Source organism: Astatotilapia calliptera, chromosome 2 (assembly GCF_964374335.1).
Source record: "Astatotilapia calliptera chromosome 2, fAstCal68.1, whole genome shotgun sequence".
Classification (NCBI taxonomy): domain Eukaryota; kingdom Metazoa; phylum Chordata; class Actinopteri; order Cichliformes; family Cichlidae; genus Astatotilapia; species Astatotilapia calliptera.
The window spans coordinates 19,503,914-19,576,002 of NC_137423.1; the positions used below are offsets into that span (position 1 = coordinate 19,503,914).

Sequence of the window (72,089 nt, forward strand, 5' to 3'; positions counted from 1 at the left end):
AGAAATGGAAAAAGGCATTGATATCGCTTAAGCTTCTCATAGTACAGCTTGTAGGTGCTTCATCCCACAACCAGTCACATTTTTTTTAGCAAAAGTTGACGTCTTTTCCAACTGTAGCAGTGGGCAGTGGGTTATGTCCTGTATCCTTCTTATTGCCATGGTGATTGGCCCACATGCTCTCCTGCTCCTCACATTAGTTTCCTGCCCACTGGCCTATTCAACATTTGTGTGGAGTAAAAGGATCTTCAAAGAACTTGGTTCCTTCCATTTGCAAGCATTTATATTTCAGTATAGTTTATTTAGTAGTATGACTCCTTATCTGAACAATTGTCCTGCTGTTATATGGTCCTTATACTGTCTCTGTAATGGTGCCTTTATTTAGTTTTAGCACTGAGGCTACATTTTTATGTGGTCATCATCATCATTTCTCGCTCTCTCTCTCTCTCTGCACATTTAAGAAAGAGAAATAAAGGAGATAATCAGCAGCTGCCCCTCAGACTGGTGTACTGCATCCTTCCACCTGTGACATGGAATATCTGAAAACAACTTTATAAATACTGGCTTAATAAAAGGCTGTGTGGTTACTCCCAATCCTTCCCTCTCACTCTTACTGCCATCCTTCTGTCACAAATCACCCCTGACACTCATTTCCACCCACTCCACCCTGCTTGCACTCTCTTATCTCTTTCAGACTCCAACTTCTGGATAACATGTACTCTAGTCCACTTGTGTGCACCTTCCTCCACTCTTATCCATCACCCTGTCTAAGTATTTGTTCAACACAGCTATTTCTGTCCACTGCCATCTGTCCTTCTACGTTTCTCACCTTAACACCATACCAACCCAACACCTCCTCTGTTCCCTTCACCTACATGTCCACTGAATTCTGGTCCAATCACCATTCTCTTCCCCAGAGAGACACCCTCTACCACATTATCCAAATTACTCAAGAGTTCTTCTTTGTCTTTGAACTGACATCCAGCTCATGAGGTGTACGAACTAACAACATCCACAATCCCTCCTTCAGTTTCTTCAAACTCGTGATGTCTCCACTCTCATCTCCTTCACCTACCTTTCCTTCTCTCCCACTGTGTCCTAACATGCCTTCTTCCTTTCTTCTTCCCTCATCTTTAGCTAGCAGTGGCACGATTTCCACTGGCACCCTATGGGCAAACAGCAGCAGAGGCAGCCGTTGTGAACCCAAGCCACGAATTATTCAGTATGGAAATTTCATTCTTTATGATGCACATGTCTGATTTGGCAACAATGTTTCTGCTGGATGCCATCTGTTTATGTAACCCTCTCCCTTTGTCTAGGCTTGAGATCGGCACTGTTAAGTAGGGCTAAACATGGAATTCAAAATGTTTGTGGTCCTGAATATTCTAGTTACAGAGATTAAGATAACTCGTACTGGTTACATGGACTAGTATTTATATAGCACTTAGTCAAGACACATTTATACTACAAGTCACATTGATATAGAGATTCATTCTATGTCTTTTTTCCCACACACAGAGTAACAACCGGATTCAGTACAAACCACTGTCCTTCCAATTACCGTATTTCCCGGACTACAAAGCGCACCTGAATATTAGCCGCACAAGCTAAAATCAGGGGAAAATCCTGTTTTGTACATACATTAGCCGCACCTGACTAAAAGCCGCAGGTGTTTCAATGTTGACTTATCATATGTAAGAGAATATGCACAAAGGGAATTGTCAGGGAAGAGATGGCTGTTTGGAGACACACCTCTTTTATTAATATTTTGAAAAACAAGTTATGGGTACATATTTGCATAACTTTTTAGGTATATGTACAAATAGCGGTAATTACAAGTACAAAACATGTACTGTGCTTCATAAATGAGTAACAAATGTAGTACATAACAATAACCTACAGCACACCAGAAAAATAGATTCGGACTACCTTTTAGGCTCAGGTGCAGTGACACGGCTTTAACAAGAAGAAAAGTCAGTCATTCATTACAATCCTTCTCTTCTTCCTGCACACTAAAACCACCAAAGTCCTCTTCTCCAGTGTCGGATACGAACAGGCTCAGGATTGCTTCGTCATCCACTCACAGCTTCTTTCCTTCGTTGTCACTTTCAAAACCAAACAAATCCTCGTTGTCAGTGTCAGAGTCGAACACCCTCTGAAGGGCCGTGGCGGTGTCCTCCTGGCGGTGGACTTCAGGAAGCACACAGCCACACTGCCCCCCCGTCATCCTGACTGACACCCTCATCACCTCTGTGGACTCATTCCGCTTCCTGGGTACCACCATCACCCAGGACCTGAAGTGGGAGCCCACCATCACCTCCGTCATTAAGAAAGCCCAGCAGAGGATGTACTTCCTGAGGCAGCTGAAGAAATTCAACCTGCCAACACGGACGATGATGCAATTCTACACTGCAATCATCGAGTCCATCCTCACCTCCTCCATCACCGTGTTACCGCTGGAGCCACTATCAGGGACAAACAGAGACTGCAGCGTGTTGTGCGCTCTGCTGAGAAGGTGATTGGCTGCAGACTCCCATCTCTGCAGGACCTGTACACCACCAGGACACTGGGGCGTGCAGCTCGGATCTCAGCTGACCCTTCTCACCTTGGATACAGTCTGTTTGACCTGCTCCCCTCAGGCAGGAGGCTCCGGTCCATTCGCACCAGAACCTCTCGCCATAAGAACAGTTTCTTCCCCTCTGCTGTTGGACACATGAACAATAACCGTACGACTGTTCCCACCACTAACACATGACCCTACGCTGTGTTGACTGCATCATTCCATGTTTGGCACTGATCACCACCTGCACTCATGTATATATCTATCTACTTAGCACTTTTAATTCTTATTCTTATTTTTATTTATTTATTTATTTATTTTTCATGTCTGTTTAAGCGTAATTTATGACAGTATGTTTGCACTAAGCACTGCAGCAATTTCCTAATGTTGTAAACCTGCTCAACATTTGGCAATAAAACCCTTTCTGATTCTGATTCTGATTCCATCATGCAGCAGTCCAGCCCTTCGAAATCCGTTGGTGATCATGGATGTTTTCACACTTTTCCACGCTGTCAGATTCCACCGGTGGAGTTGAGCATAACTTGCTTTTCGCAAGTTTATCGCCGCTCATCATCCACACCTCCTGCTGAATGCGTAGCGCTACTTTGAAGTTTGTTTTTCGCGCTACTTGTACGGCACTATGTTGCCTGGCGGATGGACATGTGACCAACATACCACTCTTGAACCCCAATACTGTGTGTCTGATCACATGCCCTTCCGCCAGGCAACGTAGTGCCGTACAACAGCGGAACAAATAAAACAAATCATCTTACGATATGACAAAAATCATGGACAATCCATAGAAAAGCCGCACCTGACTAAAAGCCGCAGGGCTTGTGCAAAAAGTAGCGGCTTATAGCCCGACAATTACAGTACTGGATAATCTGCTCTACCACCTGAGCCACAACTGCCCAGTGTATCCTAAGATGACACTATGTAAAATAATATATACAAACCAAAGAATGCAATCATGGACGAATGGCTTGGCATCTGATACATATGATTTTTCATGAGGTCAGGCTAGTGCGACACATGGAGCGATGAAAGCTCTTATTCCAGAACTCTGAAACCACTTTGAGTAACTGTGTGAGCCTTTTTCTGAGTCACACCCATTAGGTTTGGGTTTGTGTTCATTTTAGGATATACGAAGGAGGAAGGAAAAACTCAGGGAGGGGCCGCCATCAGCCAAGACCAGTTGGGGATGAGGGGAGGACAAAGACACGACGTGGAAGAGAGCCAGAGATTAATAATAACCAATGATTAAATGCAGAGTGGTGTATAGACACGTCAATAGCTTGTTCTCTACTCTGTGCCTTTTCTCTTATTTTTGTATATATCCTTCTTAATTGTCTGTGAAGGTTCTCAGTCATCCAGGTCATCGTAGTCAAAGGAGCTTGCAAAGAAAAGCGTCTGGACTTCTTTAAGTTGCTTGAAGACGTTTCACCTCTCATCCGAGAAGCTTCTTCAGTTCTAAGGTCAAATGGTGGAGAGTCCCAGATATAAACCTAGTGGGAGTTTCCCCCCACAGAGGGACAAAAGGACCCCCTGATGATCCTCTAATCGCCTGAGCCAAGGTGTGAAACTGGGTGTGGGTCCCAATCAGCCAGAGTTTCGGGTGAGTTCATTGTGAAACCTGGCCCCACCTTATCATGCGAATTACTGAGATCAGATGGCCCAGGATGTGAGTGGGCGTTAAGGCGTCTGGGAAGGGATCTCAAAACTGGATTATAGATGGCAGAGAGTTGGTGTCGTAAACCCCGCCTCTGTTCAGAATCAGAATACTTTATTGATCCCTGGGGGAAATTATTTTTTGTTACAGTGCTCCATTATAAACCAACATCAAGACAAGACAGACAATACACTAACTAAGAATAGTACAATATATACATATATATACATATATATACATATATACATACATAAGTCACTCATAAATAAATAGCTGAAAAAGAAACATGTGTAGTTATAGCAGCAAACAGTATGTTAAGTGGATGCGTTGCACAGGGAGATGGCCACAGGCAGGAAAGATTTCCTGTGTCGTTCAGTGGTGCTTTTTGGTAATCTCAGTCTCTCACTGAACGTGCTCCTGTGACTGACCAGTGAGAGACTGAGATTCAAAGATGGTCGCTCACAGTGGACATAGATGGCTTCTTTCACTCCTCTTTCAAACCATCTGTCCTCTCTGTCCAAAATGTGAACATTGGCATCCTCGAAAGAGTGTCCTTTATCCTTAAGATGCAGATGGACAGCTGAGTCTTGTCCTGTGGAGGTGGCTCTTCTGTGTTGTGCCATGCGCTTGTGAAGTGGCTGTTTGGTCTCTCCAATGTAGAGGTCTGGGCATTCCCCGCTGCACTGTACAGCATACACCACATTGTTAAGTCTGTGTTTTGGCGTTTTGTCTTTCGGGTGAACCAGTTTTTGTCTGAGCGTGTTGCTGGGTCTGAAATACACTGGGATGTCGTGCTTGGAGAAAACCCTCCTGAGTTTTTCTGATACACCGGCTACATAGGGGATGACAATGTTGTTGCGTCTGTCCTTCTTATCCTCCCTCGCTGGTGTCTGATCTTCTTTTCTGTGCCTCTTTGCTGACTTTAAGAACGCCCATTTAGGATAGCCGCACGTTTTGAGTGCTTCCTTTACATGTGTGTGTTCCTTCTTTTTTCCTTCAGGCTTAGAGGGAACATGTTCTGCCCGGTGGTGTAGGGTCCTAATTACTCCAAGTTTGTGTTCCAGAGGGTGATGGGAGTCGAACAGGAGGTACTGGTCCGTGTGTTTGGGCTTCCGGTAAACTTCGATGTTGAGTTTGCCTTTCTCTTCAATGTGCACAGCGCAGTCCAGGAAAGGCAAACAGTTGTCCTTTGTGTCTTCCCTGGTGAACTTGATGTTTTTGTCCACAGAGTTAATGTGCGCAGTGAAGGATTCCACTTCTTGTGTCTTGATTTTGACCCAGGTGTCGTCTACATATCTGTACCAGTGGCTGGGTACTCTTCCTTTGAAAGAGCCAAGAGCCTTCCTTTCCACTTCCTCCATGTAAAGGTTGGCTACAATAGGTGACACGGGGGAGCCCATGGCACAGCCATGTTTTTGTCTGTAAAAGCCTTCATTGTACTTGAAATATGTAGTGGTGAGGCAGAGGTCTAACAGTGTGCAAATCTGATCGGGTGGTGTTGGAGGAAAAGGAGGACCCAAAATGCGGCAGTGACTGATGATTCGAGTGATGTTTATTTACAAGTGGTGGAGTGGCAAAAACAGGCAGTGAGGCATGACAAAACAACTGAAGAAACCTAAACTGGGAGAACTAAATGACAAACCTAAGAGCATAGAAAAGGGGTGCGGGGCAGCGAGCCGCAGAGACAGGAACAAAACACCATAGAACACAGACGAGCCGACAACGAACACAGACGACACCCACTATATATACACACACAAGGTAATTGGGTAATCGCACACAGGAGGGAAGAACAGCTGATCCGAATACACATGATGACTGGAGGACACAAGCTGAACACAATGACAACAGACAGAGACCTTCAGAATAAAACAGGAAATCTAGAACACGAACCGGACACAAGGGGGGAGGACACAGAATACCAAAATCAGAATAACTAGAACAGAGGAAAATAATCATAAAACACAAAACGCTGGGTCAACGACCCAGCACCTTGACAATTCTATTCTATTCTATTCTATATACTGTAACTGTAATTATCTATCCTTGGTGTTCATTAGAATTGGGATAAATGAAAGCACTTAGAGGATGTTGCCTGCTTTTATGCATCAGTGTAACCTGGCCGTGGCTCTGCCAGGATGCTGTGACCATGCAAGAGTATTGTAGGTTGATCTGCTTTGATCAGGTAGCTAAACTGCAGATCTTGATATGCAGCTGAATGGAATCTCAGCTGAAAAAGATTGACCCCACTTAACTCTGTTGAATCAGGCTGAGTACCAGCAGTCAATCCAGAGGGTTTTAGCCAGCTCCCCTCTTAATCAGCAGGACCCGTCAGCCTTTCCAGCCTTTAGTTTTAAACTTTTGACCTGATGCTTTTTTTGCTGACAACCCAGGGAAAAAAAGCTTTTGTCTTTCCCAGTCAGTCTTTTTTCATAACTCTTAACTTTTCATCTTTTGCTGAGCGCTGTAGAGTTTGAAGGATATTTTAAAACATCAGCATCCTGCTGGTAGCTTCTACATATTTAATATTCATCTATGCAGGAAGCATCAGTTTTATTCATTGACTGTGACAAATTTAAGTAAACACAAGCCATGTTAAGTAATTTTAAGTTTTCATATTGAACTTAAAGTGTAGGTGAGAAATATGTGAAAATAAATTCCAATAACTTTGGTTTAAAAAGGTGCGAAACTTTCTACTCGCCCTAGGCCTGGGATTCTGAGGGGCTGTACCTTTGCTGTTCTAAGGACTTAATTGTGATGGACATATAGTTTAGATGAACTGTGAGTCTACTGAAGCCTTTCCCCCAGTGTAGGGGTTCCAGCTCATATTACCCCTGGCAACAGTGGAACTTAACCTTCTCCATCTTTTCTCGCTGCCCCTTTAGCAGCTTCTTCTCAGTCTTCTCAGGTGGGTTGCCTCTATTACAAATGTGATCTTCAGCTCCGTGTCAGTTACAACTATGTTACTTTTTATGAGAAATCACCTGCTAAGATGTCAGTAAATTAAAGTGGGTGAGATCTGTCCAGGATGTGACCTACATCTTGTCCTGTGAGAGGACAGACTTCAGCCCCCTTGGAGTTCCAAGTTGGCTAATCGGTTGAGCGGACAAGTCTTTGACACTAACATGTGAGTTAATCAAGCATTTTTTGATTTTATTGATCTAAAGTGATATTCCAGAGATAATCAGAGATGTGTTGGCCTCTAACTGAATTCTTTTATAGGTTAATATGACAAAGATACAAAATATTTGACCCTTGTAAGATGAAAAAAAAGTTTGTGAAACCTGATTTTGTCTTCTGTCAGGTGTATTTAAAGAAGTTTTCATCAAAACACCAGCTGTCGAGCTCGTTTTTTTTTTTTTTTGGTTTTTTTTTTGAGACAGCTAAAAGATAATTAAGTAATATTGGACCCACTGCCCACAGATGGAGATCTTTGGATCGAGATCACTGACAAAAGTGCACCATCACCTGGCCAAAAGCTTTTCACATCACTCGTCTTAGAGCTCTGAGTGAGGGATGCAATGATGAAAGTCTCTCGAGACTGTATCATTGAGGAGGTAGCTTATAATCCTCTCATTTGTCATCATTTTAGATTTCCATAATATCAGACATATTATTACTTAACAGCTCAGAAGCCAGAGTTGCAATATATAATCTACTGCTCACCACTTTGAAAATTAAGAACAGCGAAGATAATGATGTGTTTGCCCTTTACGAGAAAAGTTAGGCCATCTTCCAAAATGAGCCCTCATAAAGCTTGGATGGTCACTGGGCACTATTGTCTATAAAGAGATGAGGAGAGGAAATTAAGGTATTCTACTATATTATTGTAAATGTATTACCATGTTTGATATTTACATCAGTGGACATATTCATTTTTATTGTCATAAAGTTAGAAATAAATGTATCACATTGGCTAAAGTTCATTTTAATTTAGTAAAGTAATAGAAACAAATGTTTTATGAATGTGATTTGGCTCTCAGGCTCATGCACGTCACGAAAACCAGAAAACCACACAACACTTTTTAATTGTCTCACATACTTTATACGCTGATCTTGCTTTGAGACACTTTGGGGACTGTTTTCTTTATCCACAGCGACCGATTACCTTTGTATGGAAATGGAATCAGATCTCTTTTGGAAGAGTTTCTGTGAAGTTCATCACATCAGTGTTGAAGAAAAGGTAAAAAAGTCTTCAGGACATTTCACCACTTTCTGAAAAATTCAAGCAAACATCATTGAGACAGTAGTAAGTAAACATATTTTTACATCTATCCTAAGTCTACAAGCACTCTGGTGTTTCTGTGATGATATGGTCACGAATGAGAGTGACACATTCACTTCCCCCTCAAGTGAAAACTGACATTCACATGTGTTCTGGTAATAGTTGATATTTCAGAGTCTTGAAACCTGAAAAATTGAAATAATCAGTCGAATCTAAAGGAAAGGCTGCGCTGCCAAAGAGAGCTACAGAAATCTTTTTCATTCCCGGTGCACAAACCAGCACTTGCTTCTCACTAATACGTACAAGGTGTCCTTCTAGAGTGCTGCTGTTTTGTGCTGGGTAATGGCCACACTGACATAGGTCTCTAATTCTCACATGGATGTAATATGGACGCTTGTGAAAGAGTCCTTGGTGTCACATTTAAATGCACTGGTGAATTTTGACCTTACGCTCGTCTCCTCTTCCTTCGACAAAGACTTTATGGCTGTTTAAAAGGGGGTTGTTATGTCTCAGCTTTCAGTACTTAGGTTATAGCAGTCTGCCAAATCATCACTGCTCAGTATACTCCAGCAAATCTGGAGCTGTGCAGATCACTTTGTGATGGGTTTGCATTCAGCTTTAACATACTGCTGCATATTGTTCAGCTGATAAAAAACCATTAGTACTTTGCTTAGCAATTGGCCATCACAAAAACAATGAGCCCGACAGGTTCAGATCAGCTGTAATTATGGCTTTGATAGCTGCAAGGCTAGACATAGTTAAGTAGGCATACTGTACCTCCCTCAGAGGAGTAAAGTTGAAGACGTGCAGAATACACTACTGTTATCCACTTCCCACAACACATCATGCAGCAGTTACTGTGTCCTCTTTCTTTTTCTGTGTGTTTGTCATTCATAATAAATTTTCTTCTCTGACGTCCATAGTCAAAAAGGAAACTGATGAAGACCAAGCTGCATGGAAAAGCAGGTACAGCTACTACAGATACATAAACGTGGCTAAAGTAGGGTGACCATATTTTGATTTCCAAAAAAGAGGAGCGTCTGTGAGCACAGAACAACCACTCACAAAGCAGCAAATTGAGGATGATGTCACACATAAGTAAGTAAGTAAAATTTATTTATATAGCACATTTTCACAGATAAAAATCAAGTTAAAATTAATTAAAAGCCCGATACCTTAGAACCATTAGAGTGTGTTAACAGCTCTGACACACTCATCATTCATGCCATTCCCGTCATTCTGTGTACCTGTAAAGTAGGAAGAGGATTATCATAAACTACACAGACTTTCTGACAGTCAGTCCCCAGATGCTACAAACATATTTGAGTCTCATTTTCAACACAAGGACTCCCCAGAGCTGTTTAGATATACAGGGAGTGCAGAATTATTAGGCAAGTTGTATTTTTGAGGAATAATTTTATTATTGAACAACAACCATGTTCTCAGTGGACCCAAAAAACTCATTAATATCAAAGCTGAATGTTTTTGGAAGTAGTTTTTAGTTTGATATCTGTGTGTGCAGGTGACTATTACTGTGCATAATTATTAGGCAACTTAACAAAAAACAAATATATACCCATTTCAATTAGTTATTTTTACCAGTGACACCAATATAACATCTCCACATTCACAAATATACATTTCTGACATTCAAAAACAAAACAAAAAAAAATCAGCGACCAATATAGCCACCTTTCTTTGCAAGGACACTCAAAAGCCTGCCATCCATGGATTCTGTCAGTGTTTTGATCTGTTCACCATCAACATTGCGTGCAGCAGCAACCACAGCCTCCCAGACACTGTTCAGAGAGGTGTACTGTTTTCCCTCCTTGTAAATCTCACATTTGATGATGGACCACAGGTTCTCAATGGGGTTCAGATCAGGTGAACAAGGAGGCCATGTCATTAGTTTTTCTTCTTTTATACCCTTTCTTGCCAGCCACGCTGTGGAGTACTTGGACGCGTGTGATGGAGCATCGTCCTGCATGAAAATCATGTTTTTCTTGAAGGATGCAGACTTCTTCCTGTACCACTGCTTGAAGAAGGTGTCTTCCAGAAACTGGCAGTAGGACTGGGAGTTGAGCTTGACTCCATCCTCAACCCGAAAAGGCCCCACAAGCTCATCTTTGATGATACCAGCCCAAACCAGTACTCCACCTCCACCTTGCTGGCGTCTGAGTCGGACTGGAGCTCTCTGCCCTTTACCAGTCCAGCCACGGGCCCATCCATCTGGCCCATCAAGACTCACTCTCATTTCATCAGTCCATAAAACCTTAGAAAAACCAGTCTTGAGATATTTCTTGGCCCAGTCTTGACGTTTCAGCTTGTGTGTCTTGTTCAGTGGTGGTCGTCTTTCAGCCTTTCTTACCTTGGCCATGTCTCTGAGTATTGCACACCTTGTGCTTTTGGGCACTCCAGTGATGTTGCAGCTCTGAAATATGGCCAAACTGGTGGCAAGTGGCATCTTGGCAGCTGCACGCTTGACTTTTCTCAGTTCATGGGCAGTTATTTTGCGCCTTGGTTTTTCCACATGCTTCTTGCGACTCTGTTGACTATTTTGAATGAAACGCTTGATTGTTCGATGATCACGCTTCATAAGCTTTGCAATTTTGAGACTGCTGCATCCCTCTGCAAGATATCTCACTATTTTTGACTTTTCTGAGCCTGTCAAGTCCTTCTTTTGACCCATTTTGCCAAAGGAAAGGACGTTGCCTAATAATTATGCACACCTGATATAGGGTGTTGATGTTATTAGACCACACCCCTTCTCATTACAGAGATGCACATCACCTAATATGCTTAATTGGTAGTAGGCTTTCCAGCCTATACAGCTTGGAGTAAGACAACATGCATGAAGAGGATGATGTGGACAAAATACTCATTTGCCTAATAATTCTGCACTCCCTGTACTGGCTGTGCTTTTTGTTTTGCTTTATTTTTTATTATGTGAGCATATTGATTTAAGCCTTCTCTCTCTACACCAGCTCCAAGATGTTGGAGACATCTGGGTGGGGGTTCAATGTCTGTGGAAACAGAATAAATTCTTATAGATTTTTGGTACGCCTGCTGCTGTAGACAGCTTACTACAGCTGTTTGGGTTTTCTTGGGAGAAGGTTGTTTGTCTTTTTTATTCGTCAGAGGCCTACCTGACAGCGCTGCATGACAGCTAAGTATGTAAAGGCCACCTAGTTTCCAATAGTGCAAGGGTAAAGAGCTTGCCACAGTGTTACCAAGACAACAGCATCCTATTGAACATCAGCTAGAGCGAGGAAAATGCTATCATGCTATCTTGTTTCTTCAAAGGCACAAGTCAACATATGACACTCTGCTTAGTGTATCAAATAAACACACGCATATATTCATACTAGAATTGCACTAACATAAGCTGGAGATAAATGCATTTAAAATGCTGGAGATAGAAAACCAGGAGTTTCAGTTCACATAATAATGCAGAATTTAAAGCATATTGTGGAGAAGACAGGAAATGGTTATAGAGAGAAAAACTACAGCTGTAAAGTTTTAATGTGGGAATCTAAGTACTGACTCACTTTTTGAGAGTTGCCCAAGTGGCCCTATTAGGAACTGCACTAATGTAAAACTTTACCACTTTTCCCAACTGTTGGAACTTCTGCAGTTTATTTATTTCCAGTTTAATTTTTTGCCCTGGAGGTTCCAGCTTGGTTGAACAACTTAAGAGGTGCCTGCCACTGATGTCAGGGGGAAAAAAAGGGACCAAGAATTACTTTTATCCCAGTCTTTAGACGTCTGAAGGACTTCCAGATTGCAGTCCTAAACTATATGCACCATCAAAGGTGTCCCTTTGAGGAGTGCCAGTTCGCTGTATGGATTCAACACTCAGTAGATGATGACGCAGCTTGCTAAATGCAACTCAAATCTGATGGAGCTGGATCTATACGAGGTGATAAAGGCCCTAGGCAAAGAAAAATATTAAGGACACAAAGCACCTTAGCAATGGCCTCTCTCTTCAGCTGTGGTGTGGGAAATGAAGCCTGAAGACCAGACAAAGAGTCTCACTAGAAGCTCATTTCCTCAGGCCATCAGAATTCCTAATGAGGACGATGCCCCAGGCCTGCATGGTGGGCCTGTAAGCGCAGACAGGGAAAATGCTCTATACCTAGTGTAGTCTCAGCACTTCCTTGAATAATGAATGCACAGTCACTGTTGCCATAATGCCACGAGCTTGCCACAAGCACTGCATCTGTATATCATCTACCTCAAGATAAATATTTAAACCCACATGTTGTTGGTTTTTTTTCTATTGATTATCAGTTAACTGCTTCAGTTTCTACCTTTGCATTTTTTTACACAGATTATTCATATTTTGTATGCTTGCTCCACAGTCAGTGATGAAAGAAAGTTAGCACTTCACAGCAGTTTTATGGTACGCTGTTGACATATTTTCCAGTAAAAGCAAGTGTGAATATGACAACGGTGGAGTCCTGGTTTTAAAAAAGGATCAAAATGACTTGCAGTATGGTGCCGATTTGATTGTGTCAAGTGAATGAGGTGCAGACGTTGTTTTATTGGATTAGGCTGTGAGCTGATAATTAAAATAATTAGACTTGATTTTGTAAATATTATATATCACGCGCTCAGCAAGGGAAATCGTTGCAGCAGTGCAATCATAAATTGTGTGCCGTGTCACCAGCTTGAGATAAAACTAATGATTCCTGCAAACAAATTTAATTGTTCCAGAAGCAGAGAAAAAGAAAAACACTTTACTTTGAGTTGAGAAGTGCATAAGTGAGAGCAGACTGTGGACATATTTGCAGCCTGCTCTGTTTGTATACTCTCGCTGCAAAGGGGAAAATGAGGCCATGAAACTACCACTATATCATCTCTGTGCATTTATCACTGTGTTACAAGCAAAGAAATATGCACACTTTACTACATGGAGGCTACACACATAAAGGTGAAAACCTGCAGAATCATTAGCTGAATGTTTCTCAGAACAAAGAAATGATGCAGTGTGAAGTGGGCTGCATACTGTTTGTTTAGAGGAGTCACTGTTTCACTTTCTTTTGAAATCTCAATGTGTATGAGTCACATGACGCAATAAGTTAGAGTGAAGACACCTGCCTAATATTGTGCAGTTTCCCTTTGTGCAGCCAAAATGACTTTGACATTTTGAGGCATGAACACCAGGTCTCTCGTGGTGTTCTGTGTTGATAATGCTCTGATCCCTTTGGTCCTGTGGGCTGGATTGTTGGAGCCTGAGTGGATTCGTCTTGTTCCTGCAACGTGTGACCGCTTGATTGGATTGGAATCTGGGGTGTTTGGAGGCCTGGTTGACTCTGTGTCAGGTTCGTTGAGCTGTTCTTGAGAAGTTTTCACAGCCTAGAGTGCTCTCTGAATCATATGATAATACACCAGACATCAGTCACGAGTGCAGAAAATGAAGATGCTTGTTATTTTCCATGAGCATTACTTTTCTGAATTGAAAGGTAACACCACCCTTTCTCAAAGTATGTTTGATTATCATGTGGTTAAATGTAACCGAGCATTTCCCAGCATTCCAGCATTAGTATAGTGAAAAGATAGTATAGCTCTCTCGTAATCGTGGTCACTCCAGTGCTTGGAATTTGGAAATGCTCCTGCTTCATAAGCATCAACAATTCTTTTCTCAAGCCTAAACTGATGCCTTTAATTTTTGGTGTGATGCTTTCTCACACCAAAAACTGTGGCGGATCTACTCTGGTGACATCATCTCCTTACGGTGAAGATTCAGGGTGTTTATTGTGACGGACAAACGAAGAGAACAGGAGATGGCTGACTGACTGAACAGCTGACTGACGGAACTGAACACACGCAATGACATGACATTAATGCAAGATGCTGGACTGAAGAAACCGAGGAACTTAAATCTTGAGATGTTGAGAGGTCTTGAGACTGGTTCTCTGTGGTGTCTTGTCTAGTGTGGACCTGGTAGGGGGAGAATTCGGAATAGGGGGTTGGGGGGGATTGGAGGGTATAATGGTTGTTACAGCTGTTCTGAAATCAAGATCAACTTTGCTGTTGCTAACTTTGTGTGTCATGGTTGAAATCAATAAAACAAAGTCGGAGAATGAATTCTAAATATGAGTGCATTCATAACGTTACCCCCCTACACACCTTCAAAAAGTGGTTCAGCCCATACTCTTCCCTGAAATTGCTTTCTAAAGAAAAACAGTATGATCAGGAACATTGCGTTAAAAATCCTTACTTATTCAAAAAAGCACTTGGGAAAATTTGGACATAAATCTTATGCTATGACATTTTTTCCACTAAGTACATTGTAAACCAAACTGTTTGACATGATGTCTGATGCAAGCAAACTGTACATTTGAATGTACCCACTGAATCACAGGTACAATTATGCTTCCTAACCTATTTGTTTCCATGGTTCACCGTTGCAGTCATAATACCAGGAGGACACATTATCAACAAAACCTCTTCTGCATATAACCAGACTTTCCATTTTCTACAATTCTAATGGAAAGTTTCACATTTTGTTCATTTTTTCCGACAAATTCTGTCTGCTCTTCAGTTTTCCATAAGATTCCTGTACATCACTGAAATAGTCCTACCAACCTGGAATAAACAGCATCAAAGGTCTAATGGTCATGAACCATAAAGCTCATGAACATAAAAACAATCCTGTCCTTTAATTTTCTATTTAATTATCTCAGTTATTGCCTCATTACCTCCTCTGAGGAGGTTTGGTTTTTGGTAGTGTTTGCGTGCACGTCACTCTGTCTATAAACCTGATCCTGAGTGATTTCTGACTAAACTCTGCAGGCGTGTCGAGCGGTGTCATGTTACAAATCCATTAAACTTTGGCTCACATCCACCAAAGTCTTCAAGGTCAACTTAATTTGATTTATTGGTCAAAAAGTGACTTAATATAACTAATATAATCATTCTTACAATGTGGTGTGTATTGCTGACATATAGAAAGCACTGTATGAAGATTAAAAACATCACCTCACATTTGACCTCTGACCTCACTTTCACCTGCTTTTCCTTTCTTTCACGTTGACCCCAAAATGTATCTCTATCTTTGAAGAAAGTATTGCCAAGAGAAAGAGAAGCTGCCCAGTTATCTCAAAGTATTCTGTAGTGTAACATTATACAATAATATTATTTAATATAATAAACTTGAGTTATGTCCATGATCAACTCCCACATATGTTTTATGTATGTTGTATATCTTTCTCTAAGTCTTATAGCACTACAAACTATATTCAAAGTAAATACTGCCCAGAGAGTGAGCTGCCTCCGAGGACTGTGTCTTGTTTGTTTAAGAACGTTGGGGTTTCATTCCCATCATTTCTGTGGTGGCTTCAGACTGCAGTGGTCTGACACGTGAAAGCTCCCTGGTTTGATCTCAGCAGGAGATGCAAATTCCTTGGAGGTTGAGTCAGGAAGGGCATCTGATGTAAAAATCTACCTGAGCAGTGAGCGAATGTGTGAATAAAGGAATAGCTGAAAGTAGCTTTTTTAATTATTATTACCAAACTTAATTTTTGTCTTCTTTTTTCTGTTTTCCAGCATCTCCTTTGTCCGGGATAATCTCAGTATTGTTTACCTGTGTTGTGTTGGATTGACAGTACACACATGTTCGATGGTCACAGATGAACTCCATGTTGGATATGATGAAACCCTGGAGTAAGCAGGATGCACTTCCTTCCCTGTCACAGTCATACCTGAGACACTGAGAACCAAGGTGACAGTGACAGATCTAATCTGGAGCCGGCCGCTAAAGTGCTTTTATCTCAACTCTCCGGAGCCCTGTGACGAAACCGGCCTCAGCGTTCCTTCGTGTTGCAGTCTCCTCTCCATTCTGTTTGTTCTCACCCACTTTTTCTTCCACCTGTTTCACTCCATCCTGCAGCTCCCTTCCATTGACTATTTTCTTTCCTTTTCACCCTTCTTATAACTTTGAGGTTCATTTATAGTCCAGCCTTTGTGTTTTCTCTTCAGTTCAGTTTGTCTTTCTCAGCATCTCTTCCTCTGTCATTTCCAGAATCTATTCTCTCATGTTTACTTCCTCTTCCTCCATGTGTTTATCTGTGTTTCTTTTCCCACCCCCTACTTCATATTTACCACCATCCCTACATTGTAACATTTTAACATTTCTTTCATTGCTCTGTCCCTTTAGTCCCTTCTGTTTCTCCATGATGCCTTTTACCTCATTCTCCCCTTCACTGCTTTGTCCTCCCTCTTCACCCCCCCCCCCCCCTTTTCCCTTAATCTCACCCCTCCAACAAGTTGGGCTCCAACAGACCTGATCAAACAGTCTCCCAAACCTCAGACCAGTCTACACAGTCGCTCTAGCGCAATCAGACCTGTTCACACCTCCTCCGTTACAGTTTCATGTGTGAGTAAGCATTTTATCACATAGGATGGAATAGCACGTTTGTGTATTAATAAAGTATGCTTGTGTTTGCCAGAGAGAATGAAAAGATGCTTCCTGCGAGTGAACACAAGGAAAAAGTAAAGCAAATTTGAGTTTAAGTAGAAAGTTCATAATCTCGGGTGTGTAAAAAGTGTTCACTTTTACTCGTGGTACTATATGACTGGATATTCCTACAGTAATAGGGTCATACCCACCTGACCTCCCACCATTTAAACCTCCTGTGCTGAATTAATATTTACCCACAACTGCGTTTGTTCTCGATTGATGTGGTGCAATTATCACAGCAGAAAAAAGTCATTGTCACTACTCTGACACATCAAATCAGTTTGTACTTTCGTTGAGCATAGCACTAGATCGCTCACTGTCCTGAATACTGTCAAGCTTTGTATTCGTGTTTTCAATCAAAATACTTCAAACTTTTGTCAAATGTGAATGAAAGAGCAAGGCCGGTAACACCGTCAGTGAAACTGCCCTTAAACCGAAAGCAGAGATAACCACATGTTCTCAGAAGAGGTTCAGATGAAACTAACAGAATTGCAGGACATATTGTTGTGCATGTCATGGCTGTGTTAATTACACACAAGCATATACTACAAATATGCACTCATCAAACTACATTGTTAGGCACACCTTGCCAGTAAAAGGTTGGACCCATTTGCCTTGAGAGCTGTGTTCATTCATTCATTGGAAACATCCCTCACTCCCACAGACTTTCTTCCATGTCGACACGATAGCGTCACACAGTTGCTACAGATTTGTTAGTGGCTCTTCCAAATTTCCCATCCAGCCACATCCCAGGGATGCTCTACTGGATGGATATTTGGTGGCAGTGGAGGACATTGGACTACAGTATTTTTTCAGTTTAATTGAATTCAATTTTATTTTTATCGTGTCAAATCAATGAGAATCACCTCAAGGTGTTATTTTGTAAGAGGACCCTACTATAATACTCAGGGAAAACCAACAATCCAACAACCCTCATGAGCAATCAGTTGTTGACAGTTTTTTACAGTTGTTGTTGATCCCTTTGGAGAAAAACTATAACAATGACCAGTGATGTCACACACGTGACTGTAACTTGTTGTTATTGGTTACAGCGGATAATTTTATGATGTTTTAAGAATGTGCTGGATTGGATTTTGGGTTTACTGAATTTACTACTTTGACCTGAACTGAGCATTATTGGCTTTAAACGTGAGCTTTGTTCACTTCACCCTGTATTAGATCTTCACCTGAGTCTTCAGTTTGCTGGTTTGTATTTTAAACTTGATTTGAGAATCGATAGTCAAGACTTTAGTCAATTAATAAAGGTCCTAGGCTGTTGGCTTAATGGGATTAGAGATAAAGAATTCTCAAAAACTCATGCATTAAATATAATACACTTGCAATTACAGGGTTAAGGAAAAAGGAGTAGATTTGATCTGTTTTGACTAAAAAAAAAAATCTAAATTATTTTAAATGCCTCATATGCTGTAAACTGGGATCTTACTTATAGATTGAGTTTTAAAATCTACATCATTCTCACACAAGTAGGAAAGCATATGCTGTTATATATTTCTACAACATTACGTAGGTTAGAATAGGTGATTCTCCAACTCACTGGCTGATCTGATCAAATTTGTCTCGGAATGACATTGTCTAGGAATCTATCTCTGTTAGAAAGCATCACACCAATCCAGCTAAGGAAACTGGCCATGAAACTTTTGGTTCTGTTCAATATATTTTTCAGCTTGTGTCAGCTCATCTATAATGCTTTTGAGACCCAAGGTTGCCATCCACTGTAATATATTACAGCATTACTTTGAACCTTGCATTATAGGGAAAAATAGCTGACTCAACTCTAGACTGACCATTTCATTTCATCTATAAATTAGAAGAAAAATGTTCTTGGCAGAATATTATTAAGTACAAGTATCAGTAGGAGTGTTTGAAAGTATAACGTGAACAAATAACGTTGCTTTTGTCATTTATTCATAGAGTAATTCAATATGCAGTCAAGTTGGTGGCATTTGCATCATGCAGCTGTGAGTATTTGCTGCGTTGTTCTTAACTAACTCCATTCCTCTGTTACTGCTCAAGTGGTCTTGATGAGCTAGTGTTTGTATTCACAAGATAATCTTTGAGTATATTGTTGTGAAAAATGAAAGTTTGGCCTTGCTTTTAGTTGAAAAGCTCAGATTCAATGCAAAAACACTCAATCTGTTCCAGTTCAACCAATCCTTTTTTTTCTGATACTGACCTCCATCCTCGTAGTGCAGAAAGTGAGAGAAAAGTGGAGGACATGAAGAGTTCAGAGAGTGTTATATTGAGAAGGATTTTGCTTGGATCTTGGCCTTAATAATAAAACCTTTTACCAACACAGTACGGTATGTGCTGGGTGAAAGAACAACATTTTGCAGTGGTTTGGAAAAGAGATTTTTCAATTATGTTTTAGGGTAAGCTCCAAGATATAAAATAGGATATTAAACAGAGTTAACACAAGCAAGCCCTGTGAAATACTAGATAAATGTCCAATATTTCATCCCACCTCTCGCTTTATGACAGCTGGGATAGAATGGATGGATGGATGAATGAATAATGACTAGTACACTAAATCAAATGAGATTTTTTTTACTCCTAAGTTCTTTTATGTCCCTCCTCTTGCTCCCAACCAGTCACAGCAAGTGGTTGCTCCACCCTCAGCTTGGTTCTGCTGGAGGTTTCTACCTCGTTGGGTGTTGTCTGGTTAGTGCAGCTTTCTCTCATATTGTCTGTATTTCTACTTCATTTTTGGTTCTTTACTCTTGGTCTTCAGCAAAGTATTGACATTTGTGAGGTCAGTCAACAAGAAGTCCTGGCTCACAGTCCCTGCTCTAACTCATCCCAGAGATGTTCTCTTGGGTTAAGTTGAGAACAGTCAAGTTCTTCCACACCAAACTCGACCTTGCTTTTTACACTTGTATGAAATCATGTTGGATTCTTTACACCACTGGATCTGACACTTTGCAATCACTTGGAGATATAAGTCTTGGATGCAGCTTGTTTGCAATGGAAACTCATTTTAATAAGCTCTCTGTGCACTGTGTTTGAGCTAATCTGATAATGGAGTTTGAGGTCAATTGAGTCAATTGCTATAGACCTCCAATGTCTGCTGACCCAGCTCTGTGATTTTACGTGGCCTACCACTTTGTGGTTGAGTTGCTGTTTTTCCCAGTTGCTTCCAATTTGTTTTAATAACACTTACAGTTAAAGAATATTTAGTAGAGAAAAAATTCCATCACTGGACTAGTTGCACAAGTGGCAACCTATGATGGTACCATGTTGGAATTCACTGAGCTCCTTAGAGCGACCCAATCTTTCACAGATGTTTGTAGAAGAGTCTGCATGTCTAGGTGCTTTTGTACACGTGCAGCCATGGACGTGACTGGAACACCTGAGCTCAACAATTTATAATTGGGAGGGTGAATACTTCTGGCAATATACTGTAGCATTATTTACCCCTTATGTTACCAAATATTTACCCCTTATGTTACGGGCAGCACGGTGGCACGGTGGTTAGCACTGTTGCCGCACAGCAAGAAGGTCCTGAGTTCAATTCCACCATCAGACCGGGGTCTTTCTGTGTGGAGTTTGCATGTTCTCCCCGTGCTTGCGTGGGTTCTCTCCGGGTACTCCGGCTTCCTCCCACCGTCCAAAGACATGCAGCTTGTGGGGATAGGTTAATTGGATAATCCAAATTGTCACTAGGTGTGAATGTGCGAATGAATGTGAGTGCGAATGGTTGTCTGTCCCTGTGTGTTGGCCCTGCGACAGACTGGCGACCTGTCCAGGGTGTACCCCGCCTCTCGCCCTATGACAGCTGGGATAGGCTCCAGCGCCCCCCGCGACCCTGAAAAGGACAAGCGGAAGCAAATGGATGGATGGATGGATGGTTACCAAATCATTGTCTGGAGCACATATCCCTGAGGCGTACCATAACTCTGCCTTTTTGTGTAAATTCTTCTACTTGCATTGTTGCCTTGGAAACTGTTTGTCTATGTGTTTTTTACGTCAATTTTTAGATACCACCAGGATCAATCATTGCTTTATTATTGGTTTGCTGCTAGCACAGCTGCTAATTACTGCTTGCATTGTATCTGAAATAGCTACAAAGCGTAAATTTACTGCTGATTTCTTATTATAGTATTATATTATTAGAGATTTACATTTTTGCATCTCCCTTAACATTTACACTATTTACAACTCGAATAACGATAACGCATTGCAATATTTCTCCAGTTGTGCATAAAGAGCAATTTTTGTGTTTGTTTTTCTTATTTTTAAATCATTATGCCAAATACAAAGTAATATAAACATATGTGTGTAAAGCATATTGTGTATCCACCAATGGGCACTTCAGCTTCTTAAGATGATATTACAGCATACTAATGTTCCACTTCACATTTTTATCCTTGGAGTCTAAGTAGGACCATATGATTCACAGTTCAAAATAATCCCTATTTATCTTAGACTGGGCTTTGAAGCAGGTCCATAATTCATCCAAAATCTGGAACGAGAATTTGAGCTGGCTTCACCCACACATTAAGCAAACTTTCATCTGACTGGCTGATTGGTATAAAGGCTGAGATGACCATATTAGGATATCCCGCTGATATCAAACAGAACCACAAGAGTAATGGAGCCCTTTGGGTCTTAGGTGTAACTTTTCCATAAATCAACAACATTATTTGGAATCTATTTTTAAACAAACAGATCCAGTTTATCTCCCATCAAAATTGGTCCTTTTCTAAGGCTACGTTCACACTGCAGGTCTTAATGCTCAATTCCGATTTTTTGATCAAATCCGATTTTTTTGTCTCCTCGTTCACACTACAAATAAAATGCGACAGCAAACGCGCTCTAGTGTGAACGCTCAAAGCGGCCCGCATGCGCAAAAGAAGATGTCACACACAACGCGCTCTGTTTAGACCAAGAACAAACAGTATTGTTTGACTGATGGCCGTTAATATAAAGACTTCGGACTTTACGTTTCCCAATTTTTGCTTTAAGTTATTTTGTTATTTACATAATAATGTAAATAACCTAATAATGATCCTTATTGCTGTTTAACCCTTTACAGCCGATCGGAGCGGGCACGCTCTGTTTTGCGTAACTATTTTTAAATCCCGGTAGCTCTGCAACCACTTAAGCTAGCACAATAATTTTTTTTGCATATGAAACTGGAGGAGTTGTACTTACATCTTATGCCATCAGCTTGTCCTAGGTCACAGTTTCCTTCCACATATAGCTTTGCAAAAACTGCATAAAAATCACTTGCAGCAACAAAAACATGATATTCCAGAAACACGCTTCGCCGATCCATCAGCTGTTTGTAACACTTCCTATGTCCATCAGCGCGAACTATCACATGACCGCATGACCTGCCCGAAACCGGAAGTGACATCATTTTGCGGAAATGTAGTTTTTTACGATCGGGCCCTTATGAGCTTGTGTTTTACTTCTTATGTGTTTTAAAAAGTTATGTTTGAGTTTATGACTTTCTGTGTCGTTTCTGGGATGCTTAGGACTCATATTGCACTGCTGGAAATAGTTTATTTTGATGCATATGCTGTTATTTTGCAAATTTGCACTATAATATTTATTTTCGTTTTTCCTGCAGTATATAAAAATTGGTGTATTTCAAAAATAAAACTATGAAGACACTCAAAATAAATTTCCTGTGGTGGGAAACTAGTTTGTGTAACTTTTTTGTATTTACAGTTTTGAGGGATAAGCCTCTTAAATTTCTCTAACTAGAAATATATGTTAAAAAAACAAAAACGATTTTCAATTTTTTTGTAGTTTATTGCACTTTTTTGCAATTTATGTAATTACTATGCACCTAATGCAGACATATTATTAAAGTTTGGGCTATAATGGTTGTATTGATGTATAGCAACTTGAAATGCTCCCAAAAATGGCTCCACAGCATGTAAAAATATAATATAAGCTCTGGCGAACTTGGTTCTATGGTAGGTCTTAAAGGGTTAAGAGAGGAGCGGTGCTTCAAAGGATAGCTGCAGATTTCTGTCAGAATCTGCAGATTATACAGTACAAATAAAATGTTTACGTTGTCTTCCCAACAGTTTCACTGACATCTACACTGGATGGCTAGGAAGCGTTCGCGATGTCTTCTCGGGCGCTGATAATTGGCTTCAGTCTTGTGTCGGTGACGTAAAAGGCGGATTTAATGCGACTTGACCGTTCAAACAGCAGTCGCTTTCTAAAACATCGGATATGTATCGGATTCAGTACCACATACGAAAGTGACCCAGATCGGATTTGAAAATATCGGATTTGCGCCGTTCACACTGTCATAGCATGATCGGATATGGGTCGCATAGGGTCAAAAAAATCGGATTTGATGCGCTTTCGCCTGCAGTGTGAACGTAGCCTTAGATTGGCAGAATACACAGTGGGGAGTGTTGTTAGCTCGCCACAGAGGAGAATGGAACTTAAGCTGTTTAATTGGATCAGGCAACAAAAGAATTGTTTACTGTTGTTGAAGCTTAAGAAGATCTGATCAAATCAAATCAAATCAAATCACTTTTATTGTCACATCACATGTGCAGGCACACTGGCACAGCACATGCGAGTGAAATTCTTGTGTGCGAACCCCACAAGCAACAGAGATGTGCAAACACAACAACACAAACGAGCAAAATACAAGAATGGCCAACCTGAAACTAATAAATATATGTACAATATATAATAGTGTATGCATTTCTGGATGTGTATACTAAATATTTTCCTGTGTGTGTGTGTGTGTGTGTGTGTGTGTGTGTGTGTGTGTGTGTGTGTGTGTGTGTGTATACACATTTTTACAAATTAAATAGTAAAAAAAAAATAAAATAAAATAAAATAAAATAATAATAATAATAATAATAATAATAAAATATATAAAATATACAGAGTTGAATATGGGCAAAACAAGTGGCATTTATATACAGTGTGGAGTGCATAATGTTGAAGTTCCAGTAGTGAAGCTGAGGTGTCTATGACGTGTTCAGCAGTCTGATGGCCTGATGGAAAAAGCTGTCTCTCAGTCTGCTGGTACGGGACCGGATGCTGCAGAACCTCCTTCCTGATGGAAGCAGTCTGAACAGTTTATGGCTGGGGTGATTGGAGTCCTTGATGATCCTCCCCGCTTTCCTCAGGCAGCGCTTCCTGTAGATGTCTTGGAGGGAGGGAAGCTCACCTCCAATTATCCGTTCAGAGCACCGCACTACTCGCTGGAGAGCTTTGCAGTTGTAGGCGGTGCGGTTGCCATACCAGGTGGTGATGCATCCAGTGAGGATGCTCTCAATGGCACAGTGATAGAAGGTCCTGAGGATGCGGGGGCTCATGCCGAATCTTTTCAGTCTCCTGAGAAAGAAGAGGCGCTGCTGCGCCTTCTTCACTGTTTTGTTTGTGTGTACTGACCACGTAAGATCCTCAGCCAGATGTACTCCAAGGAACCGGAAGCTGCTCACTCTCTCCACAGCAGCACCGTTGATGGTGATGGGGGTGTGTACTTCTCTGCACCTCCGGAAGTCCACTATCAACTCCTTTGTCTTTGCGACGTTGAGGGTGAGATGGTTGTCTTGACACCAGTGGGTCAGGGCGCTGACCTCCTCCCTGTAAGCCGTCTCATCACCGTTGGTGATAAGACCCACCACTGTAGTGTCGTCCGCAAACTTCACAATGATGTTGGAGCTGTTAGTGGCTGTGCAGTCGTAGGTGTAGAGTGAGTACAGGAGAGGGCTCAGTACACACCCCTGTGGAGCACCAGTGTTCAGTGTGATGGGGGATGAGGTGATGCTGCCCAGTCTGACCACCTGGCGTCTGTCAGACAGGAAGCTAAGGATCCAGGGATCTGAGAGACTGAGGAGGAGAAAGAAACAGAACAAGAGGAAATGAAGAGGAAGAGAGAGGTAACAGAGAGTTGGTAGATAATACAGGAGGGGAGGGGAGCGCTTAAAAGTAATGGCGACAAACAGACAGGATGGAAAAGAAAACATGCAAAGGAATACTGTTAGGAAATCAAAAAACAGGTTTAAGAGAGACATCAACCAAGAATAAAAGATGAGGAAGAAATGGAATATATGTGATTACTTGCACTCTGAGCCCCCGTCGGTAAATTAGAGGCAGGCCCCCGTGCAGACAAACGTGATGGCTTTTTTACTCTAATCAGATTGGAGCTCAAGGTTTGAGAAAAAAGGCCCAACATTCCTCTCTCTCTTTGCACACTATGACTGAATGTAAAATGCTGGTGTGTGCATATGGAGAGAATGCTCTGGGTGTATGTGTGGCAGATATTTTGTTTGTGAGTGATGAACTGGAATAGCCCCAACTAGCTGCAAATTCACGATAGACAGTAACAATCCCTGCATTCTGATTAAAGTAGCTTTCTGTGGACAACAGACATTTGAATATTATTTTTAATCAAAACAGTCTGACAGCATCAGAGGAGATCTTGAATGAGTTTCAACCCATGCACCAAATGTTGCTTCATCAAAGGGTTCTTTGCCTTCAGTGCTTCTACACTGACTGTTTAAATGGATGTAAAGCTGTAAATCTTATTCAACATAAGATTTAACATTATCAGGCATCATTGTTAAAGGTACTGTCAGACAGACTTATGACAGTGACACAGAGTGAAGAAGTGATATATGTGAAAAAAATTTTTTATGGGACTCAATCCTGTGGAAAAACTCAAAACCTTCATTCTATAGAAACTCACTAGTAAGTAACAGCCAGGTGTTGCTAGTCATATGCACTTAAAGAAGAAAATAAGTATTCCAGTGTCAAATGTGAGGTCATCTGTTTGACGACTAAAGACTGAATCATACATTATGACAATGATCCCAAGAAAATCTAAAACAAAAGGACTGAAAAAGAAAAGAATTGAGATGTTGGAATGACCCAGACACCATCCAGACCGGATTAAAATGCTGTGCTTGTGACTGTAGTGTTTCAACAGGATTTGATTCATAGCCATTATATGTTATTAGGTATGACTTAAGCACCGATTATATGTTAAATGTACGTGAGTCTGCTAGGGTCCACTCAGGTCTCGGTGATGTAAATTTTGTCATCAGATGGTTAACATGCCCAAGTTTTCTTGGGCAAGATACTCAAACCCGAGTTGCTTCCAAAGCATTCATCAAAGAGTGACAGAAAGCACTTAGAAATAGAAAACGTGGGTGTGTGAATAGGTGAATGAGGCTTTAGTGGTGGTGGTGGTGGTCAGAAGGGCCGATGGCGTGATATGGCAGCCTCGCTTCTGTCAGTCTGCCCCAGGGCAGCTGCGGCTACAACTGTAGCTTTCCTCCACCAGTGTTTGAATGTGTGTGTGAATGGGTGGATGACTGGGTGTGTAAAGCGCTTTGGGGTCCTTAGGGGGGACTAATAAAAGTATGGAAGAAATATAGTATCATCAGAATTCAAGTATTTTTAGACATTGAATTTATGACACTGAATTTTTATCCTCCAAATTTCCCTGCAAAAATATTCACAAGCAAAAATTCACCTGCAAAAATTCACCTGCAAAAAATTCACCTGCAAAAATTCACCTGAAAAAAATTCACCTGCAAAAAATTCACCTGCAAAAAATTCACCTGAAAAAAATTCACCTGCAAAAATTCACCTGCAAAAATTCAACTGCAAAAGTGATGAACTTTAATGACCCAAGCCAGAGCACTCAGCACCAGATCGAGTCGAGTGGCTCTCGGCCAATTAAATTACGCTGTTTGATCACATGACACCGTTAGCCAGCAGTTTGTCTCCTAAAAGAGAGCTGTTTAGAGGTGAGTGATTAAGTTTTTCTCCTAAATAGAGATCATTACAGAACGCCTAGTCCTACTTAAAATCCCATTTATTTTTATTTTATCATCTACTCGAACTAAGGAAAACGTTTGACTAACTCAAAGACAATTTCCACGACTCCCCTGCCTGACTGCAGAGGCAGTTTTGAATTTAGGAGCAGCAAGATGGAAGCGGCAAACCCTGGCGATTCTCCGGTAAGTATATTGTTTTTTATCTTCAAGTTTGTCTTTTGAAACGTTAATTTTATTTAAATCCGTTGCTCACGTATAAAGTACACAGACGGGGTCTTTGCTCAACTCGTCTGAGGCGTGTCTCACTAAGCGCTACATGCTAGCATCCTGCTAACCGAGCTACCCTTTACATGCTGTGCTTTAGAAAATAGGATACTCGTTAAAAAATACTCCGCAGATATTGATAGATAGACGAACACTGCAAATATAATGTTGTAAACGAAAACGGCCTTTGGTGAAGTGGTAAAATACACCATGAATAAAGCCATAGATTGAATGGCTGCCATGGTTGCAGAACGGCCTGATTTAATGACAAGAATGGGGAAGAGTGAGGCGAAGTGAACCAAAGCCACAAAACACGGTCAGACAAGGCGGCAAAAGGGCAGTGATCTGTCCGTCAGTATGAAGTTGGTGTGTGCTTTGGTGAACAAAAACTCGAGACCGGTAGCAGGAAGGTGGGAGACTCGTGTTTCACTGGAATAGTGGTGAATTAAAACATCCTTTGTTGGGGACATTTAGGTGTAAATGCATCCATAAAGGTGAGACAGAGGCAGACCAGACAGTGAAGAAAACAAGGCAAACATTAGAAATATTAAAACGGAAATATAGGATTAATATAACATACAATTGGGGAAAATGTAAGGAACACAATGTAAATGATATTGTAAAGTCATTAAAACAGCATACTCTGATTAAAAGAAACAGATAATTGGGTAGGAGGATGATGATGATGATAATAATAATAATAATAATAATAATAATAATAATAATAATAATAATAATAATAAAATAAAAAAAATGTACAAGATGGGTATGTATACTTGTAGCCAGAACTTAACAACTATAAAGTTGTAGCATGTCAGTACCTTACCCCATCCATTATATCCACACTTTCAGAAAAGGATATGGTCAATATCTTTACAAATACTATCTAACCTTAAACTGGATATCCCCTCTGCTTCTTCTGCTTCTCGTATACACCCTCAGGGTTTGTGATCAGCCAGCGGCTGATATGATCATTAATCCTGTAAAATAATATTCTTTCGGTTTATGAATCTGTTTGCATGGATTTCTTAATCTGTTTCCACTGTTAGCAGAAGTTGTGCATGCAGTTTTGGTGTGCTGCTCTCCAAGACTACAAGCTGCGTTAAAGTTGGAAGTAACTGGCCGATGTTCCACTGTTGAAGATAGCTGTGCCCATTTGTTGCACATTGTGGGTATGGAGAAATTGTGGCTACCCACAATTTCCCCAAACTGAGCGATTATACATCTTCCTTCCATATTTGTATCTTGTGTCACTAAAAATAATTTTATTTAATTTTATACATTGATTAATGACCTGCAGAATCTCCTTATCATATTAAGTGATTCACAATTGTCACTTTATGCTTTCTCCATCTTGAAAGTGATGACATCCTTGCATTACATCCTTTAGGTTCATTTTCTGCAGGCAGGTTTCTGACAGAGAACAGGCAGATTTACACTATAACATGCAGCGTTCTATAGATGGACACATAAAGAAATGAAAAATTACATGTATGTGCTAACTTTCTAAACACTGTTACATTAATGATTAAGTAGATAAAACATTTATGTCAGCCTTGGCTCATAGTTCATTTAAAGACAAGAACTTTGTGTGTGTTTCAGGTCCTGCACTCTCAAAGACTGAATGAACCAGCATTGCAGCCATGGGTCACTGTGAGCATCACAGGGAAGGTTGAAGCCGCCCACTGCAGCTGTAAGGCCGGAGTCACGGAGACCTGCACCCACGTCACTGCTCTTCTGTTTAATGTAGAAGCAACAGTGATCTGTGGCACAAGGACTGTTACAGATGAACCTGCATACTGGGTTTTGCTGGGTAATATGACCAAGATACAGCCAGAGGTTGGCCATAAGATAGACTTCTCCTCTTCAGCTGCCCAAAAAAAGGCTCTTGATCAGAACAAACAGACCATCTGTAGTGACAGGTAAAAGGAGCCGTCCTCAAAAAAGAAAAATCCCACCTGCTACTGTGGAGGAGTTGTCACTGCTATAATGCCATCATGTTTTATCTAGGGGTCTAGATTTATGCCTATAGTGCACTGCCGTGTAAATAATTTGCATTTACTGAATGAGTATCACTGTTCAAAAATTGAATAAAGAAACAAACTAATTTTTGCCTTTTTTTTTTTTTATTAAAACCACTTTATAGAACATCACATCAGTTACAATGTAGAATCCATGTCACTGGAGAATTTTGATTCAATAAACAGTAAAAAGGTGAGCTGTGAAGACCAAGGACAAGTGCAGCTCACAGGTTTTCTATCCAAGGAATCCCAGAAGATTGCATGGTGTCATTGCCCAGCAGTTGTTCGCAGGACATATGGACTCAACCTCAACAATCCCTCACACTGAGCAGCATGAAGTGACAGTGCAGAGGAAAAACTCCCCTTTAACAAGAAGAAACCTCCAGCAGAACCCGGTTCAGTACCAGCAGCCATCTGGGTTTGGAGGAGAGAGAGAGACACAGAACTACCAAAAGTATATTTTTTTTTATGTGATTGACTGTTGTTGTAATTCAAGCCCTGAGTGTAGAGCAGGTAAGATATAAAGTTGCATCCTAAATTCCATGCTCATGCAGAGTGTTTAGTTTATGACTTTTTCACCTGGTCATATCTTGATGAACAGATGGTCTTTTAGGGTTGACCAAGCTGGTACCTTGACTCTGTTCTCTGCAAGATGTTGCAAAAAACAAAATCATATGGAGACAATATTGGACACAAAATATATAACAATTTAGTTAAATGTAGCATTAACTCATAGGTCTTGCTAAAGTAAACCTTGTATTCTGATTCATCACAGCAGCAGTTCAGTTGGATGATGTCAGTAACTGCAGCAAGTGTCTTGCTGACTGAATAATTACATCTTGCATAATCTGAAACAAACACAAAGACAGAAACAATTTATAAATTAACGTTTGATAAAATCTAAGAATTAATCATTTATTAGATACCAATATGAATATGTCTACCATAAAAGCGAAGTTACATTCAATCAAGATGGTCTGGCATGCTACAACTTTGTAGTTGTTAAGTTCTGGCTACAAGTATACATACCCATCTTGTACATGTTCTTTAACATTATTATTATTATTATTATTCTTATTATTATCATCATCATCATCCTACCCAATTATCTGTTTCTTTTAATCAGAGTATGCTGTTTTAATGACTTTACAATATCATTTACATTGTGTTCCTTACATTTTCCCCAATTGTATGTTATATTAATCCTATATTTCCGTTTTAATATTTCTAATGTTTGCCTTGTTTTCTTCACTGTCTGGTCTGCCTCTGTCTCACCTTTATGGATGCATTTACACCTAAATGTCCCCAACAAAGGATGTTTTAATTCACCACTATTCCAGTGAAACACGAGTCTCCCACCTTCCTGCTACTGGTCTCGAGTTTTTGTTCACCAAAGCACACACCAACTTCATACTGACGGACAGATCACTGCCCTTTTGCCGCCTTGTCTGACCGTGTTTTGTGGCTTTGGTTCACTTCGCCTCACTCTTCCCCATTCTTGTCATTAAATCAGGCCGTTCTGCAACCATGGCAGCCATTCAATCTATGGCTTTATTCATGGTGTATTTTACCACTTCACCAAAGGCCGTTTTCGTTTACAACATTATATTTGCAGTGTTCGTCTATCTATCAATATCTGCGGAGTATTTTTTAACGAGTATCCTATTTTCTAAAGCACAGCATGTAAAGGGTAGCTCAGTTAGCAGGATGCTAGCATGTAGCGCTTAGTGAGACACGCCTCAGACGAGTTGAGCAAAGACCCCGTCTGTGTACTTTATACGTGAGCAACAGATTTAAATAAAATTAACGTTTCAAAAGACAAACTTGAAGATAAAAAACAATATACTTACCGGAGAATCGCCAGGGTTTGCCGCTTCCATCTTGCTGATCCTAAATTCAAAACTGCCTCTGCAGTCAGGCAGGGGAGGCGTGGAAATTGTCTTTGAGTTAGTCAAACGTTTTCCTTAGTTCGAGTAGATGATAAAATAAAAATAAATGGGATTTTAAGTAGGACTAGGCGTTCTGTAATGATCTCTATTTAGGAGAAAAACTTAATCACTCACCTCTAAACAGCTCTCTTTTAGGAGACAAACTGCTGGCTAACGGTGTCATGTGATCAAACAGCGTAATTTAATTGGCCGAGAGCCACTCGACTCGATCTGGTGCTGATTGCTCTGGCTTGGGTCATTAAAGTTCATCACTTTTGCAGTTGAATTTTTGCAGGTGAATTTTTTGCAGGTGAATTTTTTTCAGGTGAATTTTTTGCAGGTGAATTTTTGCAGGTGAATTTTTGGCAGGTGAATTTTTTGCAGGTGAATTTTTTTCAGGTGAATTTTTGCAGGTGAATTTTTGCAGGTGAATATTTTTGCAGGGAAATTTGGAGGATAAAAATTCAGTGTCATAAATTCAATGTCTAAAAATACTTGAATTCTGATGATACTATATTTCTTCCATATAAAAGCGCTTTACAAATACAGGCCATTTACCATTTTAGTATAAAGGAACCAATCTATAAAATGAAAATAACATTTTAGAACTGAGTAGCCACTATTATTTTCAACATAAATGTAGACAACACTAAGACTGTGATGACACTTTGATCACAGGGGAACTTTATCATCAAAGTCTGGGCTCTTCTCTTTGACTCAAACACACCCACAAACATACAGCAGCCAATAAAGAAGCAGAGATATAACCAGGACAGTGAACTGAGCTGAAAGCAGCACAGCTCATGAAGTTCACAGGAAATAGCCAATAAGAGTCTGTTATGACACCACAGATTTAACAAGTGAAGAATATGTAGTCAAGTGACAGTGCTGTTTAATTAAAGACAGGTTACAGCAAAAACTCTGCCTGCCTGCAACAAACTACTTGTTTAGTTTGCCACTTGCTTTAATTGGTTGCAAATAGAAATCCAGTGGCAGAGGATAAAGTGAGCCCTCAGTTCCCTTTTGGGTGAACTCAGTAAACGGTGTCCTGATGAGTTTATGCTCCCAGTTGCTAATTTCAAGCATACAAGATGAGCTCATTTTGTAAATTACAGTCCCCATTAGAGCAAAAAAAAAAAAAGAGCTGGGTATGCTTTAAGCTGAGCTTTGACAGTCACGACCCTAATAGCATACAATGTGCCACCGTTGTTCAGATAGAACTTCATGTCATAACACCAAAATGCTCAGCTTAGGGCCTCACAACAGGACATCATTAACTAATGGGTGATGTTACATCCAGCATTTACAGTCCATTAGTACACTAACACTGAGTTTTATTAACTTGAAATCATTATTACAGTTCCATTTAATTTTATGTGTATGTAGTTCTGAATCACAATCAAGGTCCTTTGTAAGGTAAAGACCTTCTTTGAGCAAGCACTTGGTGACAGTGGGAAAGAAAATCTCCCTTTTAACAGTAAGAAACCTCCAGCAGAACCAGGCTCACGGAGACATGCTGTGGAAGGGAACCAGAGATAATTAATAACTATGATTGAATGCAGAGAGGTGTATAAACACACAGAGATTGAAAACAGTGAAGAAGAAATGCTCAGTTTAGCATGGGAAGCCCCGAGACGTCTAGGCCTATTGCAGGGTAACTTAGGGTCACCTGATCCAGCCCTAACTATAGTCTTTATCAAAAAGTAAAATGTTAAAGCTAATCCTTAAATGAAGCAGTTGTTTGTGTCCCAAAATCCAAACTGGAAGCACAGAAGAGGGGACTGAAAGCTGAAGCCTCTGGGAACCTGAGAGTCTGAGACCAAAGTAAGATGTAATAACCTGAGTTTACTCTGAAGATCAAGCAGGAAATTAGAAGTCATCCAGGTCTTTATGTCTTTAAGATATTCCTGCATTTTAACTAATTAGTATGTGCCATTTGGTTTCATGGAAACTTCATGCACAAAGGCCCCAGCCAGATGACGGAGTCAAACCCAGAATATTCTTGATATTAGTTAACAGTGCTAACACCCGTGCTACTGTGGCGTCATCATAGAGAGCTGCTATCTCTGAGATGGTCACCTCACACCCTGTCAGTTAACCATGGGAGAGAAGTCCAATCCACCTGCAGTTCAAACCTTTGGTTTAACAAAGGCAGCCAGTCTGGGGAACGCTGGCTTAAGGTGAAGGGGAAAGGATTTAAACTAGCTTCTTTTAGATTACTAAGTAAGGGACTGCACAAAGCCCCGGTGTAATATACAGGATTTTGAACAGTGAATAAAAATATGGAGTAGAAAAAATCTGAAGAAAATGCTTGAAAATGTGTTAAGATCTGACATATTTATGAAGAACACATTGTTAACATGATTTTAAGCATATTGTTGGATGTATGTTGACTCACAGCAGATTTGACTGACTTAGAGACACTGTTACTGGCGTAAAAAGAGGCACTCTGGAGAAAACTAAGTTGTTTGGTATTATGCTGCCTGAAGCTAATCTCCTCTAAACTTCAACAGAAAGTGATATTCAAACTCCAATACCTGCCCCACAGTGATTTTGCAGACAGCGTAGTCTTGAGCCTCATTTCAATTTGCTTGTGAGTTTCAGATAATCTCAGATTTATTATTTGTTTGGTTGTTTCCACTCTGAAATATGTGGTTTGACAAATGACACGCTTGTATCACACCATTTCACTTGTCGGTACTCTCTACCCCTTCTTATAAAGTATCTCTTCACTGCCTCAAACCCTATAACGGATGATGCAAGTTCACACCAATAGATGGCAAGACTCATTAAAGCCAGAAGACCTTTAATCAGTCCCACAGATTATAAACTGTGAAACTCTAAAAGTAGATACTGAATTCAGTGAGAAATGAACTTTATAATTACATTACCATATCAGAACGAGTTTTTACGTTTTATGACACTACACTGGTGGCACTAATCATATCAGAGGGAGACGGGTCCGCCAATAGGGCTGAGGTCCAACAACTGGTCACGTGGTGCTCAGAACAGAATCTGGTTCTTATACTAAGAAGAAAAAAGAAATCATCATGAAACTGGTCTGCCAACGCTACAGCTGCAGTTCAGCACCACCACAGAAAGCATCCTGGTGGACTGTGTAACAGTGTGGTATACTGGATGCTCTGCAGCAGATACAAAAGACTATCCACAGGGTAACAAGCACAGCACAAAGACCACTGGTACAGGTGACACACCTCCCAAGAGCTTTAAAAACACTAAGGATAGTTCCCACTCTAGACACTTGCTGTGTGACCTGTTGCCCTGTGGTAGATACTACAGGTCTGTCAAGACAAGGACAGTTTTTTATCCAAGTACAGTCACTGTTAAAAATCACTTTTATCACAGTGCACCATTGTACTTTTTATTTGATATTTGACTGAATATCCATAGTTATTTATTATATTCCACTTGAAAAAGCCTGCCTTGCTGCTCAAATTACTTTGTTTTATTGTGTGAATGGTACTTTTTTATTTAATCTTAGTGGCACCTCATTGTCACAGTGTCTTATAATGCAGTGATCCAGATCCAGCTTAGCACAACTGAAATTATAATAGATGCCTAAGACATAATTGATGACTACTTTATGATGTAGCATAGAAGACCCCAAGGTGAGAAGCTGGGCTGCTGCATGAACAATCAGAAGCACTCTTCCTCCTCCTTGATAGTGGTACGAGTGAATCAGGGCAGATACGAGAGCTAGGTCCAATAAGGAGGAGACGAGGGGTGCAGCTGAACACTGAGCTTTTCCTAAGAAGGTCCTAAATGAGTGAAGTGACTTGGAAGCATCTGCGTGGCAGCCGTTATAAGAGCTGTTCAAATTCTCCAGAAACTAAGGAAAGGTATTTTAGTGCTTCCTCTTATCGCCTCTTTTAACAAAGGATACACTAGACCTTTATCAAAGGAGATAATTACAACCCATAATTCATAGCGACATACCATCTGACTGTTAATTAAAATGACCAACACAACTGACAAAGTGGTGCAGATCGTGTAAATATTAATTAACAGTCTGTTTTCCATTTCATGCCATGACCTGCTGATATGAATTTCTGAACATCACACAGCTGTAATCTGCTTCTTGTTGAGGTATTGAGTTGCATTTTTATGAGCTTTCTAAATCAAGATAATGAGCTATATGAGTTGATCACAGGGCATTTGAACTTCACAGTAGTCGAGCTTGCATTAGTCTCTCTCTTTTTCTTTAATAAGCAACCTTTGTAATGAAGTCAACGTTTTGCAGATTGTTCACATCTTGATGGCGAGTTTGAAACAACACAGAAAAAGCACACTGTGGTGAAGTGAGGCCCATATTTTTGTAGTTCATCTTCTGGACATTGTAGTTTCAGCACAGCAGACTTATTAATTCTCCTTTACACCTTTCCTTGGCCTCATAACATTTCCCTCCGATGTCAAGGAAAAGTGATTAGGAAGAGAAGGTAGGAGGTAATTTTTTGGAGTATTTGACCACATCCCAGGTAATCTAATACAACAGTGGCTGCAAGTTTAGGATGCTGCAGACACTGACAGTAACCTTGTTTCTCTTTATGAAGTGGTGGGGAAGCAGGCTTAGATGGAGGAAAGAGACAAGCCAGAGCTGGTGATTTGCTAGGGGGCTGAAAACTTAACCAGCCAACCCTAACTACTGGGTGGAATAATAAATAATAATAAAGAAAGCTTTGCTTGTATAGTGCTGTCCAAAACCTAGCTGCAAAGGGCTGTGTGCAATAAAATAGATAACAAAGAAACTTCGTAAAGAAAACTGAATCCGTGAAGGCCCTTAGGACCCACAGCCAACTTCTTATATGCGTGCTGTGCTATAAAAGTATTTGCCCCCTTTTGCATATTTGTCAGAATTATATGCTTCAGCTCTTTAATACCAGTATTTCTTTCCTGACATTGTGTTTATCACATCAACATTATTGTTCACTTAAAGGAGTTTCACACTGTGTATCCTCACTTCACTGTTCTCCCACCACCCTTTGTTCATCTTTAATCTTCCCCACAATCTAAGCTCTCACATGCAAATGGAGACAACAATGACACAGAGGAAAGGTCTTCTCCAGAGTGTCAAAGTACTTTGCATGGCAGAGTGAAACAGCATTAGGTGGTCATTCCCAGTCACGGTCATGGCTCCTGGTGTCTGTGCCATTTACAGAGTCATAATTCCAACGCTGGTCTCCCTCTGCGCTGCCACCTTTGGAGCTTGGCACGCTCTCTTCATCCCTCGATTTCTGTTCCAACGCGGCTGTAGATTTAAGCCAGAGCACGTCGTACACCTTAGTTGTCTCCCTCAACGGCGAGACTCTTTCATTTTATTTAAGATTTTGCTGTTCTCAATCTCATGACAATCTCCTGGAAGCCCAGTGGTGCAGCCCACTGTTGTTTGTCTGCTGTCCTGCAGATGGTCCCTGCTTCTCACTGGTCCTCTTGAAGCCTTCTCTCCCAGTCATGGTCTGCATCTGCACCTCAATCTCTTCTTCTATATCCCTCATGTCGCGGTCTCTGCAATTTAAAAATGAAAGCTTCCCCAGAAAACCCTCTTTTGCCCTCTGTCAGCTTAACACAATTAGACATGCACAATGAAGTTGTGCATTGTCTCTTAAAAATTCCAGGGCTTCTCCCCTGGAGTAGTTTCACTCCAGGCCCTGTTGTAAGAAAAAACATTAGCCAGTGGTGTGTCCTGCTGTAAATCATGTGATTAGATCCCACGATTAACCCTCTGCTGTGGAAAAAGTGATGTAGATGTTAGCGCAGCGCATCTGTATGCACACTTTCTCACAGTGACCTCTGCACTGTAAACAATACAAGGTCATGAATAACACACTGCTGGTAAATTCACAAAGACACAGAAAGTGGCAATCAAAAGGTTAAGTCAGCCCAAAAGCTCATGCAACCTGCTGCTGTCACCTTTCTGCTCCTGTAAAAAGAAACATACATACATACATCCACCCTTTGGTCAGGTCTAGATGGAGGTGCAATCTTGCATACTGGTGTCAAGTCAATGAAAGCTTTTGTCAGTCCAGTCAGTCCCCATTTTTTATTTGCTGACAGTAGAACCTCTCGTGACGCAATAAGTTTCTACTGCCAGCAATGACGTCATTTCAAAAAAGGGAAAAAAAAGAATTTAGAGTGGATTACCTCGCTGAATCCTTTTTGGCCGGGACTTGTTTTGTGATTGTCCCAAATAAGTGGCTTTCTCCCGAGCCCATTTTAATTTTGGAGAAGCTCACTTGCGATTGATCAACATGTTGTGTAGCGTTTTCGATCCAGATCTTGCAGGCCTGCTTGAAAAGGAGAAAATTGCCAAACAAAAATCTCAGTGCACTGTTAAAATCAAAAAATATGAAGGCCTCTTTTAGAAGTTGTCTAAGTGTACTCTCTTAGAATGATAGACAAACACATGGAAGTTAAGCTGTAAAACAATTCAGCCAAAACCTGGCTTGAGTGTTTCTAATGGTGTTAACCTATAATGTTCTTCCGACTGCTGCACGTGGAAAATTGATTCAGGTCTGCTCTTCACCTGCAAGTGACACACTGAGACATTTTGCTCATTCTTCTCATTGCTTAAAACAACACGTCTCCCCTCTCTGGTTCTGAACTCCCCTTTCTTAAAAACCCAGAGAGATTGTAGTTGCCCTACGTTGAAAAACACCAAACCCTCTTCCTATTTTAATCAACAATTCTACTAATTTTGTGTGTGTGTGTGTCCACCCTAGGGGAGCTGGTGTACCACCTTCTCCCGCTAGTTGGAAACAACTTTTACACACATTTCTACACTCCTCTCTTTTTTTTCTTTTCTTGTTTTTGTTTCCAATTTTCTTTTTCTTTCTCTTTTTTTTGCCTGTCCCGTTTGGCTCTTTTGCCATCAGAATTATTGTCTAAAGGCAAAGAAAGATGCCCAACGGATTTACTTTACCAAATTGACCATCCCAGCCTTGACGTCCATTTGATTCACCTTTTATTGTTTATTTTATTTTCACTTGCTGAATACGGGACAGACTTGACTGGGGGAAAGAAGGGGAGAAAGAAAGAGGGAAAGAGAAACAGCTGAGAAGAGGGACGGGGGAGAAGGGCAAAAAACAAAAACCAACAGAATGAGCAGAGAGAAAAAAATGCATCTATCGATCACCTGGATCACCTGTTGAGAAAGAAAAAAGAAAACAAGCAGAAGAAAACAAGAGTAATAGAATAAACAACATCACAATGATATATGGGAATATGACAGTAAATACTAAATATTAAACATTATTGTGCAGCACGTAATATCGACAGCGCACAGTGTGCTTTGAGGTAGGAACAAAAAGGGTGTAGTTTGTGGGTGTGATCACCCGTGTGTACACCTGTGAGCATGGACGCGCTTGTTTTTTTTAAAAGGTTCCTTCATGTAATGATCTGCTAGAGGGTGTGGGGGGGCCACAGCCCCGTCCACCAGGGTATGAAGCAGGTATGGAGGAGATCAAAACTCCAGACATCCAGAGGCCCCCAGAACATAAGAGACCAAGGAAGACCAACAGAGGGGCAGCCGCACCACTGTCCCAGAAAGAGCTGAGGAGAGTCCCAGATGAGGGGTCACTCAGCAGCCGCGGAGCAGAAGCCAGGGGGGGTTGCAGTGACGCGCCCGTGAGCTCCGCTGGCAGCCAGCCGTGCCTGAGTGACCGAGCCCCAGGCCGAGAGGCCGGGGGCACCCCACCTCCGAAGTGGCCCGAGCGAGCCCCGGGCTCCAGGCCCCGATACGCAGCCGCCAAGGAGTGAGCCGGTGTGTACCTGGACGCCCATCCCCGGACACAAAGAATCACCAACTCTTCTCTTTCTCTCAACAGGTGATCCAGGATATTTTTTTTCTCTTCATTCTCTTTTTAAGTTTCCTTTCTCACTGTCCCTCTTCGCTTCTGTTTTTCTTTTCCTTCATCTTTCTTTCTCCCTTTCCTATCCCTCAGTCATGTCTGTCCCGTCTGTGACAACTGAAAATAAAATAAAATAATTAATAAAAACAAAGGTCGATCAAATGGACCAATACGGCAAGGCCGTGGTGATCCATTTGGCAAAGTAAATCCATTGGGTCTCCTTGTTGGTCTTCAGACAACAATTCTGATGGCTAAAGAACCAAATGGGACAGGCAAAAAAAAACCCAAAAAAAGTGAAGTTGACTAAAAGATCTCAGAAAGCAACATCGTGGACATCTAAAGAAACAGCTAAGAAACACTGAACTCTATCAGTCTGGAAAGGGTTACAAAGGCATTTCAAGCGCTTTGGGAATCGAACCACGATGAGGGCCTTAATCCAGAAAATGTGGAAAACCTGAAGGCCTCACTTGGAGGTTTCTTTTCCTACTGCTGCCAGCCTTTAAAGTGGACGTCGGCGTGGACAACGGCCATATGCATGCTACGCCAGTCGGCTGGCATGCATATTGATTGGAAGATTAACTTGTAGTCGGGCAGACGGCAAGTTGCTGCAATACGGCGATTCCGTCTGCCCCCATACTTTAAAGTTTTATTTAGGCTGTATGTTTGTCCTTTTTTCCGTCGTTTGATTTGTAGTTTGGGTTTTTGTTACGCCACTGGTGGAAGGCCCTTTTTCTAGCTGCTGATCACCAGTGTGTTCCTGGAGTTGGGCTATCCCCAGCGTGTGAATATTAGTTTTTGTTGTAATATATTAAAATTTTCTTTTATTCAGACGCGGAGTGCCGACGTGGAGGAGACTAGGGTGCCTTGGTGGTGGGATCCTTTGAGTGTACACACCTGCCTTTCTTAGTTTATTAGTGTAAGTGTGTGATAGTGTGCTGCACTTGTGTCTTGGTGTTTTTCTTTTCTCTTTTTTTTTTTTTTTAGTTTGTGCGTGGCATCCCTGCCCCTCCATTGGTAAGCCTCGGCTCTGAATACCTTTTTAAGCATATTTGTACATTGATATTTATGATTGTGCTTTTATATGCTGTTTTAAATAATTAATAAATTGTCAACTTGTTTTATCATTGAACCTCATCTCTGTACTGGGGTGGCGTTGTCTTTTAAACTGAAGAGTATGTACAGTGGGGCAAAAAAGTATTTAGTCAGCCACCGATTGTGCAAGTTCCCCCACCTAAAATGATGACAGAGGTCAGTAATTTGCACCAGAGGTACACTTCAACTGTGAGAGACAGAATGTGAAAAAAAAAAAAATCCATGAATCCACATGGTAGGATTTGTAAAGAATTTATTCGTAAATCAGGGTGGAAAATAAGTATTTGGTCAATAACAAAAATACAACTCAATACTTTGTAACATAACCTTTGTTGGCAATAACAGAGGTCAAACGTTTACTATAGGTCTTTACCAGGTTTGCACACACAGTAGCTGGTATTTTGGCCCATTCCTCCATGCAGATCTTCTCGAGAGCAGTGATGTTTTGGGGCTGTCGCCGAGCAACACGGACTTTCAACTCCGCCACAGATTTTCTATGGGGTTGAGGTCTGGAGACTGGCTAGGCCACTCCAGGACTTTCAAATGCTTCTTACGGAGCCACTCCTTTGTTGCCCGGGCGATGTGTTTTGGATCATTGTCATGTTGGAAGACCCAGCCTCGTTTCATCTTCAAAGTTCTCACTGATGGAAGGAGGTTTTGGCTCAAAATCTCACGATACATGGCCCCATTCATTCTGTCCTTAACACGGATCTGTCAGGGCTCTGTGTGCGGGCAGGCAGAGAGGAGGATCCAAATGCAGGACTCGGAAAACGGAATGCAACTCAAAAACCTCAGCTTTATTGCTGGCCAGAAAACAAAACATGAAGTGAGGACTGAACACCGAAACCAAAAACACACAGGCATAATCTGAGGGTATGACGCGACACTGGGCATGGGAAAACACAGGGCTTAAATACACAGGGTAGTAATGAGGAAATGGGCCACAGAAGGGAGACACAGCTGGGAGAGATCAGGGCTAACGAGACATGGGGAACAAAGCTGCACACACTAACATAAGACAAAGTCTTTCACAATAAAACAGGAAACATGAATCACAACTCAGAGACATGGACTCAACACAGAGACAGAAAATGAAACATGGAACTGAACTATACATGAAACCACCATTCCTAAAACATGGATAATAGAAACATGAAACTCTAATAATGATAATAATAATAATAATAATAATAATAATAATAATAATAATAAACATCACAACAAGAGAATGAGAAACAATCCAAAACACCAAGATAACTGAAACACAAAGTACCAGAGAAACAAAGAATAATCCATGATGCAAAAGTGAACCAAAACATAATAAACTCAAAATACTGGGTCCAACGGACCCAGAACCGTGACAGTACCCCCCCTCAAAGGGCTGGCTCCCGACAGCCCCAAACAAAAAAAACACAAAGCACCAGGCCAGGGCGGGCGGAGGGGGTCCAGGACGGAGGGACAGAGACCAAACAAAAAACAAGGAGCTCTAGAGTCCACGACGAGTTCAGGGGGCCGACCGTGCACACGGCAACGGCGGCGACGGGCGTACAGTTCCGGAGGGCGACCGTGCACACGGCAACGGCGGCGACGGGCGAACAGTTCCGGAGGCCGACCACTTGGAAGGCAGTGGCGGCCACTGAGCAGGTCCGGAGGGCAGCCGCGATGCCAGCAGCGGCGACAAACCTTTTCCGGAGGCCGTCCCCGAAGGCCATGATGCCACCTTATAGGCCTGGAAAATGGCCGGCAGAGGCTAGGCGGAACAGGTCGAGCTGGCTCTGACGGCGGTGTGGCAACCGCAGGACCAGGCGAGGCAGGACCAGACGAAGCTGAAGCGGAGGCTGGACCAGACGAAGCCGAAGCTGAGGTTGGACCAGACGAGGCCGAAGCTGAAGCGGAGGCTGGACCAGACGAGGCTGAAGCTGAAGCCGAAGCGGAGACCAGACGAGGCTGAAGCTGAAGCCGAAGCGGAGGCCGGACCAGGCGTGGATGAAGACACGGAGGCCGGACCAGGCGTGGATGAAGACACGGAGGCCGGACCAGGCGTGGATGAAGACACGGAGGCCGGACCAGGCGTGGATGAAGACACGGAGGCCGGACCAGGCGTGAATGACGGCAGCGGGACGGCTGCGGAACCTGACGGCAGCGGGACGGCTGCGGAACCTGACGGCAGCGGGACGGCTGCGGAACCTGACGGCAGCGGGACGGCTGCGGAACCTGACGGCAGCGACGCTGCAGGCGGTGATGCGAATGGTGATGATGTGAATGCTGTAGGCGGTGGCGTGAATGCTGCAGGCGGTGATGTGGATGCAGGCAACGGTGTAGGAGTCACAGGGGATGATTCAGCAGATGGTAGCTGAACAAACTTCCCCGGACCGCCAGCAGATGTGAGGATATGCTGGCTGGGTCCTCCAGGACCCTCAGCTAACGAGGCGTGGTGCTGGGTGGGCTCCTCGGGCCCTCCAGCAGACGTGGCTTGAGGCTGGACGGGCTCCACGGGCCCCCCAGCAGACGTGGCTTGAGGCTGGACGGGCCCCTCGGGCCCTCCAGCAGATGTGGCTTGAGGCTGGACGGGCTCCTCGGGCCCTCCAGCAGACGTAACATGAGGCTGGCTGGGTTCTCCCGAACCCCCAGCAGACGAAACATGAGGCTGGCTGGGTTCACCCGAACCCCCAGCAGACGAAACATGAGGCTGGCTGGGTTCTCCCGAACCCCCAGCTGACGAAACTTGAGGCTGGACGGGCTCCTCGGGCCCTCCAGCTGGAGCAGATGCAGGGCCAGAGGCAATAGGGACCCCTGACTGAGGGTGGAGATGAGAGGCTGATTTAGCAGAAGACAAAGCTAACGATTCCTGCACTAGCTGCGCTACTGACTGGGCCATGGACTGTAATAAAGTCTGCAAAAAGTCTGATTGAGGTAGCGACTGAGCCATGGATAACTGAACTTGAGGTGATAGTGGTGGTGGTGGAGTTGGTGACTGGGCTACAGACGGCTGCTGACCAGGTGACACTGGAAACTGTGCTACAGACGGCTGCTGACCAGGTGACACTGGAAACTGTGCTACAGACGGCTGCTAACCAGGTGACACTGGAAACTGAGCTGAAGGTGGCTGCTGATCGGAAAACTGAGCTGAAGGTGGCCGCTGATCGGAAAACTGAGCTGAAGGTGTGGAAATGAAAACTGCACCAGTCCCTACTACAGGTGAGAATGGAAGTGTGGTTGGATGATGATGGCGAGGGTTGCATTTCTTCCTCAGGGACGGATCAAATGATTTGGTGATAAACCGTGGCAAAAAATGCTGCTGTCACTGAGAGTACCAAGTGGCGAGGGCCTCCAGGAGAACAGCTGAATCTTCTTTGCCTGGGCCGCCCATGCCAAACAGTTCAAAGGCTAGCCTCGCTCTTAGAGCTGTTATCATTTGCTTAAGTCCGTTTATGTGCAGAAAACTGACGGTGGAGGCAGTAGACGACAAGAAATTATCAAAAAACACTACCTCCATATGCCTCGTGTAGGGGCTCGCAGCGTGGATTATCCTCCGACAGTAATCCCATAGGTGCGCGAGATTCTCTCCCTTAGAGGTGAAAAGTGAGTATGCTGGATCCATACTGGTCGCGTCGTTCTGTCAGGGCTCTGTGTGCGGGCAGGCAGAGAGGAGGATCCAAATGCAGGACTTGGAAAACGGAATGCAACTCAAAAACCTCAGCTTTATTGCTGGCCAGAAAACAAAACATGAAGTGAGGACTGAACACCGAAACCAAAAACACACAGGCATAATCTGAGGGTACGACGCAACACTGGGCATGGGAAAACACAGGGCTTAAATACACAGGGTAGTAATGAGGAAATGGGCCACAGAAGGGAGACACAGCTGGGAGAGATCAGGGCTAACGAGACATGGGGAACAAAGCTGCACACACTAACATAAGACAAAGTCTTTCACAATAAAACAGGAAACATGAATCACAACTCAGAGACATGGACTCAACACAGAGACAGAAAATGAAACATGGAACTGAACTATACATGAAACCACCATTCCTAAAACATGGATAATAGAAACATGAAACTCTAATAATGATAATAATAATAATAAACATCACAACAAGAGAATGAGAAACAATCCAAAACACCAAGATAACTGAAACACAAAGTACCAGAGAAACAAAGAATAATCCATGATGCAAAAGTGAACCAAAACATAATAAACTCAAAATACTGGGTCCAACGGACCCAGAACCGTGACAGGATCAGTCGTCCTGTCCCCTTGGCAGAAAAACAGCCCCATAGCATGATGTTTCCACCCCCATGCTTCACAGTAGGTATGGTGTTCTTGGGATGCAACTCAGTATTCTTCTTCCTCCAAACACGACGAGTTGAGTTTATACCAAAAAGTTCTACTTTGGTTTCATCTGACCACATGACATTCTCCCAATCCTCTGCTGTATCATCCATGTGCTCTCTGGCAAACTTCAGACGGGCCTGGACATGCACTGGCTTCAGCAGCGGAACACGTCTGGCACTGCGGGATTTGATTCCCTGCCGTTGTAGTGTGTTACTGATGGTGACCTTTGTTACTTTGGTCCCAGCTCTCTGTAGGTCATTCACCAGGTCCCCCCGTGTGGTTCTGGGATCTTTGCTCACCGTTCTCATGATCATTTTGACCCCATGGGATGAGATCTTGCGTGGAGCCCCAGATCGAGGGAGATTATCAGTGGTCTTGTATGTCTTCCATTTTCTGATGATTGCTCCCACAGTTGATTTTTTCACACCAAGCTGCTTGCCTATTGTAGATTCACTCTTCCCAGTCTGGTGCAGGTCTACAATACTTTTCCTGGTGTCCTTCGAAAGCTCTTTGGTCTTGGCCATGGCGGAGTTTGAAGTCTGACTGTTTGAGGCTGTGGACAGGTGTCTTTTATACAGATGATGAGTTCAAACAGGTGCCATTCATACAGGTAACGAGTGGGGGACAGAAAAGCTTCTTACAGAAGACGTTACAGGTCTGTGAGAGCCAGAGATTTTCCTTGTTTGAGGTGACCAAATACTTATTTTCCACCCTAATTTACGAATAAATTCTTTACAAATCCTACCATGTGGATTCATGGATTTTTTTCTCACATTCTGTCTCTCACAGTTGAAGTGTACCTCTGGTGCAAATTACTGACCTCTGTCATCATTTTAAGTGGGGGAACTTGCACAATCGGTGGCTGACTAAATACTTTTTTGCCCCACTGTACATACTCTTCAGTTTAAAAGACAACGCCACCCCAGTACAGAGATGAGGTTCAATGATAAAACAAGTTGACAATTTATTAATTATTTAAAACAGCATATAAAAGCACAATCATAAATATCAATGTACAAATATGCTTAAAAAGGTATTCAGAGCTGAGGCTTACCAATGGAGGGGCAGGGATGCCACGCACAAACTAAAAAAAAAAAAAGAGAAAAGAAAAACACCAAGACACAAGTGCAGCACACTATCACACACTTACACTAATAAACTAAGAAAGGCAGGTGTGTACACTCAAAGGATCCCACCACCAAGGCACCCTAGTCTCCTCCACGTCGGCACTCCGCGTCTGAATAAAAGAAAATTTTAATATATTACAACAAAAACTAATATTCACACGCTGGGGATAGCCCAACTCCAGGAACACACTGGTGATCAGCAGCTAGAAAAAGGGCCTTCCACCAGTGGCGTAACAAAAACCCAAACTACAAATCAAACGACGGAAAAAAGGACAAACATACAGCCTAAATAAAACTTTAAAGTATGGGGGCAGACGGAATCGCCGTATTGCAGCAACTTGCCGTCTGCCCGACTACAAGTTAATCTTCCAATCAATATGCATGCCAGCCGACTGGCGTAGCATGCATATGGCCGTTGTCCACGCCGACGTCCACTTTAAAGGCTGGCAGCAGTAGGAAAAGAAACCTCCAAGTGAGGCCTTCAGGTTTTCCACATTTTCTGGATTAAGGCCCTCATCGTGGTTCGATTCCCAAAGCGCTTGAAATGCCTTTGTAACCCTTTCCAGACTGATAGAGTTCAGTGTTTCTTAGCTGTTTCTTTAGATGTCCACGATGTTGCTTTCTGAGATCTTTTAGTCAACTTCACTTTTTTTGGGTTTTTTTTTGCCTGTCCCATTTGGTTCTTTAGCCATCAGAATTGTTGTCTGAAGACCAACAAGGAGACCCAATGGATTTACTTTGCCAAATGGATCACCACGGCCTTGCCGTATTGGTCCATTTGATCGACCTTTGTTTTTATTAATTATTTTATTTTATTTTCAGTTGTCACAGACGGGACAGACATGACTGAGGGATAGGAAAGGGAGAAAGAAAGATGAAGGAAAAGAAAAACAGAAGCGAAGAGGGACAGTGAGAAAGGAAACTTAAAAAGAGAATGAAGAGAAAAAAAATATCCTGGATCACCTGTTGAGAGAAAGAGAAGAGTTGGTGATTCTTTGTGTCCGGGGATGGGCGTCCAGGTACACACCGGCTCACTCCTTGGCGGCTGCGTATCGGGGCCTGGAGCCCGGGGCTCGCTCGGGCCACTTCGGAGGTGGGGTGCCCCCGGCCTCTCGGCCTGGGGCTCGGTCACTCAGGCACGGCTGGCTGCCAGCGGAGCTCACGGGCGCGTCACTGCAACCCCCCCTGGCTTCTGCTCCGCGGCTGCTGAGTGACCCCTCATCTGGGACTCTCCTCAGCTCTTTCTGGGACAGTGGTGCGGCTGCCCCTCTGTTGGTCTTCCTTGGTCTCTTATGTTCTGGGGGCCTCTGGATGTCTGGAGTTTTGATCTCCTCCATACCTGCTTCATACCCTGGTGGACGGGGCTGTGGCCCCCCCACACCCTCTAGCAGATCATTACATGAAGGAACCTTTTAAAAAAAACAAGCGCGTCCATGCTCACAGGTGTACACACGGGTGATCACACCCACAAACTACACCCTTTTTGCTCCTACCTCAAAGCACACTGTGCGCTGTCGATATTACGTGCTGCACAATAATGTTTAATATTTAGTATTTACTGTCATATTCCCATATATCATTGTGATGTTGTTTATTCTATTACTCTTGTTTTCTTCTGCTTGTTTTCTTTTTTCTTTCTCAACAGGTGATCCAGGTGATCGATAGATGCATTTTTTTCTCTCTGCTCATTCTGTTGGTTTTTGTTTTTTGCCCTTCTCCCCCGTCCCTCTTCTCAGCTGTTTCTCTTTCCCTCTTTCTTTCTCCCCTTCTTTCCCCCAGTCAAGTCTGTCCCGTATTCAGCAAGTGAAAATAAAATAAACAATAAAAGGTGAATCAAATGGACGTCAAGGCTGGGATGGTCAATTTGGTAAAGTAAATCCGTTGGGCATCTTTCTTTGCCTTTAGACAATAATTCTGATGGCAAAAGAGCCAAACGGGACAGGCAAAAAAAAGAGAAAGAAAAAGAAAATTGGAAACAAAAACAAGAAAAGAAAAAAAAGAGAGGAGTGTAGAAATGTGTGTAAAAGTTGTTTCCAACTAGCAGGAGAAGGTGGTACACCAGCTCCCCTAGGGTGGACACACACACACACAAAATTAGTAGAATTGTTGATTAAAATAGGAAGAGGGTTTGGTGTTTTTCAACGTAGGGCAACTACAATCTCTCTGGGTTTTTAAGAAAGGGGAGTTCAGAACCAGAGAGGGGAGACGTGTTGTTTTAAGCAATGAGAAGAATGAGCAAAATGTCTCAGTGTGTCACTTGCAGGTGAAGAGCAGACCTGAATCAATTTTCCACGTGCAGCAGTCGGAAGAACATTATAGGTTAACACCATTAGAAACACTCAAGCCAGGTTTTGGCTGAATTGTTTTACAGCTTAACTTCCATGTGTTTGTCTATCATTCTAAGAGAGTACACTTAGACAACTTCTAAAAGAGGCCTTCATATTTTCAAATCAAATCAAATCAAATCAAATGACTTTTATTGTCACATCACATGTGCAGGCACACTGGCACAGCACATGCGAGTGAAATTCTTGTGTGCGAGCCCCACAAGCAACAGAGATGTGCAAACACAACAACACAAACGAGCAAAATACAAGAATGGCCAACCTGAAACTAATAAATATATGTACAATATATAATAGTGTATGCATTTCTGGATGTGTATACTAAATATTTTCCTGTGTGTGTGTGTGTGTGTGTGTGTGTGTGTGTGTGTGTGTGTGTGTGTGTGTGTATACACATTTTTACAAATTAAATAGTAAAAAAAAAAAAAAATAATAATAATAATAATAATAATAATAATAAAATATATAAAATATACAGAGTTGAATATGTGCAAAACAAGTGGCATTTATATACAGTGTGGAGTGCATAATGTTGAAGTTCCAGTAGTGGAGGTGAGGTGTCTATGACGTGTTCAGCAGTCTGATGGCCTGATGGAAAAAGCTGTCTCTCAGTCTGCTGGTACGGGACCGGATGCTGCAGAACCTCCTTCCTGATGGAAGCAGTCTGAACAGTTTATGGCTGGGGTGACTGGAGTCCTTGATGATCCTCCCCGCTTTCCTCAGGCAGCGCTTCCTGTAGATGTCTTGGAGGGAGGGAAGCTCACCTCCAATTATCCGTTCAGAGCACCGCACTACTCGCTGGAGAGCTTTGCAGTTGTAGGCGGTGCTGTTGCCATACCAGGTGGTGATGCATCCAGTGAGGATGCTCTCAATGGCACAGTGATAGAAGGTCCTGAGGATGCGGGGGCTCATGCCTAATCTTTTCAGTCTCCTGAGAAAGAAGAGGCGCTGCTGCGCCTTCTTCACTGTTTTGTTTGTGTGTACTGACCACGTAAGATCCTCAGCCAGATGTACTCCAAGGAACCGGAAGCTGCTCACTCTCTCCACAGCAGCACCGTTGATGGTGATGGGGGTGTGTACTTCTCTGCACCTCCGGAAGTCCACTATCAGATCCTTTGTCTTTGCGATGTTGAGGGTGAGATGGTTGTCTTGACACCAGTGGGTCAGGGCGCTGACCTCCTCCCTGTAAGCCGTCTCATCACCGTTGGTGATAAGACCCACCACTGTAGTGTCGTCCGCAAACTTCGTCCGCAAAAAACTATTTTTTGATTTTAACAGTGCACTGAGATTTTTGTTTGGCAATTTTCTCCTTTTCAAGCAGGCCTGCAAGATCTGGATCGAAAACGCTACACAACATGTTGATCAATCGCAAGTGAGCTTCTCCAAAATTAAAATGGGCTCGGGAGAAAGCCACTTATTTGGGACAATCACAAAACAAGTCCCGGCCAAAAAGGATTCAGCGAGGTAATCCACTCTAAATTCTTTTTTTTTCCTTTTTTGAAATGACGTCATTGCTGGCAGTAGAAACTTATTGCGTCACGAGAGGTTCTACTGTCAGCAAATAAAAAATGGGGACTGACTGGACTGACAAAAGCTTTCATTGACTTGACACCAGTATGCAAGATTGCACCTCCATCTAGACCTGACCAAAGGGTGGATGTATGTATGTATGTTTCTTTTTACAGGAGCAGAAAGGTGACAGCAGCAGGTTGCATGAGCTTTTGGGCTGACTTAACCTTTTGATTGCCACTTTCTGTGTCTTTGTGAATTTACCAGCAGTGTGTTATTCATGACCTTGTATTGTTTACAGTGCAGAGGTCACTGTGAGAAAGTGTGCATACAGATGCGCTGCGCTAACATCTACATCACTTTTTCCACAGCAGAGGGTTAATCGTGGGATCTAATCACATGATTTACAGCAGGACACACCACTGGCTAATGTTTTTTCTTACAACAAGGCCTGGAGTGAAACTACTCCAGGGGAGAAGCCCTGGAATTTTTAAGAGACAATGCACAACTTCATTGTGCATGTCTAATTGTGTTAAGCTGACAGAGGGCAAAAGAGGGTTTTCTGGGGAAGCTTTCATTTTTAAATTGCAGAGACCGCGACATGAGGGATATGGAAAAAGAGATTGAGGTGCAGATGCAGACCATGACTGGGAGAGAAGGCTTCAAGAGGACCAGTGAGAAGCAAGGACCATCTGCAGGACAGCAGACAAACAACAGTGGGCTGCACCACTGGGCTTCCAGGAGATTGTCATGAGATTGAGAACAGCAAAATCTTAAATAAAATGAAAGAGTCTCGCCGTTGAGGGAGATAACTAAGGTGTACGACGTGCTCTGGCTTAAATCTACAGCCGCGTTGGAACAGAAATCGAGGGATGAAGAGAGTGTGCCAAGCTCCAAAGGTGGCAGCGCAGAGGGAGACCAGCGTTGGAATTATGACTCTGTAAATGGCACAGACACCAGGAGCCATGACCGTGACTGGGAATGACCACCTAATGCTGTTTCACTCTGCCATGCAAAGTACTTTGACACTCTGGAGAAGACCTTTCCTCTGTGTCATTGTTGTCTCACATGCAAATGGGCATGTGAGAGCTTAGATTGTGGGGAAGATTCAAGATGAACAAAGGGTGGTGGGAGAACAGTGAAGTGAGGATACACAGTGTGAAACTCCTTTAAGTGAACAATAATGTTGATGTGATAAACACAATGTCAGGAAAGAAATACTGGTATTAATGTGATTCTTGATTTAAGAATCAAAGGGTGGGATTGTATAGGAATTTCTTTTACTTGTGTATTAATCACATAATTTTATTGTATGATACCTTGGTGCCACTGGATTTTAACATGTCTCACACTCATACAGTAAGACAAATGGTGGGGGTGTAGTAAGGAAGTTGGGGGAAGCAGACAACTCCACAGGAAGAGTCTTTTGTGTCTTCGAGGACTCTGGGAGGTAGCAAGGGAGTGTGAACTTTAAGGTGTGAAACAGCTGTGTACTGCCTTTTGTTCCTGGAGAAGGTATTTAACTGAGAGCCATGCTAGGCTCAGGGAGACTGCTGACCTTCTGTCCCGCGGTCATGCAGGGACTTCATCAAGCTCGGTTGTCTGTTCTTTGTGTGTTTGATTAAAGAATGTTAGCTACCGCTCACCGCTCATCTGTAGGCTTTATTTAAATGGAAAACTTCCACAACAGGCAAAAAAAAAAAGATTTAGAGCAGAAGTTTTTTGCACTGCATTTTAAAATGAAAACATATTGCATTTATTTACAATTAAAGACACACAGAGCAGGAAGTGTGTTACTGTTTTACATCCACAGACACACAAGAAAAGAAGCAGGCAACATGAGGTAAAGTTATGGCAATTTTATTTGTGTATTTCAGTACATGTATTTAGATTAGAGTTTTTAAAAAACAAACGTCCCAAGAAGAAGGACGGGGTGAAAGAAAGGTGGAGAGAGGGGGAAGGAGGAAGAAACTATTGATCTCCTCAAACTTGATGCTGCTGCGTCAGTTCTTTCTCAGCAGTCTGCTCCAGAATCCCCTCCTGTCCTCGGCTTGCTTTTCTTTTGCCTTCAGTTCTTTTAAGGTTTTGTTGAGCTGCTCCTCAGCATCTTTAAATTTTTCTTTCAGCTGCTGTTTGGCCAGTTTCACTTTGTGTTTGAGGAGCTCTTTAGCTTCCTTTTTGTGCTTTCGTATTTCTTTAAGTGCGTCTTTGCAGTCTTTCTTGGTCACCGCAGAGCCGGTCATTTCTTTCTTGAATACCTTCACCTCAATTTTCTCTTGTGCAAGTTCCTCTTGCACTTTCATCAGTTCCTTCTTCATGTTTTGAGTGTAACTCTTTGTATCTTCCATTTCTTTCTTTGCTTCCTGTATTTTAATTTTCTCTTCCTCCAACACTTTTTGAGCTTCCAACAATTCTTTCTTCATATTTTCAATCTCATTTTCTGCCTCGTGTTTACGTTTTCTCTCCTCTTCAAGTTGTTGCTTCACATGCAGTAATTCCTTCCTTAGTATTTCAGCTTCAGCCATTACATTTGCAGCTTCTTGTGTTGCCAACTGCATTTTCCTTTTTCCCTCTTCAAAAGCTTCTTGCACCTCCTTTAATTCCTGTATCACATTTCCTGCCTCCTTCTTTGCAGTTTGATATTTATTTTTGGCTTCTTGTGCTGTGGTTTTCTCTTCCTCCAATGCTTTTTGAGCTTCCAACAGTTCTTTCTTCATGTTTTCATTCTCGTTTTCTGCCTGTTGTTTTCCCATTTTCTCTCCTTTAAGTTTGAGACCCACATGCAGTAATTCCTGCAATACTACTTCAGTTTCAAACTGTGAATTTTTAGCTTCTCCTCTTGATTTTTCTGCCTCTTCTTTTAATTTGACATTTTCAGCCTGTATCATTTGAAATTCTTCTTGCAGGTTAATCAGCTGTACTGTATTGTATGGTGAAGCACTCGCCGATCCTCTTCTCGTTCTCCCTTGATTCATTTTGGCCTTTTAAACAAAGGAACCAATGTATTGTAGAGGAGTGAAGTGAAGTTTTTGATGTTTTTTCGTCAACGGTCGTTTGTCCTGCACAGAGATGCTGCTGTAGATGTGTCTCTAGCTGTGTCTGGATACAATGAACAATGCTGTAACTAAGTGCTTGTGTTGCACAGTTCTACTAAACATTCCATTCCATGCATTCTCCGCCCACATGGTCAGAAATGTCAGGTGCTGCATCACCAAATGCTGTCACCTGTTGCCTAGCAAAAACAGCTGTTTACTTTTTGGGGTCTGGTTCATTGTTTAATAAAGAAAACATGTCCAAGTATTGGGGGCTGAGGCTCAGCGCATATTCTAGCCTGCTGTGTGGATTGGCAGCAAGAAATCACCAACACGTTTTCACTCCCAAAGCGTAACATTTTACGCTAGATGACAAATCGTCAACATATTACGTTTTCGGCTACCTACCACGTTCCTAAATGATGACCTCGGAAAAAAGAGGAAATATGAGAACCGTCTGGACTCCATCTACACATGTTCGCTCTTTTCCTTCAAATCGCTTAGAAACACGCTATTTAGCATCATTATAGTCCTGGTTAAGATCAGGAATAAGGTTATGGTTAGGGCTATTGATAAGGTTAGGTTTAGGGCTGGAATACAGGGCTGGAACGTCCATTACCACGGGAGCGTCATTGCACTGGATTCCAGCCATAACCCGCTGCGTACCATAAGAACGCCGAAGGTCTCCTTTCGCGTTCCTCAGGAACGCCGCGGGACGTGACAAAACGTCGACATGTTACGCCTCGGGAGTGAGAACAGGCTGAAATCACTGGTGGGCAACATGAGTGAGGAGAAAACTGGAGCAGCCAAGCAGGGAGCTGCAGGTTGCTGGTTTGAATCTCTGTTCAGATGCTGGTGTCTCCTCTCTCTGAGATGTCTGCAAACAGTCCCAGATAAAACAATAAGGATAATAAACAAACACGTGACTAAAATAACAATTATGACTCTGATGTGTTTCATGTGTAGCAGGATGGCCTCTATAACAGCAGTCGCTGCAAGCATCCACATCGGAACACTTACTTTTCTTTAAGCAGGCGTGCTGGGGTCCTCCCAAGGAAAGTATGAAACTTCATTTCCTTCATGCTGGTGAACTTTTTACCAAATATTTTCATCAAAGCTTCTCCATCACTGACAGGGATTGTTTGGATCTTCACACTCATCTCCACGAACCCTAAAAAATGAGTCTCACTTTGCTCATATAATGCCAGGAGTGTCTCCATATTCCACAACAGTCTATGCAAACATGTAACGGTATCCCATATTCATATAAATATTATTGATATTATAACAAAAGCTGTCACCAACACAATTGTCCCAAGTGCTTTTTTTAAACAGGATTTTCAACTAGAGGATTTCCCCACAGAGCCAGCCTTCCTGATTCATTTTTCCAGCCTGGATGAGTCCTTCTTTGCTTTGCTGCTCCTCCAGCACACCACAGCATAGAATAAATAAAAATAAATTGAATTAGGAAAACCAAGTAATAAATGTGAAAATTTGAGGCCGATAAGCTTACTTAATTCTGATTTTAAGGTGTTGGGTAAAATATTAGCAACACGTCTGCAAGATACTCTCCCCTCAGTAATTCATAGAGATCAAAACGGTTTTATATTGGGGCGCCAAGGTCTACATAATGTAAGAAGAGTCTTTAACATTATAGACGGGCCTTTCTTTCACTGGATGCTGGAAAAGCATTCGATAGGGTCGAGTGGCCTTATCTTTTTGATGTTCTGACTAGATTTGGTTATGGAGATGTCTTTCGAAGATGGATACAATTATTACACTCAAATCCAACTGCTGAAATCTTGACAAACAAAAATATCTCTAAACCAATAAGGGTGAAACGGGGATGTCCACAAGGCTCACCGATAAGCCCACTGTTGTTTATATTAGCTATGGAACCCTTTGCTATAGCCGTACGTTCGAGTTTATCATTGACAGGAATTATGGTAAATGAAGTAGAACATAGGATTTCGTTGTACGCAGACGATGTGATAGTATATCTCTCTAAAATAACAGAATCTATACCTGCTCTGCTTAGATTGATAGGGGAGTTTGGTCAAATATCAGGGTATATCATTAACAAATCTAAATCATCCGTTTTATTACTAAATGAAGAAGAAAGGAAAAACCCACCCATAGTAACATCTCATTTTAAGACAGTAAAAGACTTTATGTACTTAGGAATAATGATTTCGCCCAAATTAAGTGAGGTCGTGGAAAATAACTATGAAAGACTTTCAAAAGAAATAACAGTGGACAGATGCATATCTCTACCAGTTTCTTTAATTGGTCGGATTAATATATACAAAATGAGTATACTGCCAAAGGTGCTTTATGCGTATCAGAACATCCCCCTGCCGCCTCCTGTTGATTGGTTTAGCAGGATCAAAAAGCTTGTTCTAGGTTTTCTATGGAAAAATGGGAGACCATGGATAAGATTATCATTGTTGCATCTACCATACAACGAGGGTGGTGTCATGTGTCCAAATATTGAGTGGTATTACTGGGCATGTCAAATCAGGTCTATAAGATACTATTTTGACTTAAATAACGCCCCGTAATTGTCAGAGATGGAAAGTATTAATTTGCATCCACCTTTACCTTTATATTTTTTCTCAGACACAGCATTAAACTTGATTAAAAAGGCGAAAAATCCAATGGTAAAGAACATGGTCAAAGTGTTGTATGATGTAAAAAGATATATGAAGGAACCTGTTGTATTGTCACAGTTTACACCGATGTGGGGAAACCAGGATTTCAGACCAGGAAGAGAGGATGAAGTTTTTAGACAATGGTCAATTAAAGGACTCCAAAAAATCCAAGATTTGTATGCAACAGATTCTCAAGATATTTCCTTTGATATGCTTAGACATAAATATAATATAGATAGAAAGCAATTTTTCAAATATTTCCAAATTAGAAGTTACATTCGAGCAAATCAAAATAATACCTGCACCAAACCACCAAAATCAGAATTGGAAGACATAATTAGCAAAAGCAGTTCAAAAAAAAGGGGCAATATCAGAAATATATAAATTGATTAGGTCCAAAACATCTGACAATTCTTTGGGAAGGTTGAACGCTTGGAAAAATGATTTAAAGAAGGACATATCCATGGAACAATGGGCATTGGTTTGCGCAAAAGCTCATAAACAAACTATTAATTCTAGACTAAGGTTGTTGCAATACAAATGGTTAATGCGAATATATGTTACTCCGGAAAAATTAAATAAGTACAACTCTAATATTCCAGACACTTGTAACAAATGTAATGAAGATAAAGGTAACTTTTGGCATTGTATTTGGGATTGCAGGAAGATAGGATCCTTTTGGGCTGCAGTAACACAAACTATGAAACAAATATTATCCAAAGAGGTTGTTTTGGATCCTGGCTTCCTTATTCTGGGATTGTACCCAGAAAACGTGAGGTACACAAAAAGTGACAATGTTTATTGATATGGGTTTGTTACAAGCAAAAAGATTAATCGCACTAAAATGGAAAAGATCCAAGGAACCGAGTATCACACAGTGGATAAAACAAAGGATGGTGGCTTTGCCATTGGAGCGGATAACATTTATACTGAAAAGGAAATTGGATGTTTTTGAGAAGGTGTGGAGACCATTTGGGAATTTTGTAAAAGGATTTGTATTATCTGAGGAGGACGAGGACTGAGGGCAATGACATTTGATTTGGGATAATGATAAATTTAGGCCTTTAACGGAGTGACAAATCTGATGACTTTTTTGTTTTCTTTTTGCTGTCTGAGAGGAGTGTATGTTCATGTAGTATTTAGAATGTTGGACTGTTTGTAAGTCATTAAAATGTAAAAAAATAATAAAGATATTGTTGGAAAAAAAAGAAATTCCTATACAATCCCACCCTTTGATTCTTAAATCAAGAATCACATTAAAGAAAGTATAATATTAGACCAAAATAACCTGAGTAAACACTGAATGCAGTTTTTAAATGATGACTTCATTCATTAAGGGAGAAACATGATCAAAACATGGCCCTGCGTGAAAGAGTAATTCCGCTCTAAACCGAATAACTGGTTGTGCAGTTGGCAGCAAGAACTGAAATCAGGTGTATTTTTTTTTTTTAAATTCAGCCACATTAGAGGGTTTTTGAGCATGAACAGCTGTCGCCAAAACATCTCAGTGGGATTCAAGTCTGTGTTGAGAACATGAGCATCAGGATTTTCTGGAGCGCAGAATTCATGGTTCCATCCAATCAATCACACTACCACTACCGTGGCTTTGTTATGATGGTTTTTTTAATGAAATGCTGTTCTATGTTTAGCTTTTTACCAGATGTAATGGGATGTAAACGTTCCAAAAAGCTAAACGTTTGTCTTGTCAGTCCATGGAATATTATCCCAAAAAGTCTTTTGATGTTTTTTTTGGCAAATATGAGATGGGGCTTTGTGTTCTTTATGAGCAGCAGTGATTTACACCTTTAACTCTCCCATGGTGCAATTTTTTTTTTTTTGCCCAATCTCTCACATGTTGTTGAATCACGAACTCTGACCTTACCTGATACAGGTAAGGCCTGCAGTTCTTTAGATGCTGTTCTGGGTTCCTTTGTGACCCTTCGATTAGTTGTTGGTGCCTACTTGGAGTAATTTGGTAGGCCGGTCACTCCCGGGGAAGTTCACTACTCTGCAGAGATTTCTTCTTGAATAATGACTCTCGTTGTGGTTCGCTGGTTTTTCAAAGCCTTGGACTTTTCTTCGTAACCCTTTCCAGACTGACTGATGTTATTCACTTTATTTCTCATCTGTTCTTATGTTTCTTTAGATCATACAATGCTGTGTTGCTATTGGAGATTTTTTATCCTTCTTCACTTTGTCAATAGACAGCATATGCAAATAATACATGGTCATTACTCATTTTTTGTCTCTGGAAATCTTTTATGAGGAAATGAATGGGTCCCATGAAAGAATGCCTTGTCTAGCTAAAGGAAAGGACAACCGATTGCCTTGAACCACAAGTTATTTCAGACCAAACACAGTTTTTCTCAGATTTAGTAAAGAATGGGATTGATGCATGAGTGACAGAAAGGGTTAGGCACTCGAGAATATCATTGAATGATTATCATTTATGACAAAAACACCTCTATTAGTTAAATTATTTTTCTATTATCACACATGAAACCTTCTCCATTCCCATTCAAAGAGATCATGTCAACATATACTGCCTTTCATAGTTCAGAATGGCTGCTTGTGTGTGTCTGTGAAAACATGGCATATAGTACCATAAGGACAGTTATGCAAAGGAAATCTTTTCAGTGATGAATATCAGGGTGATTAATGCATTTCCTGTTCCATACAAACTCATCTACAGAGACACTCACACACAAAAGAGACAACATTTGGCTATGGATCACATACACTGTGAAACACACACACACACTGGCATACTGATGTTATACTGTTTTAGTTACCAGATACTGATCTGCTCATAGACTAACTAAACACTGAAATGGGCACCACAGACTACCTCAAGCAACCACTGATGGTAGCCATGGTAACACTCAGTGACTCACTCAACAACAAAAAATAGTTGAATTTGTGGTTTTCTAACTCTAACTGAGAAACCACAGAAACAACCGCGAGGACACCATCCAGACTGAAGTCACCAACAGAAGCAGAGTCCTGCCACATTAACTCTTTGAAGTCATCATAGCTGGTAACCCTAAACCTTCTGCTATCCTATCGCTGAATTGTAGACAAATTGTAGACCTCAGACGGTTACATCCAGGCTCTGCTACAGGCAGCTCTGCATTATGTGAAACCACCCCCATACCTTTTTGAACAGCTGCTGTTGTTCACTGCATTTTCAGATTGAAATGAAATAATGAACACAACAATAAAACTTAAAGCATTATAAAATGACATGGACTATATAACCCTGTTATCATATAATGTCCAGTGTTTATGAATCCAAATGTAATTGGATGACGCACATCAAGAAAAATTCAATAAGTGATCCAGACTAGAGTATATTTCCACAGTTCTTTCAATAAAAGTGAGACTTGGCACCCATAACATTCCTTCAAATTAAATGTGCTGAGGCACGGAGCCTGATGAGCTGTCCAGCAATTGTATGACTGTAAATGGACTCAAACAGTGTTAGCCACACACACTCTCTGTCTCTCCCACAAACAGTGAACTGCATGGTCTAATGTATCACTTTGTGACAAGGCCAATCTTTAAAGTCTGGCTGTTTTTGATAAGTCGATGATTGATTGGTGAGGGTCTATTTCCTGTCTTCACCTGTGATAAATCACCCTCCAACTGACAGCGTGTGTGTGTGTGTGTGTGCATGTGTGTGCATCATTGCCACCCGGAAGGTAAAAGTACAGTATTTCCCTATAGTAACTAATAGCTACTGCTAACAAGGCAGTCTTTCATTAATAATATCCATATTGCCTCTTAGTTGGTTAGCTTTGATTTGAAAGTGGTACCAAGCCAAGAGACTGATACGGTACTCAGCACAAGTCAGCAAACACACATCAGTCCATATGAGGAGCAGATCTGGGTGTCTGGGGTTCAGGAGATAGAGCAGGTCATCTATTAATCAGAAGACTGCCATGAAGACTGGTGAAGCCAGACTTTAAACCATCAAAGTATCCAAAGTAACCCAAGTTCCTCCTGATAAATTTATCACGTATTTAAGTGCTATAAAAGTGTTATATTAAAATCACATAAGATCATCAAATTAAGACAACAAATTCCACTCAAACAATTGGAAATTATTAAAAAAATGTGTAAATAGCCCCCACTTGGGAAATTGGAGGGACAAATATCCACTAAAATATGGGTTGTGTTACTTGCTTTTCCTACTTGGGGGAGTCCAGGGGGTAGGGGCTGGCCCACTGAATCTCTCCCTCTTCCACTCCTGTTGTCTCTGTCCTCATCCCAGTCCTCGTAGGTTCTTGTCCTCTGCCACAGAACACTGACAACCAGGTGAGTCACAGAGTAGATGCTGTGGTGACTGTGTGGGGGCTCCATATTTTTATCTAATGTGTGGTCTGCTTGCTCTGGATGAGGCAGGTGTGCTGATGGATTAGGGGGCGGTGAGACCGAGGGATGGATTTGGGCTGGGTTGCCTGAAATTGTTAGGCATATGGACCTTTCTGGACCGTTGTCTAGGTGTTGTGCTTCACCTTCGATTTGGGGTCCAGATATGTGGGGACCTCATGGCTGGTGCCCTTCCTGGCTTTGGGTCTGTTTGCTGTCCTTTGGTTCCTTTGGTGCTGAGGGCTCCTCTTTCTGACTGACCAGGCTGCATAGATAGGGTTAGGATGAACCGTCTGGCTGCAAAATATAGAAAAGAAAAAGGCAGATATCAAGACACTTCTGAAGATGGACTTTCCATGTCCACAAGTAACTGGGTCCAGCTGGCATAAATTTCCATGTAAACGGTGAACACAAGGCAGCATATGCCAGCCAGTTTTCTTATAAGAACACTATATAATGCACTAACTACTCATGGACCCTTCAGGTGGATTTCAACTGGATTTTGAAGAACTTTTGCTTTATCTGCAGCTGTCCCTGTCCATAAGTGAGTGTAACCCATGCCTTACACTGACTGTTATGACAGGAGGCTTCATCTGTCTTTTAAATAAAGTCCAAAATTCCCTGAAGAAACAAACAAACAGCCCCGTGTTCTGAACCTCGTCCTAAAACAACAGACATGTCAGCATGATTATTGGAAAAACACAGATGGACAGCTCTACTGTATCTATACAGCACACAAACAAACTGCCCTGATTGACGGATGATCTGATATCCTCGTGTTGGTGTTGTTCCCAGACCATCATGAAAATGTTGTTCCAGGTTCAACATTGCAAGTGACCAATCACATTGTTGTGACGTTATTCTTTTGCGCACCAAACCATTCGTGCATTTATGAAATTCCAATGTTGCAAGGACAATATCAATTCTGCTTACTGTTTATTAAAGGGTTACGGTTAGGGTTAGGGTCAGGGTCCGTTGATCGGTGGACAGAGGCGGTTTCACGCAGCTTTAGTACAGTTTTTTGTTTTACGCCGGTTTTTCCCGAAGTCGCAAAAGTATGATGTCACAACATTCTGATTGGTCACTTGCAATGTTGATCCCGGAACAACATTTAGTATGATGATCTAGGAACAACACCAACACAAGTATATCAGATCAACCCTGACTGACAGTCTACATGAACTTTCATGCTAACCCAGATAAAAACAAGTGAAAAATCCAACAAGCAGTAAATGAACTTCTGTCATTTCTGCACCTTTTGCCATTTGTCAAACTGCTGCTGTTGTCAGCGCTGAACAGATGCTTAAAGCTTGTCCTGCTTATCTTGTGTTGCTGCTTTGTCTTCTGTCAAACAACATGTCTTGTAGGCACCATTCGCACAGCCGTATTAGATTTTTTGAAAAATGCATACGGTCTGACATACAGTTACTGTGTCTTGTTTTTCTTCCACCACAAAGTGAACTTATTTTAGTTCATTTTTCAGGCATCTGGCAGATGTGCACATGTAATTCAACACCTCTTTTACAAACTTTGAGGGCAGCTTGGCTGATATTCAGGGATTTTGTGTGTGATCTGTTCACCGTTACGAGTATCAAATTTCTCACAGAATTATGCTGCGTGAGAATAAACCAAAATAATTTTCAGTCTGCACATTCATCTATCTCATTAATATTGTTTGAGCCATCCCTTTCCATCTGCCTATCCACCTGTTCTGACATGATGAATTTATAAGAGGTCTCCCAGAAGCATATTTTCTGCTTTCAACTATGATACAATTCTCCTTGCTAAGCCCTCTGATCATCTAAGGTGCTGCAGCTCGTCCTTCGATCACTTTTTACTTACTTAACAATGTCTTTGATAAGTGCACAATGTTTAGGATATTTCACTACAAAGATCGGGGATCCCCTGCTGTTTCATTTCTGTTCTACAAAATTTTTTAACTCTCTTTTATTCAACTTCATCACTTCATGTACAGTCATTAAAAGATACATTTTTTAAAAAGTTACTGAAGTACCAGTGAAATATCTGTATTTCATGCCCTTGGGTTTGCAAGACAGCAACTAATAGATGCTAAGTCATCTAGCAGTCTGGGAAACCACAGGTAAATACTTCCTTGCTGACTAACAGGTGCCTTTATAGACTCATTAGATTCATATCCAGTTAACTGGAATGTTTCTTTATTATTTGATTACAAGTCAAACTGTTTGTATTTTTACAGGCTTAAGTAAAACATAGAGACAGAGATGATGGCATGCATCACTCAAAACTCCTTGCATGTCTATCTAGCTGCATGAAATCAATCTGCACTTCACTGTCTCCCACCATATTATCTTCTTCTGGTCTAATCATCCTTTCAAGAGAGTTAGATTTTCTCAGCTCTTGCTCCCTATCATACCATGATGAATGCAGATACTTCAATTCGAAGCCTCTCCTGGAACGTAAAAAAAAAGGCCTCAGAAAATTGCTTTGCACACCTCACCAACTGTCAGGCTTGGGGGAGTGAGCCAGGGGTCAGGAAGCATGAAGGGGAGCATATGTATGGAGAAAGAATAATTCAGAAACATAAAGAAGAGAGAGCAGATAGTCGCTAAGGCAGCGAGTGCATACAAATTTCAGTGGCTCTTCGGCCTTGCCCGACCCCCTCGTCCAGGCCCTGAAACCTGTGAGCAAACATCTCAGCCTCCTGATTAGAATGAGTTTTGGGATGCTCTGAATGTACAGCCACAGGGTCAGCATTTAATAAGAGACCAGGTTAGAAGGACCAAAATGTGTTTTGATGTTTGATTGCCACAGTCAATCTGGTGGATTCCTCAAAACAAGTTCAGGATAAGGAACATTTTAAGGCATTTGAGGTCACTCTCTATCTGGTCGTTGCACGATTGCACTGAATCAAACCTTCACATTTGATTTAGTCTAAATTTAATTATAGTCTGAGCAAAGGAACAAGTGAGGTAACACAATTATGGCGGCAAAAAATCTGTGTGGAGATGAGTTTGTAAATTAATGGGTGGGCAAAACATCAGATTTATTTTAACTAACCATTGTACCAAAGGTCCAGTATTTTAACAAAAGACCTGACCTTTGAAAAGCTAATTAAACTTGGTCTGGTCTTAACCAAAACAAATACATGTGAGACAGTTTCAGTGCTACATTATACTCCTATGGGTTGTATTCAAGAGACACGCAACATAGACTCCGTCTATAAAAAGTGAAACCATTGGAGAAGTGCTTTACCTCCATTTTTCCAATTACCAGCAAAGGGCAAACTCATGTGGTTGCTGAAAGACTTATGTTGTAGACTTCTGGTTTCCAGTTTTACTCAATACATAATTATGTTCATTTAGTAAATGATGGTTCCTGTCAGTGTCCAGAAGCACAATGAAACAGAGCTACCCTGTGATTAGCAAGTTGCAGAATCCCTTAGTTGTCAGTCAGATCTTATCTGTCTCCAAGGTAGCAAAGGAAGGCTGTGGCTACAATGTAGCTTGCCATCACCAGTGTGTGAATGTGTGTGTGAATGGGTGGATGACTGGATGTGTAAAGTGCTATACAAATACAGACCATTTACCATTTTACCATTTAAAGTCAAAGTGTAAACACAGAAAAGTGCATTTTATGTTCTGGACAAATGACACAGACCTTCTCTGTCAGAGTACCCAGTCAGAACCTATGCAGGCACAGGCAGAACAGGTCCCAGCCAGGCCAGGATCCTTATGCTGTAAGGACACAAGTGTAACCACTGCACCACACTGCTGCCCTCAGCAAAATATAACATGAATATAAAATAATCCTTATCTAAATATAAAATGACAGACCTCAGATATGTGAATGTTAAAAGAGACTGAAGGCAGTAATTACCAATGATAGCATTAATTTATTCTATTCATCAGTTGTTTTATTGCTGAAAAGGCTCGTGGCAGTAAGTACTGCTCTCTGCAGTTTATGAGAACCACAGTTATTTATTCATTTCTCACTTCATACCGTGAATTTCATGTCACACAGCTGTACGTCCACTGTTTTATTTTCAGGAAGTTGTCTTTATATACGCAGACGCTCTACAGGGACTGTGACAACAGACTTGCTCATCTTGTATGGAAGCATTTTAACTCTGGGTTCATGTTTTATTCATTTATTTTTTATTATTCAAAATTTGCATTTTTGAATCTTTTATATACTTTTTTAAAGATATGACAATTGATTCCGATGAGTTAAATTTGGTGCATAGAACTGATCCTATGAAGAATCGCTCTGACACTGTTTAATATTTAATTTAGCCCTCTATTGTATCTCTAATTGAATGGAAAACTTATAACTTAAGAGACTGCTCGAGGATTCTGACTTAGGTTAAAACTACTCCCAACCTCCCACACATATGTTACATTTGCTTTTAATCATACAGCTTTATTTTTTAACTACATTTATTTACAGAGCTACTCTCTGAGGAGACAACAAGAATTGAGTTTAAGTCACAAGAGCTTCACCACTGAGGTCTGGTGACAATTTTAAATATAGTACTGTTAGAGCAGAACAAAGCTCCACAGCTTCTTTGCTGTAGTTGTACGTCTTTGCTTGACAATAAAACTTTAAGTACAACTTTGAGAGTGCACTTGCTGTGTAGATGGCTGATTTGGTATCCAGATCTTAAGAGTCAGAGTGAGTTTTGGGTGAAATAATATCCTTAAACACAGAATGTCACAGGAACATTAGAAGACCCAGTTGTCCCTTATATAATCTTGGGCTGGCACACTGGATTCTTCTTTATAATACTGTCAACAAGATCAAAAGCTCAGTAGAGTAGAAATACATGCAAAACTACTATCTGTAATCAAGACAAAAGATTGTTAACTCTACTTACTCTTCTTTTGTTGAAGGATTTTTATAATCCATTAAAGATAGTTTGATAGCAAAAGAATCACCAATAAAAAAGATTTTAAAAAAGAGCATATGCAAAACTCAAACAAACTCTACACTTACAGAGTAGTGAAAGCAGAGCCAGTAGCCTCTTATCTAGAAATCAGAAATCAGAAAGGGTTTTATTGCCAAATGTTGAGCAGGTTTACAACATTAGGAAATTGCTGCGGTACTTAGTGCAAACATACTGTCATATAATGCTTAAATAGACATAAAAATAAGAATTAAAAGTGCTAAGTAGATTGATATATACAGTGGGGCAAAAAAGTATTTAGTCAGCCACCGATTGTGCAAGTTCCCCCACCTAAAATGATGACAGAGGTCAGTAATTTGCACCAGAGGTACACTTCAACTGTGAGAGACAGAATGTGAAAAAAAAAAATCCATGAATCCACATGGTAGGATTTGTAAAGAATTTATTTGTAAATCAGGGTGGAAAATAAGTATTTGGTCAATAACAAAAATACAACTCAATACTTTGTAACATAACCTTTGTTGGCAATAACAGAGGTCAAACGTTTACTATAGGTCTTTACCAGGTTTGCACACACAGTAGCTGGTATTTTGGCCCATTCCTCCATGCAGATCTTCTCGAGAGCAGTGATGTTTTGGGGCTGTCGCCGAGCAACACGGACTTTCAACTCCCGCCACAGATTTTCTATGGGGTTGAGGTCTGGAGACTGGCTAGGCCACTCCAGGACTTTCAAATGCTTCTTACGGAGCCACTCCTTTGTTGCCCGGGCGGTGTGTTTTGGGTCATTGTCATGTTGGAAGACCCAGCCTCGTTTCATCTTCAAAGTTCTCACTGATGGAAGGAGGTTTTGGCTCAAAATCTCATGATACATGGCCCCATTCATTCTGTCCTTAACACGGATCAGTCGTCCTGTCCCCTTGGCAGAAAAACAGCCCCATAGCATGATGTTTCCACCCCCATGCTTCACAGTAGGTATGGTGCTCTTGGGATGCAACTCAGTATTCTTCTTCCTCCAAACACGACGAGTTGAGTTTATACCAAAAAGTTCTACTTTGGTTTCATCTGACCACATGACATTCTCCCAATCCTCTGCTGTATCATCCATGTGCTCTCTGGCAAACTTCAGACGGGCCTGGACATGCACTGGCTTCAGCAGCGGAACACGTCTTGCACTGCGGGATTTGATTCCCTGCCGTTGTAGTGTGTTACTGATGGTGACCTTTGTTACTTTGGTCCCAGCTCTCTGCAGGTCATTCACCAGGTCCCCCCGTGTGGTTCTGGGATCTTTGCTCACCGTTCTCATGATCATTTTGACCCCACGGGATGAGATCTTGCGTGGAGCCCCAGATCGTGGGAGATTATCAGTGGTCTTGTATGTCTTCCATTTTCTGGTGATTGCTCCCACAGTTGATTTTTTCACACCAAGCTGCTTGCCTATTGTAGATTCACTCTTCCCAGTCTGGTGCAGGTCTACAATACTTTTCCTGGTGTCCTTCGAAAGCTCTTTGGTCTTGGCCATGGCGGAGTTTGGAGTCTGACTGTTTGAGGCTGTGGACAGGTGTCTTTTATACTGATGATGAGTTCGAACAGGTGCCATTCATACAGGTAACGAGTGGGGGACAGAAAAGCTTCTTACAGAAGACGTTACAGGTCTGTGAGAGCCAGAGATTTTCCTTGTTTGAGGTGACCAAATACTTATTTTCCACCCTAATTTACGAATAAATTCTTTACAAATCCTACCATGTGAATTCATGGGATTTTTTTTTCACATTCTGTCTCTCACAGTTGAAGTGTACCTCTGGTGCAAATTACTGACCTCTGTCATCATTTTAAGTGGGGGAACTTGCACAATCGGTGGCTGACTAAATACTTTTTTGCCCCACTGTACATGAGTGCAGGTGGTGATCAGTGCCAAACATGGAATGATGCAGTCAACACAGCGTAGGGTCATGTGTTAGTGGTGGGAACAGTCATATGGTTATTGTTCATGAGTCCAACAGCAGAGGGGAAGAAACTGTTCTTATGGCGAGAGGTTCTGGTGCGAATAGACCGGAGCCTCCTGCCTGAGGGGTGCAGGTCAAACAGACTGAGTCCAGGGTGAGAAGGGTCAGCTGTGATCCGAGCTGCACACCCCAGTGTCCTGGAGGTGTACAGGTCCTGCAGAGATGGGAGTCTGCAGCCAATCACCTTCTCAGCAGAGCGCACAACACGCTGCAGTCTTTGTTTGTCCCTGATAGTGGCTCCAGCGTACCACACAGTGATGGAGGAGGTGAGGATGGACTCAATGATTGCAGTGTAGAATTGCATCATCGTCCATGTTGGCAGGTTGAATTTCTTCAGCTGCCTCAGGAAGTACATCCTCTGCTGGGCTTTCTTTATGACGGAGGTGATGGTGGGCTCCCACTTCAGGTCTTGGGTGATGGTGGTACCCAGGAAGCGGAATGAGTCCACAGTGGTGATGAGGGTGTCAGACAGGATGATGGGGGGCAGTGGGGCTGTGTGCTTCCTGAAGTCCACAATAATCTCCACTGTCTTCTGGGCATTCAGCACCAGATCTAGGATGCTAGTCTCACATTAAAGAACAGAGGGCTATTCATAAAAACGGGAAACAAGGTGCTGCTTAACAAGCTAACAGGACACATGATAAATAGCAGACACTACAGATTCCAGTGGGATCAGAGTCAAGCGGAGGCAAGACTACTTCCAGAGACATCCAAGTGTGGCAGAAACTTTATGACAAAAATCTTTGAAAAGCAGACAGAGTAATCACTTTCTATTTGATAGGTTTACATTGGTGTCTACTTTTTGATTTCCAAGTACTGCTTGCTTTGCTTGCTCTGATGGAACACCATTGCTATATACATATATATTGTATCAACTCAACACCATTCTCCTTGTCTTCTAAACCATCAATAAATAACTTGAAATAGCCCATCCTGATCATGTGAATGATAAACTGTGATCCCAAATATTATCTAGATATATGATGTCTAGTCTGTATTTTGAGCCGTACTGTCTTTTGATGTTCAAATGTTAATCACTGACAGAACACTGATATGGTTAGCTGAGATTGTGTGTTAATAGACAAATCTATTGTTTGAATCAGACAAATTTATTGTTTGAATCAACTTTTGTTGATTAAAATCATGTTGCATTGAAAAATTTGGAAGCTCAAGAACAACCTAATGTTAAGTCGTGGTTTATAAGCCTTCAGCATGAAGGCTGATACCAGAACTGATGAAAACATTTTATTCACATCAGGAATTTGGAGTTAAAATCTAAGTTATACCCCCTCAAATACATGCCCTACTCAATAGTGTTCTTCCAAGAGCCTTATAGGACTCCTCCCTACTTCTTGATCTGGCACATGTAAAAAAGAAAATCTTTGGTTTGCAAACCAAGTTACTCCTCCTTACCCCTTTTTCTTTTTGCATTTCCAATTACTGTTTCCCTCATAGTATTTTTGTAGTGCTTAATAAGAATATGAGGCCCATTTAATACCTTTCTAGACACGTCTGCTCCAAACACAGCATCAAGCAACAAGGCACAAAACATTTAACAGCATATGCAGCACAGTACACCCTGTTACAAGCAGCACATTTGTGCAAACCAGGAAGTTAAAACCCTATTTGAAAACGCATGCATGCTAACTCCATGGGGCCACTGAGAATGGAAAAGGGCGGGGTGTGATTGCTTCAGACAGTAATAAGTGTTCACGCACTGTATTGAACACCATTTCCTTGGTATGTGGTCATCTCATCTCTATCTATCTGGGCTAATTTTTAAAATGAGCTAATTTAGCAGGAAAGGACACAATGGTGCTCATGGTGTTTTTTTGTATACCGGTACTGTATTATTAGAGTTGTTTCCATGAGGCTGTTTCAGAACCAGGTGAGATTATGGTTTTGCAGATAACCAGAAAAGAGCCCTAGCTTTCTATGATGTTTTTAATTACGTAATGATTATTGTTTATTTACATTGTCTGCATACAATGACATTAAAAACAAAGCAGGACAATGTGAAGGAGACAAAAAAGGAAATTAAAATGTAAGTAAATTCAGTCACGATATGACTTGAGTGCACAGGTGCCTCTTTGTATGTATGTGCATGTGTGTGTGTTTTTTGTATTTGCAGGTGGCTAATTAGCACTCTCACTGCTTTCCTCTCTTCTGTTCGTTAAGTTTTTTTTTTCTCTTGCTTTTTAGTCCCGTCTCATTAAGGCTGTTCAGACTGTTTGAGGCAGGAAAACGTGAGCTGAGAATTGTTGATGTTAATCTTCCTGAGTCATTATGTAGACTGAGCTTTCCCTTTAAATTTGGCTTTTACATTAATCACCTGTGTGTCTCTATTTTAGCAAGACCTATGGAATACTCAAATATATACAGGGTGTATAATCTTCAATAAACAGCTTAAACCAACCCTTAAACCCTCCCTTGTGTGTCTCGCTCTGTGTGTATAAGCTTGCAGCTGTTTATCAGTAACTCTGTGTGGGATTGTGTGAGTAAGGATGTGATTACCAGAGCTGCTAACAGTCTATAACAGTATTTGGTAGCAAAGGTTGTTAACTAAACACCTGTTTACAGGTTTAAAGCCTATTAGTAAATCCTTCCATCACACATTGTAAAACACACCCATTCATAATTAGCCAGGAGCAGCTGGGAGACTTTATTGGCGCTCAGCAGGATCTTCACATGAAAGCTTCCTGATCATTACAACTAGCTTCATTAAACAAGTTACTGTGCACAGTGATGGGTAAGGTAAATGGCCTTACCCATTTATTTAACAATATATCTGTCAGTTCTTGGCAATGTTTTTTTGTAAGTGTATTTGTGTGTTTTAATGTTTGCATTCAAAGTTCCAGAAGCTGTGTTTGATCACTTGTGCAGTTTGAACACTGACCCAGTCGATATATTCAGATTAGAAAATGGGCTCTAATCACCCTTATCGAGAGAGTGGTGAGTAAATGCTGCATTGTTGTCACTTTTAATGCAAGGCTGAGCTTTAATTATGGGATGGATTAGCGTGCAGTGCTAATAAGCAGGTGTCTACAGCTGTAATGAGTTAATTGCAGTTTTGGATTATTCACACTATTCACCTTTACACTTGTTTATAAGTAGTAAATCTCTTATAGTTCTCTGTATGAATAAATGCAAATAGAGAAGTTCCAAGAACTGTATCAGTTAGAGTACACAGTTATTTCTGTATCATTCTTTATTATTGGAACGTGCTCCAAAAGTGTTCAAGGTGACATTCAGTTTCAGTTTTACTTACTTCAGTATATGGTGCCAAATTATAACAAGAGCCTCCGGTGCTTTAAACTGTAAACATCTACAGTAACAGAGAGAAAACATCAAGAATCAGATTATCCCGTGTGAGTAAGCACTTGATGACAATGGGAAGGAAAAACTCCCCCCAGGTAGCTCAGGTAGGGGCAGCCATCTGCTGTGACTGGTTGGGGGTGAAGAAGACTGTGTTCAGGTTCTTCATGTGCTTCACATGTTCACATCAATGATCAGGACATTCCTTTAACAGCTCTGGTTTTGCCAGAGGTTTCTTCCTGTTGAAAGGGAGGTTTTCCTTCCCACTTCTGCCAAGTGCTTGCTCACAGGAGGTTTTATTGTAGGGTTGTTACCATACAATATAAAGTGCCTTGGAGGGACTGTTGCTGGAATTTGTCTATATATAACTGAATCGGATTAGATAGAACTAAACTGAACTGAGTTGAATTAAATTAGTTATAAAAGTCCTACAACTTTTCTAAACGAAAAAAGTGGGTCAAATGTTATTTTTTGAGAAATGATAACTGCATGTCTTTATAATACTGAGAGGATTGCATGGCCTCTGCGCCCTGTCCCCATTCCTGAAATGACTGGATATAAAAATAGACATAGTTACGGTGATGTCATTAGTTGGTTTGGGAAATCCAGTTTTCACTTATTTTTCACTTTAAATCATGACATTTAGATTTTTGGGAGGTCAAAAGAAGTTTTTGAAGACTTTTCTTGTCTGTATGAGACAGATGTTATAGTTTCTTTGACTGTTGTGCTAATGTTCAATGATGTTAGAGGGCACAGTGAAGAGAAGACCAAGCTGAACGGCTTGAGGCGTGTAAACCTTTTTCTGCCGGGCCACACTCATTCCCGGAAATTTGCTGAGACATCCAGTCTTTTTAATTTAACTTGTTAAAATTGACTCGATGTTAAAATACCCTTATACAAGTCAAACAGATGAATGATCACCTAAATGTTTAAATCTGACACGGAAGGACAGAGATCTTCAGCTGGCATGTTCTTAATTCGTAGTGCTCCCTAAGAACGTCCATATGTATGTTAGACTGTATTTATAAACTCCCTTTTTTCTCTTCTTTCTGGAGGTGCGGCAAATTGCACAGACTGTGACTTTAAAGGATTGACTCAGTTAAGCTCTTCAGTTGTTGACACTTGGGCCATAATTAACTCACACTGCCAGGTAACCATGCTCTGTGTTTCTATGTGTGCATTTGGATTTATCTCCACGACACTAAGCCTTTAGTTCAAAGTGTCAAGTGAAATCTTATTTAGATGTAATATTTTCTTATAAAGTTTAATGAGCAGATAGAGTCTACATTTAAAAATAAATAAACCGGGGGGAGTTCAGTTGAATGTGAAATGCTTCCTACAACAAAATCTTTACAGGCAATAAGCCAGTTAAGTGTGATAGTGCATCAGCACCAGAGTCACTTAAAGGCAGCAGCACTTAAGGGCATAATTCACTTCAGCACAGCATTGCCAGTTTTCAGCAAACAGTAGCAATGACTCGCCAAGTGCTCTTTTTACTTTCTCTAAAGGTTTGAATTCAATTATAGTCTTTTATTTATTTGAAAGTGTGCAGTGGAACAGCATGTAGTATGTATGTATGTGCACAGTGTCGTCAAGTTTGAGTCAGACTGACAGAACCAGATTTAAAATGCATTTAAATGTAGTTTCTAATGATAACAGTTATCTCCTGTTGATATGATGTAAATGTTTGTAAAATGATACCAAAAAGAAAAAAATGAGCAGTGCATCAGAATAGACCAGAGGTTCTCACAGTACAGATTTAAGGGCCTACTAAAAATTCACAAGTCAAACCTTTTCATGCAGTTTGTCAGGTATCTGTTCAGAGATGCTGGTTTTTGGGGGGGTTTGGTCATTGTCATTGGTCTAAAGTTCTTCCAACCTTTAATCAGTCAACCTTGACACTAGCTGTTTTGTGGTGAAATCAAAGAGAAGTGCTGCCCTGGTCTCTCTCTGTGCTCTATATAATAACAGTGCATACTTGCCTTGTTGCACTTGTGGGCAGCAATCAATTCAACTTAATTCAGTTTTATTTATATAATGTCAAATCAAAGTCACCTCGCTGTGCTTTATATTGTACAGTACTGACCCCACAATGTCAGAAGGAAACCCCATAAATGGCACAGAGGACTGTCACTGTCACTCGTCAGCACTTTAAGAAGCCTGAGAACAGACACTTTCGCAATGATTCCAGCCAACCAACCCAAGCATAATTGTATTAAAGTTATTATTTATCATGTGGTGCCATAGCCCTTCTGCTGACATGACAGGGAGCCAAAACTAAATCTCAGATATTTTTTACTTAACGTTACTTAATTTGTCAAGTTGTATTTAAGCCCAGATGTTTGTTCAACCCATCTAATTAAAAGTTCATATTTCAGTTGCACCGTAATTGTTTTATTATAATTTTTTTTATATCAACAGCACCACTATCATGGCAGTAATTAGAAATTGTAATAAACTTAATTGGAGGTTTACTTGTTGTGGCAGGAATTAGTCTGGAAAGGAAACAGACTTAGTGAGTAATTAATGATTATTTAACCACTACAGATGCAACTATTTCTGCCAAAGAACAATATCCACTAACTGTCAGGTCTGGTAATGCAGCTGTAATATCCTCTGTGTTAGATACTTTGTGG

At 41.5% G+C, this 72,089-nt stretch overlaps 2 long non-coding RNA genes across 2 annotated transcripts; one reads left to right on the plus strand and one right to left on the minus strand.

The window, feature by feature from the left end:
- Positions 1-26,712: 26,712 nt before the first annotated feature.
- LOC145430879 (uncharacterized) lies at positions 26,713-29,077 on the plus strand. The gene is made up of 2 exons (XR_013911194.1): positions 26,713-26,889; positions 28,573-29,077. It is a non-coding gene; the product is annotated as an uncharacterized LOC145430879 (long non-coding RNA).
- A 14-nt stretch (positions 29,078-29,091) lies between these two features.
- LOC113029074 (uncharacterized) lies at positions 29,092-31,178 on the minus strand. Its single transcript, XR_003273337.2, has 3 exons — positions 30,842-31,178; positions 29,745-29,839; positions 29,092-29,636 (listed from the first exon to the last, which is right to left on the minus strand). It is a non-coding gene; the product is annotated as an uncharacterized LOC113029074 (long non-coding RNA).
- Between the last annotated feature and the right edge of the window lie 40,911 nt (positions 31,179-72,089).